Source organism: Monodelphis domestica, chromosome 3, assembly GCF_027887165.1.
Source record: "Monodelphis domestica isolate mMonDom1 chromosome 3, mMonDom1.pri, whole genome shotgun sequence".
In the NCBI taxonomy this organism is placed as follows: Eukaryota; Metazoa; Chordata; class Mammalia; order Didelphimorphia; family Didelphidae; genus Monodelphis; species Monodelphis domestica.
Window position 1 is genome coordinate 88,388,921 of NC_077229.1, and position 62,952 is coordinate 88,451,872.

Genomic DNA, 62,952 nt, shown 5'->3' on the forward strand with positions numbered 1-62,952 from the left:
TGAACAGGACCGGGGATCACAAACACCTGATTTTTAATACTTACTTGTCCATATACCAATTCTGTTTCATGAGGCAAGTGGATTAACTTCTCTGGATCTCAGTTTCCTCATCCGTAAAATAGGGATAATAGCTCCTACATCCGGAGATTGTCGTGAAGATTAAATAAGTTAACATATGTAAAGTGCCTTGAAAATATTAAAGTACTATAAAAATACAACCTTTCACCATTATCATCATCAACATCATTATAGCTATTAAAAATATTCTATATCAAAAAAAAATATTCTATATCATCATGTCATTACAAAATGTAAACTTTTATAGAATCTTTATTGATAAATGAAGAAAATTTAAACTACCATCAGTGCTACTCAAGGTACAACTTAATTTTTCATTCTGCTACCTGTTTATCTCTTTCTAATCCATTTAAAATCCTTTACATTATTACAAAACTAGGTTGCTCCCTATAGCAAGACTATCTATACGGATCTCTAAAGGACTTCTGAGGTCACCTATCACAACCCCTTTCATTATACAGATGATAAAACAAGGTTACATATAAATGAAGAGCAGATCTATGGTTCCAAACTGTAAACTCAATATTCTTTACCGTGGGCCATGCTCCCTTAATTCTTCCATTACCATTCTACCATGCCCCATCATTATGCCTGTTACAGTTGTCAAGCATGTTCTTGAGTTGATGAACATTCCTTCTCTTTACTGATTTCTGTCAAAATTCCATGGAGCAACTAAATATCTCAGAGAGATGTTTTTAATTTGTGGGGATTTTATCTTCTACCGTAGATCAGATCACTAATTTTTAGTAATAACAATAATAAAACAAGCTTAGAAAAGTTTCTCTAGTAGCTCTTAAAGCATTTTTAGGGATCAGTTAGGTGGCTCAGTGGATAGGGAATTATGCATATAGAGATGGGAGATCCTGTGTTCAAATCCGGACTAAGGCACTTCCTATCTCTGTGACCCTGGGCAAGTTACTTAACCCCCATTGCCTAGCCCTTGCTGCTCTTTTACCATGGAACCCTGCTATAGGAAGGAAGGAAGGAAGGAAGGAAGGAAGGAAGGAAGGAAGGAAGGAAGGAAGGAAGGAAGGAAGGAAGGAAGGAAGGAAGGAAGGAAGGAAGGGAACAAGGGAGGGAGGGAGGGAGGAAAGGAGAAAGAAAGAAAGGGAAGAACCAATAAAAAAGGAAAGAAAACAAGGATGTACTCTAAAGACCATCTGCCATTTTTTGGAGGTAGATACCATGTATCATCATATGTCCTTTGGAATTGTAGTTGGTCATTGTGTTGATCAGAATTACTGTCTTTTGGAGCAGCTAAATGACTCAGTGAATTGAGAGTCAGGTCTAGTAACAGGAGGTCCCAAGTTCAAATATGGCCTAAGACACTTCCTAGCTATGTGACCATTCTTTCGCCATGTAACCATTGCACAGTATTGATTCTAAGATGAAAAGTAAGGGTTTAAAAAAAAAGAAAAGAGTTATTAAGTCTTTCCAAGTTAATGAATTGATAATCTTTATAGTTGCTATTATTAAACAATTTTTTCCCTAAACCTGCTCATTTCATTTCATCTTGCAACTATTCATTCATCTTGCCAGGTTTTACTGAAACTAGCCATTTCATCATTGTTTTTAACATTTACCTTCTCTCTTAGAATCTATACTCAGTATCAGTTTCAAAGAAGAGCAATAAGGCCAATGCAATTGAGGTTAAGTAACTTGCCCAAGTCACAGAGGTAGGAAGTGCTTAAGGCCAAATTGGAGTCCAGAACCTCCCATCTCTAGGTCTGGTACTCTATCCACTGAGCCACTTATCTGTTCCCATTTTCATAATTAAAACATAATAATAATTCATCTTATTCATACTTCTAGCCATCACTAATGATGGAAATCTCAGTTTCCACTATTTGCCACCACAAAAAACTACTATTTTTTGTTCAGATGGGTCCTTTACCTCTTTTATTGACCTTTTTACATATTCACTATCAATATGCTTTAGGGTCAATGTATTATAAGATTCTGCTCACACTCCACAGAGGTATTAGGTGTGCAAATTTTAGGGGAAATTGTATGAACTGTTCTTATTTGGTAAATAGCCTTTATATTTATATATAACTTATATTAAGTTAAGCTAATAATTAATAGAATCCCACCACTAATAGGGAAGTAGGGGTTTGTGATAATCATGACCACCAGTGTTAAGCCATAATTGTTTTATTATCCTTAGGATTCCAAAGGAAGAATTAGTCAACCACCCTCTGAGCACCCCCAACCAAAGAGTGTGAATTCAAATTGAAGGAGTAGTCAAGAAAGAGAAAAGTTACCCAAGGAAGATCTCAAATTAAGCTCTAAGCAATTCAACAAAAAGGTTATAAGTGTGCATTATGGCCAGAGTACTCTTCTAGGAGATGCAGGACATAAAAAGAAAGTACTAGACAGAAAGCATGATTAAGGCAACAGAGAGATTAGGATGGAAATGTCACATTTTCCAATTTCAGGACCCACGCAAATTATAATCCCAAGTGTGGCCGGAAACAGATTAAAATAGAGTGAGGAACTATTAACAAAACAAATAAAAATAGAATACAACATAGAAAGTATTAATTTGTGATTTTCTAAGTAAATTTGAAGCCTGCAGGGTATCTATTATTATTTTAGTTTGTCAACTATAATAGAACAAAAAGATTCCTTCTTACTAATAGTCTATAATTCTTAAAGAAGACAGTAAAATGAGAATCTCCATCACCCCTATCATGAAATTGTCTTATACCTCTTTTCATTTTTCTTCCTATCCCCTGGGCAGATGGAAAATTTGCAACACCTGAGTTACATTCCCAGCATCCTTTTAAGTTATGTCCTCATTTTACATGAGGATACTTAGGAGATAAATTTGACTGAGACCCATGCCAGGTTCTTTTTTAGGAGTTTTTGGTAAAGTGCTGCAGGTGTGAGTCTCTAACTCTTTTGCTCTGCTCGCTTGACTGAAAGAACCTTTTTTCTCTCTCTTTTAATATTATTGATAAAATTCCTATATATTTTTCAATACTAGGATTTGTTTATTTTTACTCCTACAAAATTTTTGGCTGACCACAAAGAAATTAAGAACTAGAGGAACTAGATTTCTTCTTCTGCCATGGTTTTCCTTCTCCCCTTTCCCTTTTTCCTTCCCCCTTCTCCATCCTGAAAACCCTTCAAAGCCTTCTCAGGCTCATTGCCCACACCTGCGCACCAGGAGAGCCAGATAGCTGGGTCTCTCCCTCACAGAGGCTGTTCCTGCTAACTCCTTCTGCTGTCACTGCTGCTTGCTGTTCCTGATACTGGTGAGCTTTAAATTCCCTGCTCCAAACAATAGGATTACACAAATGATCTTTGGCTTCTGTTTTGGACTGATTTGGTCCTTCAGGAACAAGATCTGCAGAACCCAGTAAAGAAGAAGTGATCAAAATTAGAAGAATGTCAACTTTTAACTTGCTTTGAGACTGCTGACTTCAATAGTCACAAACATCAAAATTCCAGCCTTAGAAAAAATCTCCAGTTTCCACATTCAAACTCAGCACTACTACCTACTGCTCACATTGGACTGAGTAAGATGAATTGAAAAATAAAGGTTTAAGCAAAAAAAATAGCTATGGAACTTTCCTCAGATATTAATCCATCAACAGAGGCCAAGAAATGGACAGAAGTACTATTTTGAACTTCTCCTATGGACTGAAATTCCAAAGAATGACAGTCACACAGCTTTCCTCTGTTCTTTCTGGGGTTTTCTACCTAAAGTTTTCTTGTTAAGACATGTAGAATATTTCCAAAAAACGCCTGCCTTGCAATTTTGTTTCTTGCTATAACCACAATTGGGACTGCAGCAAACTTCTTCCTCTTCACCTTTTATTCCATGATCTTGCTGGCAACAAGATGAGTTCAATAACCCTTATTTTCACACAGCTAAGCATGAACTTCACTATGCTTCTCAGCAAGGGAGTCCCACAAACATTGGAGTATTTGATTTGGAATTTTTGGAATGATATTTCCTGAATGATGTTGGATGCAAAGTTGTGTTTTATGTTCTCAAAGTGAGCCAGGGGCTTTCAGTTTCCTTCACTTGGCTCCTATGTATATTCCAGGCTATCATCATCAGCCCCTCTGATTCCAGACGGGCAGAGTTCAAAGTCCTACAACAGACAATCCCATTTCCTCTGCTCTTGGATCCTCAACCTACTGGTAGAAATTCCTGTCTCAATAAGTGCAAAGGGTCCAAGAAATGGTGCTAAGAGTACAAATACATTCGATTTAGCAGATTGTACTTTTGAACACAATATGGATATTCATATGATAATGACCACTTTCAGAAATGTGCTTTGCTTGGGGATCATGTCTTTGGACAGTGGTTAGATGGTTCTTCTCCTACCCAAACTCCACCAGCATGTTCAGAACATTCGGAACACCAACCTCCCACCCAGGAAGCACCCTAAGACCAGAGTCACCCAAATAATCTCTTTATTGATGAGCCACAGTCAAGATAATACAGAATTTAGCATTGTATATTAAAGGATCAAAGGGCCTGGAAAATGATATTCCAGAGGGCAAAGGAACTAGGACTTCTACCAATTCCCTTTTTTTTCCCAAGTTGGCTTGTAGCAGCTTTGATCTCACTGTCCCCTTCTGAGTTAGTGCCTGGCTCTTTATCTCCATGATAATTTTCTATGTTGAGGATTTTTTTTGTTTGCTCATTTTCCTAGCCTTTTTCTTGACTTTTATTTTTATCTTAAAAATGGTCTCTGGTCTCAGGGTAAAGGAGTCACTCTTTTAAACTTCAGTTTTCCCTTGCTGCTAACCTCAGCTCTAGTTCTAGATTTCTGCAAGTTTCAGTTCTTCCACGGTGCTATGATGGTCTATGAGCTGGTAGCTCTGAGAGCCTCCACTCACTGCTGATTCAACCTCCCCAGAGACTACTGTTCACTTGCAGGGTCCTGCACACTGTGAGCTACCTTGTTTGGGGGCTTGGAGCCTGACCTGGGGCTTAGGTAGGGGCTCTGGTCTTGTACTGGGGTTTGACTCTTTACTGCAGGCTTGGGTAGGGGCTCTGAGTCTCCCCTGTGGGACACACAATGGACTGCCTTGTGCTAGAGCTTGGAGCCTCACTGCTGACTTGTACTGGGGCTTGGATGGGAAGAGGTAGACAAACAGTAAGGAGGAAATGCACAGCATAGTAACTATGACCTTGAGTGTAATGGGATGAATTCATACCTGGGAAGAAAATGGATAGCAGAAAAGATCAAAAACGGGACCAAGCAACGTGGTATTAAAAATACACACACACACTAAAAATTAGAGACCAAGTAAAGATGAGGGGCTAGAGCAGAACATACTATGCCTCAGATAATACAGAGAAGGCAGTTAAAATAGCCATTATCTCTGACAGAACTGGGGCTAAAATGGACATAATATAATTGGAGGGGTTGCGCAGGGGAACTATATTATGCTGGGGGTGGTTACTATGGATAATGAAGAATTATCACTACTGAACCATGTAGGCACCAAGTGTTATGGCTTCTAGATTTTTAAATTTTTTTTAAATAACAAATTTCCACATGAGTTTTCCAAAGTTATACGATCCATATTGTCTCTCTCCCTTCTTTCCTCCCTCTCCCAGAGCTGACAAGCAATTCAATCTGGGTTATATATGTATTATCACACAAAACATATTTCTATATTATTCATTTTTATTAGCAAATAATCTTGCAAATACGATAAATTATATGTTTTCATCTGCATTTCTATACCAATAGTTCTTTCCCTGGAGGTAGATAACATTGTTTTTCATAAGTCCTCAGAATTGTCCTGGATCATTGTATTGCTATTACTAACAAAATTTATCACATTTGATCATTCCATAATATTACAGTAACTGTGTATAATGTTCTCTGGGTTCTGCTTATTTCGCTCTGCATCAATTCACATTGGTCTTTCCACCTCTTTCTGAAATCATCCTGTTCTTCATTCCTTACAGCACAATAGTATCCCATCACCATCATATACCACAATTTCTTCAGTCATTCCCCAACTGAGGTACATCCCTTTAGTTTCTAATTCTTTACCACCACAAAAAGAGCAGATATAAATATTTTTGTACAACAGATGCTTTCCCATTTTGTTTATCACTTTGGGATATCAAACCAGTAGGAATATTACTAGATCAAAAGATATTACATTCTTTTATAGCCTTTGGGGCATAATTCCAAATTGCCTTCCAGAATGGCTTGATTAGTTCACAACTCCACTATCTTCCAGATTTTTAAAGGAAAACCTAAATGACATATAGATAGAAATAGATAAAAAAATATTAATATTTTTGGTGGTGGACAAAAATTTTGCCCTCTGAGAATTAAATAAATCTAACAAAAAAAATAAGAAAGAAGTTAAGGAGATGAATAGAACCTTAGATAAGTTAAATAAGAGATTATCTGGAAAGCCCACACACACCTGCATGAATTTAGCGGTAGATCTAAGCCTGAGCATGCAAACAATCCAAAAATAGTTTCTAGTGGAACAATAGCTTAAAGAGTATAACTATTGGGCAAACGTCTTACCTTAACTATGATATATTATGGAGATAATCCTGCATCCTTGAGGAATTGTGGCACTGGAACAAAAGTTCCACTGGATAAGATCAAGCTAGAAAAACTTGTTTTAGAAAGATTATGGTCCTGGCAATAGACTGTATCTGCTGCCTGAGGACCAATCTAGCAAAATATAATCCTAGTAATACATGTTAACTGAGAATCAGACAGGTTAAAGTGATCAAATTAAACGTTGATCGCAATATAAAGAAACAGACCTAATCATTGCTAGAGCAGCTGTGAAAAAAAAATTTTTTAAGAAAATAAGATGGAACTATCCTTTAAGAGCTATAAAGCTCTTTATGTTCATTGACCTAGAGATCACATTTCTAGGGGTAGGTCCTAAGGGCACTATTAAAAGGGTAAAAATCTGTGTTTGTATGAAAATATTCATGGAACTTTTGTTCATTATAACAAAATAACTGGAAATAACACAAATGTAATTCCTGGGAGGAATGGCTGACAAGATTGTGATATCTGAATGTAATAGATTGCATTATATTATTGAAATGATAAATATTGAAAATATAAAGAAAATATGAGAAAAATGAAGAGATGAAAATAGAAAAAAAGAGAATAAGAATAATATATATCATGACTACATTTTTAAAAATAACAGCCACAAAAGCAAGAGAAAAAAGTATCCAAGTAAAACAAATCCAAAGGGAACTCAAAAGCAGAGGATGTTTGTATTAGCATATATATATAATTCACATATTTTTAAATAATTAGAAACAATGTGGAGTTTATAGTTTTGCACATAATTTTTTTATGTTTTTGTTTATTTAAATGTTTTCTGGTAGTGGTGGTGACTACTAAGTATATAATTTTAAATACTGAAAAAAAGAGTTGTTGGAATAATAAAAGAAAATCCTAAATATTATATTATAAGAAATTATCAAAGAATACTACTCTGATATCCCTGAAAAAGAGAGTAAAATAGAAATTGAATGAATTTACACATCACCACCTAAAATAAATCTCCAAATGACAACTCCTAGGAATATATTAGAGCCAAATTCCAGAGTCCCTAGGTCAAGGAGAAAATACTACAAGCCACCAGAAAGAAACAATTAAAATATCATGTAATCAGGATTATATAGGATTTAATAGCTTCTACATTAAAAGATAGGGAAGCTTGGAATATGATGATCCAGAAAGAAACTGTTTGCAACCAAGAATCGTCTACTCAGCAAAACATGAATATATTCTTCCAGGGGAGAAATGATCATTTAATAAACTAGAAGGTTTCCAAGAATTCCTGATAAAAAAAAAGATCAGCCCTAAACAGACATTTTGATGTACAAATACAAGCCTCAAGGAAATATAAAAATGTAAACAAAAAAAAGAGAAAATTTAAGGGATCCAGTAAAATCATACTGTTTATATTCCTATGTGGAAAGATGATATTTGCAAGTCTTAAAAATTTTATCATTATTAAGGCAGTTAGAAAGTATATAAAAACAGAGAATGAGTGAGTAATTTGACTAGGACAGCATGATATAAAAAAAAAACCAACAACAACAAGGGGTGAAAAAGAGAATAAAACTAAGAAGGAAGGGAGAGATAGAATGGGATAAATTATCTCATCTAAAAAGGCTCAAAAAGAAAACTATTTCAGTGGAGGGAAGGATGAGAGTGGTGATGATCAACACTTAAACCTTACTCTCATCAGAATTGACTCAGAGAGAATAAAAATCATTCTCATTTAGTTATAGAAACCTATCATACTCTATAGAAATGTAGAAAGGGAATAAGAAAGCAGGGGAGGAGTTTAATAGAAGGAAGGGTGAAGTGCAGAAGACAATGGTTAAAAGCAAAACACTCTTTGGCAGAACCAGGATGGAGGAGAAGGTACAGGCACCCATCTGATTTTTACCAAATTATCTTTCAAAAAGCAATGATAGAATGCCTCAAAAAAGAAAAAAAAACCCTCTGGCGCAGCATAACCTACAAAAAATCAAGGTGAAGTAAATTCTCAGCCTGAAACAACTTAGAAGATGCTCACAAGGGATCTGATGCACCAGGGTGAAAGAGGAGCCCCATCTAGGCAACAGGCATTGGACTCAGTTGAAGCAAAAGCCAAGGCTTCTGGAACTCTCAGCCTCAGATTTTAAGGGGTCAGACAACTGCTCAGAAGATTACAGGGGGTCTCTTTGCTGGCTCTGGATGCAAGACACATCGCATTGCCCATAGGCTACAGAGTAAGGAGGAACATTAGAAGACATTTACAGCCACAAGGGAGCAGGGGATCCTGGTCACAGTTGCAGGGGGTAAGAGAGTGCTTGGGGCTACCTGCAGAGCAGAGAACAGGCCAAGAGAGATTAAGCACAGCCCTCCTTACATCTTACCACCTTGGAAGAACTGAAAGCAGAGAGATCCCCAGTGCCAGCTCTGAAGGCAGCTGCACAAAGAACCTGAGGCATGGAAGCGTGCTCTCTTCACCACAGTTACAGAGCCCAACTTTAATAGTGAATAGAAGGAACCCAGAAAAACCTGGAAAGACTTAAACGAACTAAACCAGAGTAAAGTAAGCAGAACCACGAGAACATTATACCCAATGACAGTAATACTATACAATGAAAAACTGAATAACGGTTATTTTTGTCAACATAATGATATAAAATTAACCCAAAAGACTCATGATTTCTTAAAAATGCCCCCTATAGCCGGAGGAAAAGAACTGAATCTAAATCTAGGCAAAGGAAATTTTTTTTCATTTTCATAATTTTTTTCAGTTTCATTTTCCTTCCACAAAAGGATTAATATGAGAAAATATTTCATATAATTGCACATATAAAGTCTATGAGATTGTTTGCCATCTCAAGGTAGGTGGAGATAGGGTGGGAGGGAGGGATGGAGGAAGAGAAATAAAGACTCAATATTCTTTGGAAAATCTTGGAAACTTTTATATATAATTGAGGGAGGAAATTAAAATTTTTTTTAAAAGCAAAACACATATGAGGAGTAACAAATTGAAAGGAGAGAGAAAGAATAGAATCAAAAGGGGAAAATAAGATGGAAGGCAATACACAATTAGTAATCATAACTGTGAATGAGAATGTAATGAACTTAACCACAAAATGAAAGCAAATAACAGAGTGAATTAAAAAGCAGAATTCTACCATATGTTGTTTACAAGAAACACACCTGAAGCAGGGAGGCACACATAGAGTAAAAGTAAAGGAATGGAGAAAAATTTACTTTAGCAGAATAAAGAAAGCAGTGGAAGCAATCATGATTATATAGATTATATAAAATCAAACATATAGAGTAGGAGGAAGGTAATCTCAGAAGGGAGACGTTGGAAAGGGGGGGGAGGTTCAGGAAAGACACCCTGCAGAAGGTTCAATGTGAGATAAGTGAAGAGACAGAAGATGAAAGTGCTATAGCTAACCTATTAATGATGTGCACACCAAATTAGCAGATGACACAAATCTGAGAAAGATGGCTATCATGATGGATGACAGTCAGGATCCAAAAAGATCTTGAAAGACTAGAAGACTGTATTGTCATTGTCTGGATCTAATACTCTTAGAATAAATGTAAATCTTACACTTGGCTTTTTAAAAAATCATTTTAATAAGTATTAGTAATTATAGCTAACGTGCATTTGGCACTTTTAAGATTTGAAAAGCACTTCACAAATATTATCTTCTTTGATCCTCACAACCATACTGAAAAGTAGTTGTAATCATTGTCTCCATTTTACATAAGAGGAAATGGAGGCAGTTAGTGATTAGTCCAGGTTCACACAGCTAATAAGTGTCTGACGTGGGATTTAAACTCAGGTCTTTTTGACTCCAATGAAGATTCTACCAAGAAACTCCAAAAGGGTTACAAAAATTCAGGCATGACTGAAAAATGACTAAACAACAGTAACTTCCTAACTCCAGGCACCACACACAACCCATTGCACTAAAATGTAAGAGAGAGAAAGCTTGATTATATGCAGGTTGTCTGAAAAGGAAATCTGGAAATTTCCATTGACTGTAAGTTCAATATGATTGAACAATGTCACATGGAAGTCAAAAAAAATTTTTTTCTGTTGTATGAAAACAAGTATAACTTCCAAGGGGAAGATAAGTAACTTGTTACTAGGGAAATAACTCTTCCCTAGTCAGAGAATATCTGGAGAATGGGTTCAGTTCCACACTTTAAAGGCATTGATAAGATGGAGAGATCCCAGAAGCAAGTAATCTTGATGGTGAGGGTCAGAACTCCCTCCTTCATCCTTCTTTCATGAATCTTTTGACCCTGTGGGAGTACAGAGAAGAATTTTCTCCTTTCAGATGCTCCAAATCTGCTTATTGAGAAAGTCTCATTAATCAACAGTAATTGTTGAAAGTGATTTGCACCTGGGGAAAATGTTTACTCTTCCTCAGAGAAGTCAATGATGCCCCATGCACACAATGTCACTTCTCCTGAACTTGACTTTATAATTACTCTTCTGTAGGGACATGATCTCAAAGTAGACACAGCTATAACTACAGCCCCCTAAATTCCCCCAACTCACACCCACAAATACGCACAGATACTGGTTCCTATAGCTCTGCTCATCTCTACTAAAGAGGCAGGAACAAACCTGGTGAGTGACTTTTTATGTCTCAGGGTCAAAGACAAGAGAGGGGAGAAAGAAAGCCTTCCAGGAGATGGAGGGAGAATCAAAGAAAGCTAGTTCCTTTATGTTATGGAAGGGGGGGAAAGCTCCATAAAATTTAAGAAACAGAGAGCAGAGAATGAAGAAAGAAATAGTTCCTGTTTCTCTAATTCTGACCAATACTGGAAAATATCATGTTAAATCAAAGCCACATTTGGGGGGAAATGTGGAAAATCTAATATGTACAGAATTGGATGACCAGAATGGTGAATAAATTCAGATCACATGGTGACCATTCCATAGTGGAGCAGGAAAAGTAAGTGAATGTGTTTAGTCTGGAGAAGATACCTATGGGTGAGAATTAGGGCAGGGAGAGAAGAATTAATATCTCTCTTTGAGTATTTGTATGGTTTGGGGAGAATCTGCTCATGGACATGTTTTCTTCACATGCATTCCAAGAGTCTTCATGAAATTAAAGTCTTATCTCTTTGGTAATAGTGCATTTTGGCAGTTTATATCCAATGACTCCATTTCTCACAGGTCTCTTATTAAAATCAGAAATAAAACTTTATTACAAGAATAGAACTAAATTGCACATTAATAACATTGGGGAAATTTTAGCTTTGGATCACAGAAAATGATTGTTCATCAAAGGAGAACTATCTCAATCATATAAATATGCATTAGGAATGGCATGCAAATTTGGGGTAATATGCAGGTCAATGACATGTTATTGTCACACTGGCATGTGATGGATAGTTTAATGATACTCAAAGCCAAGCAAACCATAGGACTACATGGACAGAAAAACAGCAATTCTGGGGGCAACTGGATAGCTCAGTAGATTGAAAGTCAGGCCCAGAGCCGGGAGGTCCTAGATTCACATCAGACCTCAGAAACTTCCTACCTGGGTGACCCTGAGCAAGTCACTTAACCCCCATTGCCTAGCCCTTACTGCTCTTCTGCCTTGTATATGGAAGAAAGAAAGAGAGAAAGAGCCTAGGAGAGTAGGGACACAATCCCCCCCCCCCCCCATAGAGACTCTTGCTGTACAAGGAATTTAGCTTTGTCAGTTTTTAATAGTGGAAGTACATCCACCAATATCAGTAAAAGAAAATTCATATGTAGAAGGGAAATGAATAGGTCTAAAATTAACTAGAAAGCATCTACTTTCACATATGCTAGGATATGAAATTCTAGGACAAGAATGAAGGCAAACACTTCCAAGAAGATAACACAGAGGCATAAAATTATCCTTAGTAAACTGCTTACTAATTTATAAAGTATACACTTACCCACTAATGGTGCTAGGGAAACTAAGTGGCACAGTGGATGGAATGTCAGGCCTAGAGTCAAGAAAATTCATCTTCCTGAATTCAAATCCAGCCTCAAAAACTTATTATTTGGACAAGAATTCACTATTCAACAAAAATTGTTGGGAAATTTGGAAAATGGTATGGCAGATACTGGGATTAAACCAACATCTCACAATGTATATCAAGATAAAGTCCATATGGTTATATGGTCTAAATATAAAAAAGATATCATAAGCAAATTAGAGGAGCATAGAATGCCAAATGTATAGATAAGGGAAGAATTCAGTACCAAACAAGAGATAGAGAGCATATAAAATGTAAAATGGATAATTTTGACTACATTAAATTTAAAAAGGTTTTGTATAAACAAAACAAATGTAACAGATTAGAGGAAAGCAGGAAGGTGGGAAAATATTTGTAGCAAGTATTTCTGATAAAGGACTAATTTCCCAAATATATAGAGAACTAGTCAATTCATACAAATAAGTCATACTTCAATTGATAAATGGTCAAAGGATATGAACAAGCAGTGTTCTGATGAAGGAATCAAAGTCATCTATAGTCATATGAAAATGCTCTAAATCATTCTTGATTAGAGAAATGAACATTAAAACAACTCAGAGAAACAACTTCACACCTGTTCAGCAAGCTAATATGACACAAAAAAAGGAAAATGACACATGTTGGAGGGGATGCAGGAAAATCAGGACACTAATATAATATTAGTGGAGTTGTGATCTGAACTAACCATTCTGGAGAAAAATTTGGGATTATGCTCAAAAGATTCTAAAACTGTGCATACCCTCTGATCCATCAATATCATTTCTAGATCTATCCCAAGGAGATGAAAAAATGGGTGGGGGGGATCTATTTGTACAAAAATGTTTATTGCAGCTCTTTTTGTGCTAGAGAAAAATTTAAAATTGAGGAGTTGTCCATCAACTGGGGAATGGCTGAATGAGTTGTGTTATGGTGGTGATGGAATACTATTGGGCTATAAGATATAGCAAGAAGAATGATTTCAGAAAAATCTGGAAAGACTCACATGACCTGATGCAAAATGAAGCAAGCAGAACCAGAAGAATATTGTACATAGCGACAGCAATATTTCTAGATAAACAACTGTGAACAACATAGTCATTCTCAGCGATGTAGGCAAGACAATCCCAGAGACTCAGGATGGAAAATGCTATCTTCCCTCCCAAAAAAAGAGTTTGAACACAGACTAAAACATACTATATTTCATTTTCCTTCTTCTTTCCCACAAAATGACTGTTTTACATGATTAAATATATAAAATCTATATCAGATTGTTTATCATCTCAGAGGGGGAGGTCAGGGAGAGAGGGAGAGAGGGAGAGTCAGAAGAAATAATGAATATTTGTTATTGTTTTTACATGTAATAAGAGGGAAATAAAATATTATATTTAAGTTAGAAGAATATTTCAATATGGAAATGGGAATTTTGGCCAAAGGACAAACTGAAGATGACACTAAAGTTAGGAACCTAAGTCACTAGAAGGATGGTGATGCCCTTGCAAAATAAGGGAAGATTCAGTGAAGAAATAAAGATAATCTATTTTATTTTAGGAAGCAAATTTGAAATGGCTTTGCCAAAATATGATAGGTATAGTCAAAGAAGTTAGATCTCACAATGATGAAACCCAAGAAATTTTCCCAATAAATATAAGAGTAAAGTATGGTACCCCCTTTTCTTGTTCTTATTTGACATAGTCCTAGAAATATAAAAATAATGAAATAAAACAAAAATGCATAGTCACAGGCAGAGGAGACAAAACTTCATAATGTACTAATGACACAATGGTTTACTTAGATTATCCTAGGGAATTAGCAAAGAAATTAATTGAGGAAATGGTTTCAGCAAAATTTCAGGCTACAATATAAATCCAAAAAATGAACATTTCCAAATAATAATAATTTGCAGAAGGCAATAATAAAAAGAGAAATCCATTCAAAATACTAACAAAACAGAAAAATATTTGAGTCAATCCAGCAAAAATTATTCAATACTCTATAAGTTTAATTTCACAAAATGTTCTTTAAAGGATAATTTAAACAGCACTAAGTGAATATTTAAAGTTCATTGACATGCCAGGTAAATATAATAAAAAAATATCATACTACCAGTGTTAATTTATAGACTTAATACTCTACCAATCAAACTACTAAAGAAATATTTTACAGAATTTGATTAAATAAATTTGGAGACCTAAAATATGATGAAAAAAATTACATCTTCCAGATCTTAAATTATATAAAATTGCAATCATCCAATCTATGTGGTACTAGTTAAGAAACAGAAAAACCTACTTCAATGGAAGAGCCTAGACAAGGAAGAATCAGAATTATTTTATAAATGTGAAAATGTAAATTACCTGAGAAAAAAATTCCCTGTTTTATAAGAATTGCTGGAAAAACTAGAAAGCAAACTGATAAAAAAAAAATGGGTTTAAATCATCTTACATCCTATTCCATAACAAATTCAAAATGAATACATGGCCAAAATGTTAAAAATCACACCGCAAGAAAATTATAAGAGAAGCAGATGATATACTTACAGCTATGAGTAGGTGATGAATTCTGAGACAAAAAAAAAAGATTAATAAGGATTTACAGACCATAACCTAGATAATTTGGATTCATAAAATTGAAAATATTTTTTGCTAAAACAAAACTAACCAATCTAGAAAATGAAGTGAAGTGGTTGACTAGGAAAAATTCTTTGTACAAAATACATTTGATAAGAGTTTATTCTCCAAAGATATCTAAATAACTAAGAGAACTCTAAAAGGAAAAACCATTACACAATAGAGAAGTAGTTAAAACCAACAGCAACTCAAAAAAATTGTTATTGTTGTTCATTCATTTCAGCTGTGTCCAATTCTTTGTGACCCCATTTGGGATTTTCTTGGCATAGAAAGATATTGGATTGGTTTGCCATTTCCTTGTCCAGCTCATTTTACAATTGAGGAAACTGAGGCAAGCAAGTTAAGCAAATTGTCCATAATCACATAACTAGTAAGTTTCTTTAGCCAGGCCAGACCTGACACTCTTTCCACCCAACCAAAGGCACTGTGAATTACTATAAGTAGGCATTTACAACCAGATGTTTACTATAACCAGAACATTGTTCTTGTTCCTGAAGATGCCAAGGTTTATAGAGGAGTGTCATACTTAATAAGGCTGAAATGATTTTCCTACTCTTTTTTTTTTAATCCTTACCTTTCATCTTGGAATCAACTCTGTATTGGTTCCAAGGCAGAAGAGCACTAAGGGCTAGGTAATGAGGGTTAAGTGACTTGCCCAGGGTCACACAGCTAGGAAGTATCTGAGTTCTGATTTGAACCTAGGACCTCCCATCTCTAGGTCTGACTCTCAATCCACTGAGCCACCCACACTGAGCTGCCCCCTGATTTTCTTACTCTTAACATTCTGTGACTATAAAATATGGAACACATGGTCAAATGCTAAACTATGCTAAACTCTGCAGCCTACTTATGAGACTGGTTCATTGCTCTTTTCCTCTTTTTTTTCTGTATACCCCTTATTTCCACAACTGATCACTGGCCTAAGTGGAAGGCTAGACAGTAGGAAGGGGATTGGTAGCAAAATTGGTTCTCCACCAATGAGATCACCAGGAATTGATGAAGGGGACTCTATGACCAAGGTTGGAGGAAGGCCATTTTGTGGCTAACTTGAGAAATGCTGCCCTGACTAAAGGCAAATCCTAGAATTGAATGGGTTCTTGTTCCTATCTAGACTCCTATAATCATCTTAGATTACCTACTCCTGTTATCCCAAATGAAGTGATGGATGGGCTGATGGAATTGGTGAATGAGTGTTTGGTCAAGTAAAGGATGCATAAAGGCAGCTAGGTGGTTCAGTGGCTAGAAAACCAAGCCTAAAGACGGGAGGTCTTGTGTAAAAAATCTGGCCTCAAATACTTTCTAGCTTCATGATCCTGGGCAAGTCACGTAACCCTAATTGCCTAGCCTTTAGCAATACTTAGTATCAATAATAAAAAAGAAAGAGAAAGAAAGAAAGAGAAAGAAAGAAAGAAAGAAAGAAAGAAAGAAAGAAAGAAAGAAAGAAAGAAAGAAAGAAAGAAAGAAAGAAAGAAAGAGAGAGAGAGAGAGAGAGAGAGAGAGAGAGAGAGAGAGAGAGAAAGAAAGAAAGAAAGAAAGAAAGAAAGAAAGAAAGAAAGAAAGAAAGAAAGAAAGAAAGAAAGAAAGAAAGAAAGAAAGAAAGAAAGAAAGAAAGAAAGAAAGAAAGAAAGAAAGAAAGAAAGAAAGAAAGAAAGAAAGAAAGAAAGAAAGAAAGATTTATATCTCCCCTCAACAATAATATCCATCAACACAGCAATAGAAAGGAAATGGTAGTGGTGATTGGAATCCTTTCCATGAACAAGATTCCAGCATTGTTACAGTCCTACTGTCTTTCTCTTTCTCTCCAGATGACTCTGGCTCAAATCTTCTCTTCAAGACTCAGAGAATGTTTCCAAGCAATATATGCCTTGGGATTATTTTCCTCTCTGAGACTGGAATTGGGATCTTGGCAAATATCTTCCTCTTGTCTCTTCATATTTTAAAAGTCCTTGCTAATCACAAGATGAGACCCATAAACCTGATTTTTACCCAGTTGATCTTGGCCAATGTCACCATGCTTGCTAGTAAGGGTATCCCACAAACATTGTTGGTTTGGGGGTGGAACAATTTCCTGGATGAAGTTGGGTGTAAAATTATGTTTTCCCTTTGCAAAATAAGTCAAGGACTTTCTATTTCCTTTACCTGCCTCCTTTGTACCTTTCAAGCAATCACCATTAGTCCCAATGACTGCAGGTGGGCAGAGTACAAAGCCCGAGCCTCGGAGTATATTGCTCCCACTTGTCTCTTATTTTGGAGCCTCAATCTTTTGATAGAAATTCCTGTTCCAGTAACTGTAAGAAGCCAAAGGATCAGCACCAACATTACACATAGGATGAATATCATGTCTTGTTCTTTTGGAAGGTTTCTGAAGATTTATTTGATCATGACCACTCTCAGAAATGTGCTCTTTGTAGGACTCATGGTCTGGACCAGTGGCTACATGGTACTTCTTCTGTATAGACACCACCAACTGGTTCAGAACATGCGTAGCACCAGCCTCTCTCCCAGAGCCTCCCCAGAGGTCAGAGCAACCAAGAACATCCTGGTGCTTGTAATCTTCTTTGTCTGCTGTTATTTATTTAACTCCATGTTTGTGCTTTGTTTCCATTATGGAGGTCAAAGAGGTGTCTGGCTGCTGCCCACTTCTGCTTTTATGTCTCTCTCTTTTCCAATGCTTAGCCCTTTTGTTTTGATTCCCCAAGACCATCATCCTTGCTGTGTTTTCTGGACAAGGAAACAACACAATCCTCCTTACTGACCTTATGTGGAATCATTCGACCACTAAAATCAATCAGTCAATATTTATTTATTTATTTATTACACATTTACTGTGGGCCAGGCATGATCCTAAACAGCATACATATTCTTCCAAGAATTCCTATCACCCCTCAACCTATGAACTATTTCCCCAGATAGGAGAACCAAACTATATCAGTCATCTAGATGAATGGAATCAAAGTCCTTCTGTAATAATAATAGTAATAATGCCAAAATTAAAATCTCCTAATTAAAATATTTATGCCCATATTTCCCTCCAGATGTCTCCACATTAGAATATAAGCTCCTGGAGAGTAGGAACTGCAACCATACCCCAGTAAAACTGTTTGGGCAGATGGGCTAACCCAGGTTCACAGTAACTGACAGGCATCCAATGTGTTGGTGAGTTAGGGGGATGTCCACCCCAGGCATGTAAAGACTTCCCCACCGCAGACATGAGAACCATTAATTCCAGCAGCCAGGTAGATGGTTGATGTAGACACTGAAGTGCTTAAAACTCGGTGTGAATCTTAAAATTTCTCAGACTTGTGAATCTTAAAAAATTCTCAGACTCTACCTTAGAACATTTGGTTAGGACCATTCCCCATTTTAAAACAATGAAGGGACTTTGGTCAGGAAGGTGGGAACTCTAACATTACTCCACCCATACTTAGGCATACTTTAGGGGAAGATAAAGTTGTAAACTCCTGATTGAACAATGAAAAGTCCCCAACCCATACTTAAAGTGAAACAAGAACCCTTAAGCTAGGTCTATTTTTATATCTAATAGAAAGGGGTGCTAAGTACCTATGAAGGTCAAATTAATCAGGCAACTTGCAAAGGGCAAGATTAGTCTACTCAGGTGTGAATTACTCAAAAGTTTTAGCCTACTCAGGTGTGAATTAAGAATGGTAAGTCCTTTGGAAAACATCTACTGTGATTGGTAGATGTAGAAATTTAGGGGAGGTGACATTGGAGAAATTTTTCTTTGAAAGGAAGGGGTTTAGGCCTCTGAGAAAATTCAGCTTTGGAGATGAATTGGAGGTCAGGAGTCAGAGGAGGCTGCTGGGGCTCTGACCTGGAGGGTCTCTCTGAACACTAGAGTTTTGCTTGAAAGGATCTTGTGGTGAGTTGATAAAAGACTGACTAGTCTCTCTTAAGGCTCAGGCCTAGGCCATATTCAGGCCCTTCATACTATATTTCTCTTATTCTCTCTCCCTTTCCTTAATTCCCTAATTTGTATTAATTAAAATCTCCATAAAACCCAGCTGACTTGGGTATTTCATATTTGGGGATTTTTCCCATGGCGACCACTTATTTTTGATTTAGATCAAGAAACTAAAAATTATCTTTATGCTTTTGGCAATTCAAAGTCTTGAACCCATATTTTCATGGTCACAGTTTATGGCAACTACTCTTTTGTCTGTAACATTGGTCAGACATCAAAGACACCAAGTTTATTCACTGTGTCCCAGGCCATCAACAGTCATCTTGACTTTTGCGTTGCCACTGGACTTCAATGACTCTGGAAGAAAAAATTAGATTGATGACTCACTTAAATCCCATTCATGAACCCTGTGATGTTATTGGTGCTCTTGGAAATGAAGGAAGAACAACAATGTACAACACAAAGAAGCACATAATAGGTGCTTTGTATGTGCTAATTATTATTAGTCATTTGTGCAGGTTGTTATTAATTTCATCTGAATCACAAACAAACATACTGTAATCTCCTTGGATTACATGTTCTTCTATCACTTCATTCTTCCTGAAACTGAGATCCTCATTTCTCTATGACTTCCTACAGCAAATTTCTCCCTCCATCTCATTTTAAAATCCAAACTTTAAATCTTAGAAAAAGTTCTCCATAATACACCACAAGTTTTGCCTAACTGAATTTAGTACTAAAATATGTTATGTTTAATAAGCAGCCAGTATGGTTTTGTGCCTTTGTAAAATAAAATTTCCTCTAGTGTTGAGCTGGCCATAAATTACATTCAAATAGTTGTCAAATTTACTGAAATCTTATCACTCCTAATGATAATAAAGAATTCTCTAACTAGGTATTGTGCAGAATTAAATTTAGCTGACATTCAAATTTAGCTGATACAGAATAAACACCACAAAATTATATTGTAATTATATTATATAAGACTCATTAGCAATTTTCCAAAGTAACATATATCAATTTTTAATATTAAATTTAAGAGAATAGTCAAATTATGGGACAAAATTTCCCTTTGTGTGTTCCAAACTAATCTTTTTTGTTGTCTTAGAGGGCCCATACAAAACAAGAAAAAAGAAGATTTATGGAACACTGTGATAAGTTTAGAGGTCAGAATTAATTACTTCCATCCGTGAAGCTAAAGCATATTTTGTGAATGTCCAATTAGGAAACTATAAAGACAAGATTTATAATGTGGACATACATAAAGACACCTAAAACAAACACTAAACATAAATTCAGGATCCTGATAACTAATCAAATATTATATATATATAAAAATTCTTCTTGTGTCATCTCAGTCTGAAAACTTCACAGAAAAAAAAAATCCATCTTGCTTTCTTCCAAAGTACTGTCTCTAAAAAGTAAAGCATTTGTCTCAAGGCTTGCTGATAAGGTAAGCTGCTTTCACTTCTGACTGAACCTGAGAATTAGATGGAATAGCTTCAGGCTGGGAGGGAGGGGAGTCCCTGGCATTTCAGTCTGGTTCTGGATGAGGGAATCATAACCTGATGAAGGGCTAAGGGAGGGTATGGGACATAAAGAAGACCTGTCTGCGGGAGGGACCACGATATTGGGCTTTTTCTCATTATCCTCCTTGGGTTTATGAGATTCTGAATTTAGCTTCAAATTGGCACAATAGGGCGCTGGGTTGAGTGATTCACGAATTAACCCCCAGAGGGCAAAGGTGTCCACAGGGACTGAGGAAGGTCCTTCCAAATTACAAGAACCTTATAAGGGGAAACCAGGGGCACACAGAGGATACATGTTGTAAAAATCTCTGTATGCAAGTATGAGAACATATTAGTGGGGACCTCGGCAAAGGGCCACTGATTGTAGATAAAAATAGATAGAATGCCCCATGTTTTATTTCCGATGTCCTTCCCCACCTCCCATGAGGGGAGTTCCTTACCTGTGGTTCCTTCTTGATGCGCTTGTTCCCCAATGATTTGTCGGTCACCCAGGTCCCTGTTCGAGTGCCAGATGTTAAATCCCCCTGGGAGCAGGGCAAGACTGAGACCAGGGTTCGGCAGGTAAGGGACAAGGAAAATTATAGAGGAATAAAAAAAGGTGGAAATTATAGGGACCTTGCCTGTAGGTAAGGGCAAGGGAAAAGATAAGAATCAAAATAATAACACAGTGTGGAGTCAGAAGGGGTTTTGCCCACTGATGGTAGACAAAATATAGTTTATTGCAGGCAAATGAGGGTTTTTTAAGGTACAGATCACAGAGAATGAAGTTATACCATTGAGATGGGTCCTTCAGAAGGGGCTAAGACAGTCCTTGGGAAAGTGCAACAAGGATGGTAGAAATGACACCTGTTGCAGGATAAGGATCCAGGAATTAGGGTGAGGGAATATTTTCAAGAAATGTAGATAGCACTTGGGGTAAGATTATGACTCAAACACCATCCAAGTTTCATGGAACGGATAGCAACAGTCTGTCTTTGCCAGCAATAGACATGTATTACTATGAGAGGCCTAAAGAAGGGGAGGGAGAGGGCACTTGGGCTTGCTCTCAGACAGACTTTAAGTTTTGACCTCTTGTCAGAGGGCACTCAGATCTATATCTAGATGAGCTCCAACCTCTGACAAGTTAGAACATTTAGTTATTATTTATTTCAGTTTTTATTTTTAATAATACTTTAATTTTTCTCCAATTACATGTAAAAACAATTTTAACATGTTTTTTAAATTTTTGTGTTCCAAATTCTCTTCCTCTTCCTTACCTACACTCCCTTCCCCACTCCCTGAGATGGTAAGCAATCTGATGTAGATTTGGCATGTGCAATTATGGAAAACATTTTTTCATATTAGTCATTTTGTGGAAGAGATCTTGAACCAAAAAGAAAGAAAAAGAAAAGAAAGTGAAATATAGTATGTTTCAGTAAGCATTCAAAATCCATCAGTTCTTTCTCTAAAAGTGGATGGCACTTTTCATAAGGATCTTTGGGAGTTTTATTGGATTACTGTATTACCAAGAATAAATAGTTAATTCATAGTTGTTCATCAAACAATATTGTTGTTACCATGTAAAATGTTTTTCTGGTTCTGCTCACTTTAGTTTACATCAGTTCGTGTGAGTCCATATTTTTTTTGAAGTCATGTGTTCATTATTTCTTATAATACAATAGTATTCCATTATAATCATATACCACAACTTTTCAGCCATTCCCCAAATTAGTGGGCATCCCTTTAGTTCCCGGTTCTTATAACCAACAAAAAGAATTGCTACAAATATTTTTGTACAAAAATATCCTATCCCCTTTTTTAAATCTTTGGATAAAGACCTAGTAGTGATACTGCTGGATCAAAGGCATGCACAGTTTTAGAACCCTTTAGGAAGGAACAGTTCCAAATTCCCCTTCAAAATGGTTGGATCAAATCATAACTATAGTGCATTAGTGCACCAATTTTCCCACATCCCCTCTAACATTTTATCACTTTCCTTTTCTGTCATATTCACCAATCTGATCGATGTGAGGTGGTACCTCAGAGTTGTTTTAATTTGCATTCCTCTAATTGAGAGTGATATAAAGTATTTTTTCATATAGCTCTATATAGTTTTCATTTCTTCATCTGAGAACTACCTGTTCAGATCCTTTGATCATTTGTCAATTGGAGACTTATATTTTTATAAATTTGACTAAATTCTCTATATAGTTGAAAGATTAGACCGTTATCATTGATACTTGTAAAAAAACTTCCCAGCTTTCTGCTTTCCTTCTAAAATTGATTGCATTAGTTTTGTTTGTACAAAAACTTGTTAACTTAATATAATCAAAATTATCCTTTTAATATCCTTCGATGATGTCTGTCTCTTGTTTAGTCATGACTTTATTATAAATAGGAAGCTTTTTTAACTTTTTCCTCTGGCTCTAAATTGGTAATCTGGAGCCCTGAAGAGAGACATTCTGGGAATAACCCTGGGTTGGGGGAAGAGGGAGAATGGTCACTGGAGTTTCTAATAGTTTTCCTCACCAGGCCCAACTAGTATGGTCCCGGTTGATAATCAGCTAGTGGCTTAAATTACCTTGTAAAAAAGGCATTTACTAAGCTAGTATAACAAAAGCAGTTTTTAAAGAAACAATCCCCATAAATGGAAGCATACTTGTCTTACCCTTTTTAAAAAAAATGTCCCTGAGTGGAGAAGTGCGAATATAGAAATGTGATAGTGAGAAACACATATAGAGAATCCATATGGCAAAGAAGTAACTCAAAGATCTTCACTATGGAAATCTTTTTTTCTCTCTTCATGAAGTTCTTAGAAATTTCCCCTTGGGTATAGCTCTGATGCAAATCCTGCCATCAACCAGTGCTTCTCCAAAGTCATGATCATCTCTTTTATGTTTTTAGATTAAAGATTTGCTCATATAGTTTATTTTGGTTTATTTATTCATTTAATTGAGATATCTGGGTCCTCTGTCATTAGTCAAGGTGGGGGTAAATATTCATTCTCTCTCTCCCCCTCTCTCTCCTTTTCTCTCTCTCTCTCTCTCTCTCTCTCTCTCTCTCTCTCTCTCTCTCTCTCTCTCTCTCTCTCTCACACACACACACACACACACACACACACACACACACACAACCACTAAGCTACAAAGATTATTGCAAACTTCACCAAAGGGGCAGCACCTTAGTTGAGCCTTGAAGGATGAAAAGGATTGTAAAAGTATTTGATAATGAAATAGGTTGTTCCAAATACAGCAGCATTTGGTGCCAAGACAAAGAAGAGAGAAAAACATATCTTTTTTCTAGGTTTTTCTTAATAATTTTTCTCATTTAACAAACATGTATCATCTCTCCCTCAAACCTCCAACTCCCACCACTGGAAAAAAATCAAAGAAAGAAAGAAAGAAATCTTTGTAAGAAATATGCCTAGTCAAGCAAAACAAATTCTTATGCTGGCCACATGCCAAAATGTTTGTCAATTATCAGCTTGTTATAAGTTGGGTAGCTTTCTCCATCATTCATCCTCTGGAATCATGGTTGATTATTGGGTTCTTCAGCGTCTTTAAGTCTAAGTTGTTTATCTTTACAATATTGATCTTATAGTATAAATTATTCTCCTGTTCTCCTTACTGCACTCTGTGATACTTCACACAAGTCTTCCGAGGTTTCTTGAAAACATTCCCTTTGGCATATCTAAAGGCACTATGGTTTTCCTATGTTAATATAGTATAATTTATTTAGTTACTCTTCAATTGATGGGCACCCCATAGTTTCCAGTTCTTTGCAATATCAAAGAGTTGCTATAAATATTTTTGTGCATAGAGGACCTTTTCCTTAGGACACATATAATCCTAGTAGAGGTGTCTCTGGACAAAAGAATATGTATATAGTAGTAAATTTGTTGACATAGTTCCAAATTCCTTTCCAGAATTGCTGGACAAAATCACAGCTCTACCAACAATGCATCATATATCTCTTTTCCCTGTTGAGGTTTTTGTTGGGGTTTTTTGTCAAATTTGCCAATGTGATATATGTGGAATGAAACCTCAGAATTACTTTAACTTTTAGTTATCTAATGAATCAGTAATTTGGAGTATTTTCCCATCTAATAATTATTTGTATAATTATTATATATCATATTATATATTATAATTCCCATCTAATAATTATCTAATAATTATATTTTTACTATCAACTTGGGAGAGATGGAATGTTGTAGTCAGTGAACAATTGCCTTGGAGAGATTTGATAAAGAGGTCACTGAATGTTATGGAGCAGGAGTATTATTTAGGAATGTTATTTTTGCAAATGTGTGGAGAATGGATTGGTTAAGGAAGAAGTTATAAGCAGGAAAATAATTTAGGAGGCTACAGTAAAGAAAAGAATGGATATTTACCATTAGCATAGGAAGGGTATTGTTAAATTTATTGTGGTTGAGACTCTGAAACATATTATTAGGTAGTCACCAGGGATTTAATTTTTAAATGCCAAAATGAATTACTAAAGTAAATGGAATTTGTGGTCGTTTATTTACAATATTTACAATAGAAGGAAGATATTAAGAAAAAAGAGAGAGCGAGAACTCTGGCTTCTTCTGATACCAGTTAGAATTTCTAAGCCCCAGCCAGGGGAAGAGAAAAGCAGGGTCACTAAGTCAGCCTTTCACTCACCAGTGGTGACAGTCTAAATGGAAAGAAGTCTGGGTGTCTATCTTCTGGTCACTCCTCAAGGGTCTGTCTTCCAGTCTCTCCTTCAAGTCAGAGCCTCCATCAACTGGAAACTTGAATTGAATATATCTGAATGTCCAAATCTCCAAATGTCTCTGAATCAATCCGAATGAATCGAAATGAATGTCTCCTTCTGGCCTTTTGTCCTCTTTTTTAAAGATCTTTTTCTCTTGTGTCACCTCCCCTAAATTTCACATCTACAAATCACAGCAGATGCTTTTCTCCAGGACTGCCCATTCTTTAGTTCTCACCTTCTCTGGCTAGTTTATATCTTTTGGGTTACTTATGTAGCTATTTAAGAATGTCTTTTGGTTAGTTCACTTTTTGTAGTTACTTAACACCTTTTTGTGGTTACAATGGGTAGATGTACTTCAAATACTAAGTTATCACCTTTATAGATTAAAATCTAAATACATATTGTAGCTTACAATTCCAGCTTCACTATAAAGGAAGAGCTAAGTATCTTCATTGTTTCAATCAGGAGATTACAATTTTATCTTTACAATAAAGGAAGAGCTAAGTGTCTTCATTGTTATAATCAGGGGAGAGCTAAATTCAATCTTCACAGTATCAATTCTCTCACTGGAAGAAATGCAGAATCAAAGGTGTCTCACCTATTCCAAACCATTCTAGACAAGTAAAATGAAGTTCCTGAGGTGGTCTTCACAAACTGCAAAAGATCATATCATGATGGAGGCTGAACTGAGGCAATGAAATTAAGTAAAAGAAATATTTTTATTTATTCAGTCCATAGTTAGGAAATAAAGGCAGAAACCATTCAAAAAATGGACAATCTAAAGCCTGATAGTCTTCTCTGGCTGGATCAATGTGGGTGTCACTGTGGGTCTGATTCACAAAAAGAGCTGAATAGTCCAAGACTCTGACTAAAGGAATTAGGTCCTCACCCTGATAGCAAGAGTCTAGATATCCTTATAATTCATGGCAGATGGCAGTAGAGAGCTGAAGCAGACCTGAGGGTTGAGTCCAGTGAATACAGCAACAAGGACCATAGCATAGCAACACACAGCTTGAAGATATCATCAGCCCATGACAGCAGCAGCTCTAGGTGGAGAATAGGAAGTAGTTGCATCAGAAGACAGATACACAGATAACAGAAACACAAACCTAAGAGCATGAGTTGACCTAATTTCACAGATTCCTGAGTAATAAAAAGTTTTCTATGTGTTTCTCTTCTCAATACATGTCTCTGACCACAAGCATTTTCTTTTTTTATTCTCATGCAAAATGCACTTCCATATTGGTCATTGTTATGAGAGCACACTCATACATAACCAAAATCCCAAAATAAAATCATAAATACACTAATGTCAAATGTGAAGATTAGATTTAGCTATCTCCTGATTTGTAACAATAAAGATGCTTATTCTAACAAAATCAGGGATGTCTAGGGAACTTTGCATTACTCCACCCTACTTTGTCTAACAAAATAGGGAATGTCTGTAACCATGCTTGAGGATTGAGTTTTAAGAGGGTGGCCTTTGATAGAGAAATTGACAAATCAGAAACAGCTGACAGACTCCTGTGCTGTCCTAAGTCAAGCTTAGGCTACCATTGGTGCAGAGGAGACGCAGGAAAGTGAGGTAGAATCATTTAGGTTTTTCAGGGGTTTAGGTTTTCCTCTCATCGGTCTCTTTTCCTGGAGAGGTGGCTCCGGTTGGCAGCGTGCTAAGCATTCTGACATCTTGGCATGGTGGCAGCTATTTGTCTGGGTTTTGGCAGTGAGTTTGCCCTTGACCTAATTCAGGTTCAGGCATCTTGGCTGAGCCCTCTTGGAGTTCAGGCTGATTCCTTCCTCCTTTACTCTCCAAAACTTTATCTTCCTAGAGCCTCTAATCTTCCCCCTGACACAAGCCAGGTGGGAGAAATCCTACACCCTTTTCTTCTCCCTTCTCCTTAATTTATTTCCACTATATTAATTAAATCACCATAAATTTCAAGCTGACTTAGGTATTTTTTTTTAATTTGGGATATCCCATGGCGACCAATAATGAATATAGTTTAGGTCACAAAGCTAAAATTATCCTTTACACAAAGAAAATATACTTTAATATGCATCCAGCTGACTCCAATAGATCTATTTCTGGAGAAGCATTTCCTACATGCATGCATTCTACATGACTCTTCACTAGCCATGAATGCATGAAGGAAGCATTAAGAAATTATCCTATAACTCCACAACAAAATGGGGAGTTTTGTAGAAGCTACAGATGACATGCTGTGTAATTAGAAATCTTGAACCCTTGGACTTCATATCCCAGAATTCTTTTCTCTCATGTTTGGTAAATAAGTTGTGTGTAACTCCGCCCTTTCTCTCTCTTCTGATGGTACTCTGTGCTCTGATAGAAAGGGAGGGCCAAAAATATCGTATGGGTTTTCCAGAGAGAGATTGGGAGGAGGGAGAGAGGGGAAAAGGGAGGGGGGGAGAAAGAGAAAGAAAAAGAGAGGAGGAAGAAAAAGAGAGAAAGAGAAAGGAGGAGAAAGAGAGAGGGAGAGAGAGAGGAAGGGAGGGAGGGAGAGAGAGAAACTGTCCTTTGAATCTAGGAGTTATTAAAGTTTATAGATAACCATGGCTTCATTGGGAGCAGCCAGGTGGTGCATTGGATAGAACACCAGTCTTGGAATCAGAAAGATTTATCTTTATGAGTTCAAATCCAGTCTTAGGCACTTACTAACTATGTGACCCTGGGCAAGTCACATAACCTTGTTTGTCTCAATTTCCTCATCTGTGAAATGAGCTGAAGAAGAAGAAAATGGCAAACAACTCCTGTATCTTTGCCAAGAAAACCCCAAGGTGGGATCACAAGGAATCACTGAACGACATGGCTGCATTTAGAGGTGCAAAAGTTCCAGGAATGGGAGAGTGAGACTTTCTGCCATCATCATTCCTCACATAGAAAATTATATTCAATTCCAGGCACTAGGGATATTGATAAGCTGGAGGGTGGGGGGTGGGCCTAAAGTAGGATAATCTGGGGGAGGGGGAGGCCTAGAGTACCAAAAACAGGAAGGTGAAGGGGCATGAGTCCATGTCATAAGCTTATCAATTAAATATTGAACTATTCCCATTAAGCCTGGAAAAAAGAAGATTCAAGGAGGACATATTAGCTGTCTTGAAATACTTGCAGGGCTATTATATGGAAGAAGAGTTAGGCTTGTTCTATTTGACCCCAGAAGTCAGGGCCAGGAAATTACAAAGAGATCATTTGGGTTTTGATGTCAGGAAAATCTCCTAATGATTAGAGCTGCCCAAAATATAAATGGAGTGCTTCAAGACAAAATGAGTTTCCACCTCCTTAAAGACTTCAAACACTCCAAGCACAAAGCAGACTACTATTTGTTGGTTATGTTATACTGGAGAATCCTTTCACTTATGACTTGAACAAGATGGCTCCTAAGAAAACATCTAACATTTCAATTTTATGATTATATGAATGACTGAGAGTACCCTATCTATGTTATGAATCTTCCACTCCTTTAGAAACATTCTTAGCATATGCTTGATATGTAACCATTTAATTTAAATATTAAGAGAGGGTAATCTCACCAATGGATCTATTCAATATTAGTAATATTTAAGTTCTTCTTTCATAGATGAAAAATAACTCTAATATATTTTCTTCTCACATCCTACTTTTTTTTTTTCATAACCCTACTTTAGTGACTACAGGTCTAGCCCAAACCCCTCATTGTAAACTTTCTTACCTTACTTAACACTTACCAAGGTCCTTTTCCCATATACTCCACCTCCCTCTTAAACTTAATCTCTTCTGATGGGAATGAAAAGATAAGCTTGACATGTACTTCAAGTCAAATCCAAATTTTATTCCCTTTAGAATCATTTAACTTACTCTGGATATTGCTTTTCCTCTTCATAAATAACAAAATTGGAATAGATGATCTCTAGGATACTGTGCACTTGTATCTGATAACTAGATGATCTCCCTGTCCCACTTAAAACCCTGCCATTTGAGAACCAAACCTAGAGACAGGAGGTTCCAGGTTCAAATATGGCCTCAGAGATACCACCTCACTCCTAGCAGATTGGCTAACATGACAGTAAAGGAAAGTAATAAATTTTGGAGGGGATGTGGAAAAATTGGGACACTAATGCATTGCTCATGGAGTTGTGAATTGATCCAACCATTCTGGATGGCAATTTGGAACTATGCCCAAAAGGTTTTAAAAGACTACCTGCCCTTTGATCCACCCATACCACTGTTGGGTTTATACCCCAAAGAGATAATAAGGGGAAAAGACTTGTTCAAAAATATTCATAGCTGTGTTCTGTGTGGTGGCAAAAAATTGGAAAATGAGGGGATGCCCTTCAGTTGGGGAATGGCTGAACAAATTGTGGTATCTGTTGGTGACTGGGATATTATTGTGCTCAAAGGAACAATGAAGTGGAGGAATTCCATGGGAACTCGAACAACCTCCAGGAATTGATGCAGAGTGAAAGGAGAAAACCAAGAGAACCTTATACACAGAGACGTTTACACTGTGGCACAATCGAATGTAATGGACTTCTCTACTAGGAGCAATGCAATGATCCAGGACAATTTTGAGGGACTTATGAGAAAGATGCTATCCACATCCAGAGGAAGAACTGTGGGAGTAGAAACACAAAAGAAAAAACAACTGCCTGATCACATGGGTCGATGGGGACTATGATTGGGGAAGTAGACTCTAAATTATCACTCTGGTGCAAATATCAATAATATGGAAATAGGTCTTGATCAATGACACATGTAAAACCCAGTTGAATTGTGGCTGCGGGGGTGGGGGGAGGGAGGAGGGGATAAAAAGAACATGAATATTGTAAACATGAAAAAATATTCTAAATTAATTAAATAGAATTTTCCAAATTTAAAAAAACAAACAAACAAATATGACCTCAGACACTTCCTAGCTGTGTGACCCTGGGCAAGTCACTTAACCTCAATTGTCTAGCCCTTAGCACTCTTCTGCCTTGGTTCTAAGGCAGAAGATAAGGGTTGTTTTTTGGTTGTTTTTTTTTTTAATTTGCCAGAACTCTTTGTCAAGCAATGAAGAACAGGATTGGGTCTCCTGGCCTGGGCCTTTCTGCCTAGATGGCATGGAAGCTGAGTTTTCTCTCAAAAAGACTTTCCCTATGAACAGAATTCTTCATCTGCCCTCTTCCTTGAGAATGAGGATTTTAGGTGTTTGCCTCCAACCTCTTCTCCACAGGAAGGAGTATTTCTCAGTGCTTGAAGGGTCAAAGGCAGCCCCTTCACAGAGCACCAATGAGGGAACCCAGAGCCCAGAGCAACTCCATGGGCCTAAGATCTAACACCAACACCAGCCTGGCCTCAGATTTCCCTTTTTCACCTTCCTTGTATGGCCTTATCTGAGCCTCTTAGGGATTACAAAAGTTTCCTTCCAGCTGCTCCTCTCTATTTATCTGGAAATTCTTATTCATAATTGATGACTGCTAATTATACCTATAAAAGAGTTGTCTTGACGGTAACTCCCCATACAGACAGTGTCACTACCCAAGACATAATCACGCACCTCTAGGGGCCATGAGTTCTGGGAATCCCATCCCTGTAATTGTGGTTAGGCTTCTTCTCCTCCCCACCTCTGCCAACCTGCTATCTGCAATTATTCTGATTACTGGTGGCCCAGCCCCAGCCAGGCACCCAGAGACCAGTCTGGGTAATGACTCTGTGTTGCACCTAGAGTAAGTTGTTAGTCAATGTTCATTCAGCTCAATTCACTTGAATTTCATCCTGCTGGATAGTTCTTCCATCCCTCTCATTTTCTTCCTCCTCTAGTTTTACCCCACATCCAATCCATCCTCAGCACCTCTCCAAAAATACTCCTCCTAAGGCTCAAGTCTTACCTTGTGACAGCCTTTCTGCTCTGTGCTGTCCCTATTACATATGTTCCGTACATCACCATAAACTCCTTGAGAGAGGAGGTGACTTTAATTTTCATCCTTGTCCCTGAGCAGCTTAGCCACACAGTATCTTGCACATAAAAAATAATAAAAAAAAAGTTTTTTAATTGGTTTGAGGTAGTTGGACTCCGATATCTCTGATGAGTCTTTACAAATCTTATTGACAGCAAAAGTCTCAGGCAAGGGTGCTGTAAGGCTCGAATGAGATAATGAATGTGGAGCATTTTGCAAACTTAAACCACCATATAAATTCCTGATGTCTTTGTTGTCATTTTTCTAGGTACTGAGCCATTAGTCTGATGTTGAGTTCATTTCTAGAGTCTTCTACTGCACTGCTGCTAAGCTCAAGAAATATTTTTACTTATTATATACACTTACCAGCTATGAGGACCTTGAGTTAGTCATTAAACTTGCGTTCCTCAGTTTTCTCATCTGTAAAATGGAGATAATAATAACACCTGTTTTCACATGGTGGTTTGGAGAATCAAATGAGATAATATTTGTAAAGTGCTTGTCACAGTATCTAGCACATAATAAGCACTATATAAATGGTTAGCTATTATTGTCATTATTAACAACAATAATAGAATAATATAAGAATAAGCCAGTAAACCATCTTCTAGTAGGAGGAAGAATGTATAGCATACATACTTTTAATTTTAATCTACATCATTAACACTTTACCATTTTCTTAAGTCTAGGCAATCAACAAACAATAAATCAAGCTCTGACTTATAGGAAATGATAACTTCTGTGGTGTAAATGTTCACACTAAAAATTCAACCAGAGGCTCCTGGTCTTTTGTGAGCTGGAAGCCATTGATTCTCATACACTCCTGGTTTTAAACCACAGTTGCCTCCTTAGATTATCCTTTCCCATGAATTGTCTTTCAAATAGGAAGAGAATGGAGAGACTCAACTTTACATAAATCAAAATATATTAAATATATACTATGTGTGCCTAAGCACTGCACTATGATCTAAAGAAGATATAAAAATGGTTATATAGTGTATATAATAACAACCACACCAAGACATTGGTGTACCCTGTATTTGTTATGAGCTGTGACTTGTTCTTCCTATCCCCCTTCCTCTTCCTCTCTTCCTCCTCTTCTTTCTCTTCCTCCTCCTCCCCTTCTCCTCTTCCTCCTCTTCCCCCTTCTCCTTCTTCTCTTCTCCTTCCTCCTCCTCTTCCTCCCCCTTCTTCCTCCTCCTCCTTCTCTTCCTCTCCTTTTCCTCTTCCTCCTCCTCCACCTCCTTCTTTTCCTTCTCCCTCTCCATCTCCTTCTCCTTCTCCTTCTTCTTGATAAAGCTGATCCACCTCACCATGCTTGTTGGCAAAGGAGTCTTACATTTAAATATGCCAGGTTTTGAGGTTAATTAACTTTCTGGATGATGGTGTATTTATATTTGTTTTCTTCCTTCACAGATGGAATTCTTCTGCCTTAAAGTGAGAAAAGTTCAAAACCAAAGACAGAGTGCAAAATTTCTCCTCTTAACTCTTCTGCTTGGACCTCAATCTGCTATTGCAAAATGCTATACTAATATCTGTGAGAAACCCAAGCAGCAGAATCCACATGGCATTTATATATTTAATACTGGGTTTTGTACTGCAGGAAGCATTTGGGTGGTCCATGTGATCATTACCACTCATAGAAATGTGTTCTGTCCAAGTCTAATGGTCAGGTCTAGTGACTACTGTAAACGCCAAAACTGTAAAGATAATTTTAGTGTTTTGACTTAAAATCTAAATAAGTGGTCGCCATGGGAAATTCCCAAATATGAAAAATACCCAAGTCAGCTGGGGATTTATGGAGATTTTAATTAATAAAGAGAGAAGGAATTAAGGGAAGGAGAGAGAGAGAGAGAGAGAGAGAGAGAGAGAGAGAGAGAGAGAGAGAGAGAGAGAGAGAGAGAGAGAATTAAAGAATTAATTTAAACTGCTCTGGCTCAGGCTGAGCCAAGCAGTAGTTAAAGGCCTTGGCCAAAGTGACCTCCCTGAGCCTAAGGGAGAGGAAGTCAGTCTTATTATTCACCACAAGACTGTCTCCAAGCAAGCTCCAGTCCTCCACTGAATCTCCTGAAATGAGTTCAGAATCTAACTCAATTCCTAACTCAATTGAACTGCCTTTGAACTATTCCTTAACCTCCTTTTAAAGAGAATTTTCTCTTGTTACCTCCCCTTAATTTTCACATCTACCAATCACAGTAGATGCTTTTTTCCAGGACTGCCCATTCTTAGTTCTCATTTTCTTTGGTTCTCACCTTCTCTGGTTAGATTATATCTTCTGATAACTTCACACCTCTTTGTTAAGCTTGCCTTTTGTAAGTTACTTGACCTTTTTAGGTACTAATTTAACCTTTACAGGTACTTAACACCTTTTTGTATTAGATCTAAAAATATACCTATCTTAAGGTTCTAGCTTTACTATAAGGTATGAGTTAGGGACTTTCATTGTTCAATCAGGAGTTTACAACTTTATCTTTCCCTAAGGCACTGTCTGAGTAGGGTGGAGTAATTTCCAAGTTCCCAATACATTCCTGATTCTTGTTAGACCAAATATCTCCATTGTTACAATAAGGGAATAGCTAAACCAAATCTTCTAAGGTACAGTCTGAGTAATTTTTAAGATTCACACTACACAGCCCTTCTCCTGTAAAAACTCCACCAAAAAGTGCAGAATATCCTCAGCACCAGCCTCTCAGCCAATGCTTCTTCTAAGGTCAGTTACCAAACCATCCTGTTGCTAATGAGCACCTTTTTCTCTTTTCCCTCAACCAACTTTATTGTTAATTTTTTTGTATCATATATCATTTTTAAAAAAGGCTCTCTCAATAATGTCTTTCTTCACCCTTTTGTCTCCATGTTATCCAAACCTCAGACATTTGTGTTCATTATCAGCTGGTCCAGGCACAACTGAATTCTATGTGCAAGGAAACATTCCCATTCCCACACATGCTTCAAAAGCATCTCTTCCTCCATGACATTCTCTCTCCTCCATGATTTTCTTGTCACAGAGAGGAAGAACTATGAACCATTTGAACCATTAAAGATTTAGTGTTCCCCAAACAAAATCCAGCCTTTCATTACCTTTTTTAACCCTTACCTTGTATCTTAGTTTCAGTTCTAAGAGAGAAGGCAAGGGCTAGGCAAAAGTGGTTAAGTGACTTAACCAGTCACACAACTAGACAGAGTCAGAAGTCAGATTTGAACCCATCCAGACTCTAGGCCATCTAGCTGCCCATTTCATTGTCTTTTGAAAGCTAATAAATAGGTTCTATTTGGCATAGAAAGAAGTAACTATGTGGTAGAATGGAGACCAACCTCTCATCACAAAGGATCCTGTTTCTAAAGTGACCTAATACTCTGCATCATCCTCTAGGGATGCTTTATTTAGAAACCCTCTTATCTTAAAAAAAAAAAAAAGAGCCACCTATCAATTAGCCAGTTATTTCAGCTATCTCATCCATCTTCTAGGGATAGGTAGGGTTCCATAGAGAGTAATTGTTATAATAAAACTCTCACCTGCATAGAACCATTCATGTCTTTCAGCCTCCTACAATCCTCAGCTGAGATGATATCTTTGAGGCTACATGCTATTCTGTCCTCATCTACTGAAGGTGCTATGATTAGTAAGCCTCTCATTGAGAAGGACTCCAGTCATCCAATAGGGGCTATAAATCCCTCTGTCCCCCACCTAGCTAAGATAAGATATGCTCATAGAATATGCTCTAAAGTATGCAAATCATTGAAGTTCAACTAGAAACTCAAATTCTCCATTTCCTCTTATCTCTTCTACTTGGACCTCAATCTGCTATTGGAAATGCTATACTAATATCTGTGAGAAACCCAAGCAGCAGAGTCCATACTGCTTATAGACTCTCCTTGACTCCCATAGTTCTAATAAGTTAAGTATTTAATTGAAATAAATTTTCATGAAATGTCTGACTAAGTGAGATGTCTAAATCAAGATAGGTAGCCCAGATCCCATAAACTTACTCCAGGAGAAAAAAAATTAAAATTAATAATACCAGGGCAAATAAATTTCAAGAAATTTAACATGAAACTCCATTAAGTGACATCATCCACCCCAGAACTTCACATTGTGAATTTCAAAACTATTCCACCCTAATCAGACCATTCTTTAGAAGATCTGATTTAGCTATTTCCTGATCAATAACAATAGAGATACTTGGAATAACAGAATCAGGTCTTAAAAACCCACATTCTCCACCCTACTCAGTGTAACAAGATTGGGAAGGGCTGCATCAAACTCAATATTTAATTATTTGAGAAAATGGCCTTCAACAGACATGTGCAAAAAAAAGGACTCTGGGCAGTCCTAAGTCAAGCTTGAGCCACCATTGACACATGCGAGACGCATGAAGTGAGGTAGAGAACAGCCTCGGGAGTTCTCGGGACTTCCTGTGAGGAGGGATAGAGTGCAGTTCGATCCTGGAGCTTAAGCATGGAGAAGCCCCGCAGACAGCTTTCCTTCAGACCAGTCATGTGATTGATAAGGACTGACCCCTTTCTCTGCTTTGGCTTTCTAAGGCCTTAAGGCCCGCTTTGGCTCAGCCTGAGCCAGAGTGGTTCTGAGTTAAACTTCTTTCCTTCTCTCCCTCTTTCCTTCTTTCCCTTTTTCCCTCTCTCTCTCTCTCTCTCTCTCTCTCTCTCTCTCTCTCTCTCTCTCTCTCTTTCTCTCTCTCTGTCTGTCTCTCTCTGTCTCTCTGTCTCTCTGTCTCTCTGTCTCTCTCTCTCTCTTTCTCTCTCTCTGTTTCTCTCTCTCTCTCTCTCTCTCTCTATCTCATATTTTCTTCCTCCTGTTGTAATTAAAACACACTAAAATTTTGGCAGCTGACTTGGCTTTTTATTATTTGGGATTTCCCTTGGTGATCATTTAAATTTAGATTTTTTTCAGTCTCAACCATAATATTCACCCTTTACAACACGCACACACACACACATACACACCAACCAGAATAAGCAATAGAAAAGAGAAATCACCAGAAAAAAACAGATCTACAAAAAATAAAACAAAATGAAAGTCTCCCAATGCAAAAAAGACACAACCCAGAGTATACAAAGCTCTGTATCTGGAGGCAAAAAGAATGGAGGACTCCTACAACAATGCACTAAGATGATCAGAAATCCACATAGTGGACCTCAGAAGGAAACAAAAGTGATTAGTTAGACTGGGACAACCCAGATCCAGATATTTTGAAGTCAATAGCTCTCTGTAAAGAGATGCTACAGAGGGCCCTAAAAATCCAGTACTCTGAATCTCAAAGATGGGTAGAGAGGCATAAAATTCACCAGCATTTTAAGCCTAGATACAAACAAGAAGGTGAACATAAGCATGAAAAACTAGGTGATCTAGGCTAGATTTGTTCTTTCTCAGATATAAATGTTCCATTAAAGATTACGTTGACTGTATCCCAAAATGTGTAATGTTGTCTTATTGTTATAATTATCTCTAATGAAACTATCTATTGTTTCTATAGTTTGATCTTTGACCCATCCTTTCTTTAAGCTGAAGTTATTTAGTTTCCAATTAGTTTTTAATTATTTCTTTAGTGGCTCTTTATTGAATATAATTTTATTGCTTTAAAGTCCATAAAAATCTTTAATATTTATGTATTTTTGCATTTGTTTGGGAGCTTTATATGACCTAACATATGTTCAATTTCTGTATAAACAAAGAGCTTAGAAATTTATATACTCTTTGCTATTCCTATTTGTTAAATACCAAAAGTCTTTGCTATGTAACTTTTCTAAAATTCTCAAGTCTTTAACTTTTTTCCTTGTTTATATTTTGGTTAGACATATCTAAGTCTGAGGAGATACACTGAAGTCCCCTACTATGTCTCCCCTGAAACTTGCATAACTTTTCCTTTAAATGTTTACATGCTCGTTATTAAACATATGATTAGTATTGATAATATTTCTGATTCCTTTCAGTGAATTGTAATTTCTCATCAAGTCTATTTTGCTATTGTCTTATCTAAGATAATGTTTGCTACTCATACTGTTTTTAATTTTTCATGTTCTTCAGTCATTTTTCAGTAGCATCTGATTCTTCATGACCCCATTTGAGAGTTTCTCAGCAAGGATATTGAAATGGTTTCCCATTTTCTTCTCCAGCTCATTCATAGATTAGGAAACTGAGGCAAAAAGTGGTAAGTGGCTTGCCCAGGGTCATAGTGCCTAGCATCTGAGACCAGCTTTGAACTCAGGAAGGTGATTCTTCTTGGCTTTAGGCCTGATACTCTATCCATTATGATACCTAGCTGCTCCATTTTTTTTTAAATTTTGCTGAAGCATAATACAATTTACTGCAGCCTCTTATTCTAGTTTGAGTCTTTATATGAAGATGTTTCTTATAAAGAATGTGTTGTTGGATTCTGCTTTCTAATTCATTCTATCTTCTTCCATTTTGTGGTAAGTATTTGAATTCATCTCATTTATGGTCTCAGTTATGATTGTTAATTGTGTATATTTGATTCCATCCTATGCTTTTGCTTCTTTTTTTCCCCCTGTCCCCTCTGTTTACAAAGAAAAAAAAAAAGGTGGTGCAAAACTGAGGAGTCATGAGGAGCATAAAACAGTAAATGTGACCAAACAATCAAATCATAAAGAACTACACAAGGAGAAACTATATATTCTAATATGGGGAGATGATATATGGATCCCTACAGAAGTCTATCCTTACCAGGGATCGTAGAGGAAGTTTAATAAAACAACCAAAGTGTGGTTTTGATCTTAAAAGAAGGAAGGAAAGGAAAGGGAAAAGGAATACACTAGAAGGATGAGAAAGAGAGAGGAAAGGGGGAGGATTAGGCTCTGTTTTTTCTGAGTAAATTATTCTTGGTAGTAAACCTATATCTTTTTGCCTTCTGGAATATCACATTTCATGCTGTTGAATCACCACCCCTTTAGAGTGTTTTTAACCTCCTGCAGTTCTATATTAATATTTTTGTGGGTGGACACCTGAGGAGATTGGAAACTGAGGGAAAATGGATAGAGGAGGGGGAGAGAGAGAGAGAGAGAGAGAGAGAGAGAGAGAGAGAGAGAGAGAGAGAGAGAGAGAGAGAGAAAGAGAGACAGACAGAGAGACAGAGACAGAGACAGAGAGAGACAGAGAGAGACAGAGAGACAGAGAAGGGAGAGACAGACAGAGAGAGGAGAGGAATAAAGACTCAGAGACAAAAAGTTAAAAAATATCGGCTCCATCATTCATGTCCCTCTGATGGAATTGAGAGAGGGCTCTACATGTGTCCTCAAACTTTTATTAGAGAGTTTAGGAATGTGGAGTGGGAGGTAACTATGTGACATGGCATAGGCTTTAACATTGGCTCAATGGACAAATCACATAATCAAAGAGGAGGAGGTTAATTAAACATGTGACTTGGTAAGGAATGTAGTCTAACAAGGTGGGAGCTAGGACCCTATGGTTAAATATTGTCCTGCTCAGGAATTCTTTTGTCCTTTGGATTGAAGATTTGGAAATACAAAAATCAATAAGTAACATGACCATGAGTCTGGTATATGAACACATAAGATACACTATCAATACACCAATCATACTTTCAAGATGTTAATATACCTGGTATGCTACATATCCTCCTTTTTGTTTAAAAATTAAGACAAGAGTGTATAAGGGTAAAAAGAAATTATAAACTAAACAAAAACAACAAAAATGAGCATAGCAAAAATAATAAATAAAAAATGAATTCTAAATCAACTAGCAAAATTAAATTTAAAAAGTTTATGTAAGAACAATAATAAAAAAAGACCTTAACTCACTTGTGATCCTGAATTAATGTGATATCAGTCCCACAGTCCTGTAGGACAGGTGCAATAATATAGCATTTTACCCATGTTTAGCCAGGACTGTAAGAAGTTGCCAGACCTTTAAATCTAAAGAAAGGACTATAGTTTGAGATGAGAGGGAAGTCTTTTCCTTTCCCTTGGTCTGATCATGCATAGAGTCCTTGGGATATTGAAGCCAAGATGCCAGCCACATAGATATTTGGTTGGAACTTTGGTACCAGGCCAACCTGTGTTTGAGGGTGTCAAAACACTGCATCCTTTTACCTCCAACAAGACATTAGTAAGTGACATATATCCATCTTATATGGATTTTATGTCTCTCTTAGATATCAGGCTTTCTGGCAAAGTTCAATGCCTTCATTGTAATCCCTTCTTCTGCCATCAGACACAGTAACCCATAATAGTCCCATGAGGTTTAACAAATTCTTGCATGTTCCTACAGTCTCAAGCTTTTGGGTATGTACATATATAAATAGAGTTATTGTTAACTCATATTTCAGGATAATAATATTAATACTGCTTTCAATGTAATTCTAGTACTTAAAAGAAAATATATGGGGGAAATAATCTGAAAAAATAATCAGGGAAAATAAAAATAAAATTAATACAAAATTTTAAATTCATGGCTCACATTTCATGTGGCAATGTTGTAGCTAAGCCAGTGTGTAATACAAGGATTTTCATTCAAAAATGATTTCTATTTCCCTAATTTAAGTTGACCAAGATTCACATTGTGAGTGCATAAAATATTTTAGCATGTAAAAGCTTTTCAAAAACATTAATACAAAAATTAATATGAATTTTTAAAAGTACCAATATTTCCATAAACATTGCACTCTGTGTGTTTGTTGCTCTATATCATCATGTTTTAAACAACAAGAATGATGAAAATGAAGTGACATTGCAACATCTGGCTGCATATTTCTGATATAAGCCTTATTTAAATATCTTCTTTTGCATGGTATAAGTAAACCAATCAATATAACAACCAAGACTCTGACATTACCAATGTTTATAAAATTAATTTTGCCAAATCAATTTTTAGGGTTAACAGAAGCTAAAGTTCCTTCCCATTTTGTAGCAGATCAGGTATATTAGCATCTTGAAAGTATGATTGGTATATTGATAGTGTATCTTATGTGTTCATATACCAGACTCATGGTCATGTTACTTATTGATTTTTGTATTTCCAAATCTTCAATCCAAAGGACAAAAGAATTCCTGAGCAGGACAATATTTAACCACAGGGTCCTAGCTCCCACCTTGTTAGACTACATTCCTTACCAAGTCACATGTTTGATTAACCTCCTTCTCTTTGATTATGTGATTGTCCATTGAGCCAATGTTAACACCTATGCCATGTCACATAGTTACCTCCCACTCCACATTCCTAAACTCTCCAATAAAAGTGTGAGGACACATGTAGAGCCCTCTCTCAATTCCATCAGAGGGACATGCATGATGGAGCCGATATTTTTTAACTTTTTGTCTCTGAATCTTTATTCCTCTCTCTCTCTCTCTCTCTCTCTCTCTCTCTCTCTCTCTCTCTCTCTCTCTCTCTCTCTCTCTCTCTCTGTCTCTCTCTCTGTCTCTCTCTCTCTTTCTCTCTCTCTCTCTCTCTCTCTATCTCTCTCTCTCTCTCTCATCCCCCCCTCTCTCTCCTCTATCTCTCAGTTTCCAATCTCCTTCTCAGATGTCTATCCACGAAAATATAGAACTGCAGGAGGTTACAGTGTTGGCTACTAAATCATGCATTATCCTGACTGTGGCCCTTTGGTACTCAAATTATTTCTTTCTGGCTACTTGGCAGTATTCTTCTTTGACCTGGAAGCTCTGGATTTTGGCTCTAATGTTCCCAGGAGTTTTCATTCTGAGGTTTCTTTTAGGAAGCTACCAATGGATTCTTTCTATTTCAATCAATCAATAAACGTTTATTTACCTCCTACATATACCAACCATATGCTAAGTGCTGGGGAGATAAAATGAAACAAAAAAGCTGTCTTTCACCATAAAGAGTTTACAGTCTAATAAGGGATACAACAAACAAGCATATAGGTATAATAATATATATAATATATAATAATCCATATATAGGATAAATAGGAAATAATTGATAGAGGGAAAGCACATGAACTTGGGCAACTAGGTGGTGCAGTGGATCAAGCAACAGGTCTGGGGTCAGGAAGACACGAACTCAAATACAGCCTCAGACATCTACTAGCTGTGACCCTGGGCAAATCATTTAACCCTGTTTGCCTCAGTTTCCTCAATTGTAAAACAAGCTAGAGAAGGAAATGCCAAATCACCCCATTATCTTTGCCAAGAAAACTCCAATGAAATCACAAAGTGTAGACCTGACTGAAAACAATTGGACAACAACAACAATAATGAGAAGAGCTTCCTGTATCTGGTAGGATTTTAGCTAGGACATGAAAGAAGTCAGGGAATTCATGAGGTAGAGGTAATGAGAGAGAGAGAGAGAATTCTAGGCTTAGAAGATAGAGAAAATTCCCAGAGCTAAGAGATGGAGTATCTTGTTACTGGATGAGCAAACAGTACAGTGTCATTGAATCAAAGAACAGAAAGGACAAGGGATAAGATATAAAAAGACAATTATTGTCCTTCATGTCCTTCATGACATCATGTTGTCATTTTGGGAGGAACAAAATGATAACATGATGTCAGGAACAATTTTCAGTGTTACCAACTTTAGTGGATCAGACAAATATGAGCCCAGAAGGCTCTACCACAGGTCAGGCAAAAATAGCCAGGATGAACATTTGGGATGGAGATGTCTACATTTGCAAGTTTCATGTTTATTTTGAGCTACCACAATCCTGCTTTGCTCATGGAGCAGAGATTCTTCTTTGATGAAGGCATACCATGGCACAATTGATACCAAATTTCTTAAAAGAGACCTTGAGAATGTCCTTGTATCATTTCTTCTGATCTCCATATGAGTGTTTGCCTTGAGTGAATTCTCTGTATGAATCTTTTAGGCAAATGTAGGTTTGGTATTTGAGCAACATGGCCAGTTCATTGGAGTTGTGTGCTCTGTAGTAGAGTCTGAATGCTTAGCAGTTCAGCTCAGGAAAGGACCTCAGTGTCTAATATCTTATCTTGCCAAGTGATCTTTAGAATCTTTCTAAGACAATTCAAATGGAAGTATTTCAGTCTCCTGCCTTCATGCTGGTATACTGTCTGGGTTCTATGGGCATAGAACAATGAGGTCAGCACAATGGCCTCTGTAGACCTTTAGTTTGGAAGGTAACCTAATACTTCCCTCCCACACTTCCCTTCAGAAGCTCCCAAATACTGAGCTAGCTCTGGCAATGCATGAATCATCCTCATCATCCATGTAGGCATCCCCAGAAAGTATACTGCCAAAGTAAATGAACTTATCCACACCATTCAGAATTTCTCCATTTGCTGTAACCAGTGGCACCATATTTGGATGAAGCAGTGATGACTGGTGGAGAACCTCTATTTTCTTGGTGTTCATTATAAGGCCAAAATGAGCACAAGCAGCAGAAAGTTGATCCATGCTCAGCTGCATCTCAGTCTCAGAGGCTACATTGAATGTACAATCACCTGCAAGCAGAAAGTCATATACCAATTCTCCTTCCCCTTTAGACTTGGTTTGTAGCCTTTTTAAGTAAAATAATTTATCTCCAGTGAAGTAACCTACATGCACACCATTTTCTTACTCATTGAAAGCATCTGACAATAGCAATGAAAATACACTAAAAAGCTTAACCTTATTTCACTCTATTAGTGATTAGGAAAGTCCAAGAACATAATCCATTATCCAGAAGTTGTATAGGCATGCCATCATGGAAATGGTATAACAGTATTGATGAACTTCTCTGAGCAACCAAATTTTGCCATGATCTCCTACAAGCCCTCACAACTGCCAGTATCAAAGGTTTGATCATCAGATTGACAAATGTCGTATACAGACCCTTCTGTTCTATTCTTGGCATTTCTCCTAGGCAGCAAAGATCCTATCAACTAATCTGTAGGTCTTTCTGAAGCCATATTGGTTCTTGGGTAAATGACTCATAAGTGAAGGATGAGCCTATTAATTCTGGCAAAAAATTTGCCAGTAATGACTAAGAGAGAGAAGAATGTTTTATCCTAGAAACAACAGGGAGCTATGAAAACACCTTGAGCAAGGGTGTTCCATAATCAGACCTTTAGGAATATCAATTTAATAGTTACATTGGATGATGAATTGAAAAGGAGAGAACCCTGAGGCAGGAAATCTGTTGGAACACAGTAATCAGAATCTGAACTAAGGGGATGACTGAGTAGAGATAAGGACATGAATATGATCAAACTACTTTCCTATCTTTTTTAAACCCTTACCTTCTATCTGATATTAAGTATCAATTCTAAGGCAGAAAAGTGAGAATTGGGGTTAGGTGACTTGCCCAAGGCACAGCTAGGAAGTATCTGAGGCCATATTTGAACCCAGGACCTCCCATCTCTAGACCTGGGTCTCCATCCACTGAGCCACTTAGCTGTCTCTTTTCTCATGATTTTTAACAGATTTTATGTTAATTTTATCCTTTAGGATAATAATATGTTTCTACTCTCGAAGAAATAAAATATACTATTTTATCCCAGCCCTACCAACACAGCTAAGTTGGTTAGATTTTGTTTTTGTACTCTAATTGAGTTGTAAGACATCTAGGGCAATTAGAATTAACCATGCTAGAATATAAGTGGATTCTTTCTTTCCAATAATTAATTGATCTTTGAACTGAACTATTGTGATCTAAAACTCTCTCTCTCTCTCTCTCTCTCTCTCACACACACACACACACACACACACACACATAAATATACGTGAAAGGTAATTCTTTATTCTCTTTGTCTATCTTTAAGTTAATTAACCAAAAACTTAAACACCCCTACTTAACACTAAGTAAGAGAGTTCACAAGTCACTTACTAAAATGGGTGACAACTCCAGAAACTTGTGAATCCTTTGATAAGAGTTTACGCCCTCAGAGGTTAAGAGGTAGATCACACACACACTTCCCCCCACCCCCCACCCCGGGTAGTACTAGGCAATTTGGAAGCTGTAATTGGCCCCTGTGAAGAGAGGAAGGGACGGGAAGGGATGTGAAAAAAGGACTATAAAAAGTCTTGAACTTACTGTCCAGGAAGTCTTTGGCTTGAATCTTCAGGTTGGAGTTTTGGCTGGTGACTTGTCTCTTAGAGGTGGCTTTGGACTTGGACCCCAGCTTCAACTTGGGACCTTGGTTCTTGGACTGCTTCTTGAAGGACTGCTCCTGAATCTTCTCCTTTGGACTTCATCGTGAGTGAGTGAGTAGCTGGCCTTCCCTTCCTGGCTTCTGGAGAGATTAGTTCTGAAGAGGTCTCCTTCTCCTGAAGGAGGTTGCATTGGTGGAACCTTTGCATAAGACACCACCAGGTCCTCTGACTGAAGGTTAACAAGCCCTGCCATAAGACTTAGTGTGATAGGCTAGATATTTTCTCTACTCTCTTCTTACATTTCTCTACTTTCACTCTTTCTACCTCTTTATAAATAAAAGCTACTAAAAGTCACTTGACTTGAGCTACAGTATTTTTTAATCAGCAATCACAATATTATTTTAGAATTCTCATGTATTTAGAAACAGCCAAACGATTTCAGAGAATACTAAAAATATCTGTGTAATGGCTATGGAGTAAAGTGTACAGAAACAGAACAATAAGAATAACATTGTAATGAAAAATGATGTTGAAAGACTTAAATTCTGATCACTGAGAGATGACTTCAATTACTGCAGAGGTTCTGTTATGAAGCATGTTATCCATCTCCTGATAGAGGAATGATGGATTCAAGGTATAGAAAGAGACAAACATTTTCAGTCATGTCTAATACATGGATTTGTTTGCTTGACTATACTTAATTGTTGCAAGGTTTTATTTTTCTTTTTTAATGAGGAGAGATATTAGGGGAATACTAATGATTGTGATGAAAAGGAAAATTGAAATATTTTAATTCACAGAAGAGAACACAAGGAAATTCAAGAAGACATTTGAAATTTAATGTGTCAAATTTATTACTTTTTTAACACATTCTGCATTAAATTGAGATTAATCATTTTATATACAATCTTCTTTTTGTTTTTTACTATGTCCATGGAATTTTTCTTTTTTATGTTGGCCAGGTTTAGAATTATATATGTGTGTGTGTGTGTGTGTGTGTGTTGGATTTATTATAATGATGCTATTATAATTATATTATATAACATTATATTATGTCATTAAATTTATATAGATATAATATAATATATAATGTATTACTGGAGTTAAAATATTATTGTAATAAAATAATTATATTACATAATTTACATCATGGAAATTTTAAAAATATTAATATATATGCCAAAAAAGAAAAGGAAACACTTTCTCACTCCAAGTAAAAAAGCAGCCTGCGATTAGGAAGTAGCAAATGAGGTTGAGAAGCAAAAAGAGCTCAGAATCTAAACCAAGGTCTTTTACTAGCTTCAGCTACCAGGTGGTTGCTGATCCAACTTGGGGCGGGGGGGGGGGGGGGGGGGGGGGGGGAGGAAGAGCTGAAATATAGTCAAACATTGTAACTACAAGTTAATCATCTTTGCAGACTATATAACAGCTGCAATTCAATAAAATATCATTAGATGGCAGCAGAAAGTAACAAAAAAGCCTGACCAACCATAAACCAAAGAGGAAGATAATACAGGACCACTTACTGAAAAGCTGCACTTACTCCAAGAAAGTCCATTTCATCTGATGACATCAGCAGGCAGAGAAGATTAGGGTCCGGAAAAGAGTAGGACTGACCTAGATAGGAATGAAATTTGGAAAAAGGAAGCAGCGAAAAGATAACTGAGCAAAAACCCATTTGGTTATGACAATAATAATAATAATCATGATGATGATGATGGTGATGATAATGATAATAATAATAATAGCATCTACGTAGCAGTTTAAGGCTTGCAAAGCACTTCATAGTCTATTCCTCCTTTGAGGAAGATGTCATTATTATTCTAAATTTACAGATAAGGAAACAGAGGGCTAGGGAGGTAAAGTGACTTGCCTAGGGTCACACAGCTAGTGAATGTCTGATGCAGGATCTGGATTTATACCTTCCTCTCTCCAAGTTCAGCACTATCCATCAAACCTCCTCGGAAGGTCCTCCGAAGTTCAGATGATGCTTTAAGGAATAGTCAAGAATGACTTATTTTCCTAGCAGGCAATGTAAAACAGAAACAAAATGACCAGATAAGGAGGCAGAAATTTGTTGTTCAGTCATATCTGACTCTTCATGACCCCATTCGGTGTTTTCCTGACAAAGATACTGGAATGGTTTGCCATTTCCTTCTCTAGCTCATTTGACTGAAGAGGAAACTGAGGCCAACTCCCAAAGGACACTCCATCTTCCAATTTCATGCCTTTTCCCCTGCTGTTCCCCATACCTGGAATGCTCTCCCTCCTCTCCTCTTATCTCCTGGTTTCTCTGACATCCTTCAAGTCTCAGATTAAGTCCATCTCCTTTAAGAGGCCTTTTCCATTCTACCCTCAGTGTTTAGTGCCTTCTCTTTGAGACTACTTCCCATTTATGCAATATACATAGTTGATTACATGTCTCCTCCACTAAAATATAAGCTCCTTGAGGGCAAAGACTGTGAATTTCTTTGTACAGTGCCTCACACTGCAAGTGCTTAAGGGGTTGTAGTAATAGCAGCTATAGTACATTGCAAAAACCCCTAAGTGAGATTCATAATCCTACTATATCTTCAATACAAGAAAAATCAGATAAATGAAGAATATCTATTGTCTAAACTATCTAGAATCTAAATTATGATCTATTGCCTATAATACCTTGTCTAAAAAGTTGTATGGGCAATAATAACAAATATTAATAAAAACTTATATAGAGTTTGGAATAAATAAAGTAGTGCTAAACCCATAGGATACAAATACAAGCAAACTAGACAGTTCCTATCCCCCCCCCCCCCCCCAGAGCATGTTTGCCTACCGGAGAAGAGAGATTAATAGCTACACAAGAAAAAAATAATGTATGGAAGCATTTTCAATAAAGCCTCTTTTTTTAAGTATATATTTTTAAATTGTGTTATAACAGTCAACAGCAAATAAACATTTATTTGAACTATTCCTTACTGTGTCCAGGAAGCCTTTGGTCTCTACCAAATGAAAAAATCTTCTCAATCTCCCTCTGAATAGAAGGCTTAATCAATGCCCAGAAGTCAACATCCTTATCTAAAGTCATTCCTTTCATTCTTATCAAAGACCTAATATTTTCTTGTGATAGAAGACTCAGTAAAGTTTAGGAAGAAACCCTAATTCCCTAATTCTTTCAAGGTGGGGTGGTAACTAAAATAAGAATGGGAACATCTTTGTGCTAATCCAATTAAAAAATTCCTCTCTGCCAGAACAGAAAGGGAAATCCTGCCAGGGATTAGTTAAAGGAGTAATTGGGTTTTTGGAAAGTATTTTTCTCCAAGGGTGTAGCAATAGTAACAGTCCTATAATTGTTATTTAGTAAATAAAAGCCTTGACCTAAGCATTGTATACTTGTTTTGCTGTGAAATGTTTGTCTTTTGAATGGTTACTATTAAATGAAAGACATTGTTTAGATGAGAGACCATTCCAATTAGTAGAGGAAACTTTGTTGATCAGGCTATCCCTCAAAGCAATTATGTTTGCTCAAAGATAAACTGTCTCTGAAAGACATTGACTAAAAATGCTAAGTACAGAGTTTTCCATTAGTGGTAATAATAAAAAAGGACTTAAAAAACTCCCATATCAGAATGTGATAAATAAAAATTTAAAAATGAGCATCAAAGAAATCACTTAATAATAACTTGAAATAGCTACACAAGTAAGAAAACTAAATAGGAAATATACATTCTTTTCAAATATGCACAAAATAGATCACATTTTCTTATAGAGAAGCCTTATATACATTCAAGAAGACAGAAATTATACATAATGTACTTTCAGCCCATGGTGCAATAAAAATAGAAAAACTAAACAAACAAAAATTATAAAATTAAAAGGAAACCGAAAAATAATCTACTGCACACAATTAGGATGCAATAATATAGCAATAGAAGATGAAATAAATTTGGAGTCAGGGGCTGCAGGTTCAAGTCCCAGCTCTGCCACTTAATGACCTGGAATGTTTGGGACAAGGAGTTTCGATTTTCAGGGCTTAGTTTCAACTTTAAAGTAAAAGGATTAGATTGGATAATTTCTAAGATCCTTCCACTTTTCTCTAGTTGTAGGTCACCAATATTCAATACATGAATTCATGGAAGGGAATGACTTGGTGACTATGGTTCTTAGTAAAAGACAGGGATTTAGTCACTCTACACTTTCAAGTAGTGTGACCCTGGACAAGTCACTTAACCCTGTTTGTCAAAAAAAAAAAAAACTCTGTCTCAGATACTTATTAGCTGTGTGACCACAAATAAGTCATTTAATATCTCTGTGCCTCCTCTGTAAAATGAAGGTGGAAGATACAGTGGCCTCAAAGGTACTTTCTAGGTCTAAAAACTATGATCCTGCAGTTGCTTTGTTCCCTCAAACATAGTGTGCTGCATTTCAACCAACTTGATCATTGGAAAAAGGAATCCCCTAACCACCCAGAAAGAGCAAATCCCTCCACCCCATCCTCAAAACTTTCCCCACTAAAATAGTCTCTGGATTTGCACTCCATCATCCCCAGTTGTTGCTGATTGATGAAGGTGATCCAAGTCAAATGCATAGTGTAATAGAGGGTTAGTCTGGTGGTAGAGAGAGAGAGAAAAGAGTAGAGACCTCCCCTCTCAAAGCAGGGTTCAGGGTAGACAGCTGCTGTTTAACTTGGTCAAGGGAGAGGAGAGGGGGAGTGAGTATTTCCCCCTTTCAGCCTCCCCTTAGCTAAGGCTGCTCAAACCCAAACTGCTTCTTGACTTCCCTCTACTACTAAAGCCTTTCCTCAGAGAGAGAGAGAGTTGCCCTCTCTCCATCAAGCTGCAACTGTTTCCCACTCATACTAGTCAGTTGGGGAAAGATGACAAATTTTATTCTAACTGATCAATCTGGTAATAATAGGGAAATGGCTGCGGGAAGGGTTTTTGTGAGGAAAGAGGGAAAGGTGTCCCTATTCTAGCTACCCTCACCTTCCTCCTCAAGTTGGGGAACCCAGGCCTTGACAGCCTTGGGACCCTGAGGGATTCAAGCTTGGCTGGCCCTGCTCTTGGCCCTCCTGGGCACTGACCAGACCCAGGGCACCAGGAGCTGTCAGGTGATCTTTAGCTGCTTGGTGTCTTTTCCAACTGCCACTTCAGTTAGGAATCAGTGGGGGGAAGTTTGTCCAATCACCAGGAGAAAAAAGTAAGTCTTTCCTCAGGAGCAAAGTCTTGACCAGCCCTCTCTTTAGGCTGTCTCAGGATTGAGAGAGCTAACTGCCTCTCTCTGACAGAAAACTCTTGCCCTCCCAAGATTCCAGAACATCTCCTGGAGCCCCTCCCCTGCTGTGGCTGAGGCTCCAGCAATTTCTCAGACTATAACTCCAATTCTAGGGTTTGAAACCTCTATCACAATAGTAAATGACAATACAGTTTTCTTGTCTGATGGGCACCAGAGCTGACAGCAACCTGCTCAGTATCCAAGACTTCCTTGACTTTCAGTTCTCAGGCAACACAGTCAGTGTTTTAAGTATTAATAAGCAAATCTCATTCTATTACTATAATATCTTTTTCCTAAACAGCATGCCATTTGGCTCAATCCCTTCTCCACTGCCAATTTATTTGGAATAGAACCTGTTATAAACTGAAATGTACCGTCTCTCTTCTTCTAACTTTCCAGGCAGAGTTTTTCTTCATTCTGCAGCAGAAAATAAATATATCATCTTGGCAACTCTGGTAGGATGACCATCTTTACTTTCAGCAACTAAAGTCTTTACCTCAAGTCACTTAACACTTTCTATACCCAGAGGTGGAGAATGGCAATAGGTCAATTATTTCTGACCTTCTAAACCAAGATCTTAAAATTCCAATGATCAGGAGTTTAGAAGTCCCTATATTATTTGTTGCAAAACCTGGCAAGGACCCCAGTTGATTTGTCCAAGATTTGGGGCTTATAAATTCTTTGTTTTCTCCTGTTTTCTCAGTTGTGCCAAACCTGCCACTATCTTATCATGTAAAAGTACTTTCATCTTGAGCTTTTTCCTTTCTTCACCTTCTCTAACTATCCTTTCCAGGACAGAGGAACGAGTCCTGGTAGGGAGTTAGAATACTCTGTGAATCTTAAAACTGCTCAGACTCTACTTCAGAAGATTTGACTAAGCTATTCCCCATTTTCTACAATGGAAGTACTTGGTCAGGAATGTATTGAGCACTTTAAAATTACTCCACCCTGCTCAGACAGTGCCTTAGGGGAAGATAAAATTATAAACTCCTGATGGAACAATGTAAAGTCCCCAAATCATACTTATAGTGAAGCAAAAACCCTAAGCTAGGTGGTCTATTTTTAGATCTAATACAAAAGGGTGCTAAGTACCTATAAAGATTAAATTAGTCACTAAAATGTCAAGCAACTTACAAAAGGCAAGCTTAACAAAAGAGGTGTGAAGTACTCAGAAGATATAATCTACCCAGAGAAAGTAAGAACTAAAGAGTGGTGAAAACTAAGAATGGGCAGACCTGGGGGAAAAAACATCTACTATGATTGGTAGATGTGAAAATTTAGGGGAGGTGACACAAGAGAAAATTTCCTTAAAAGGAAGGGGAGTTCAAAATTGAGTGTAATTCAATTTGGAAGCTGAATTGGAGCTCTGAACTCAGTTCAGGAGTTCAGTGGAGGATTGGAGCTTGCTGGAGACGATCTTGTGGTGAGTGATAAAGACTGACGCGCTCTCCCTTAAGGCTCAGGCCTAGGCCAAATTTCTACTATTTTCTCTTTTCTTTCTCTCTCTTCCCTTAATTCCTTCATTTGTATTAATTAAAATCTCCATAAACCCCAGCTGACTTGGGTATTTTCATATTTGGAAATTTTCTCATGGTGACCACTTATTTTTAATATAAATCAAGGCACTAAAAATTATTTTTACAATTTGACCGAAACCTTTACAGTTTTGGCAATTCACAGTCTTGAAACCTATATTTTCACCATTACAGTTTTTAGCTGACCACGAAGATTATGACAAAAACCCTCAAAATTTCTGTGAAATCTCTTTCCTTTCTCTCTTTATTACTTGCTTCTGTTAGTTAGTCCTTTTAAACATGCTAACTGGGCTTCAAAACACAGCTGCAAGAGCAGGTGAGTAAAAAACATTTCGATTTCTCCTTAAATTAAATATAACACAGCTGTTTTAAATCTTAGCAACAGGGCCCTAAGGTCCTGGCTAGGAGAGCTATTTCTAAATATCCTTTCCTTTAGGGAACAACTGCCTAAATTAGGATTAAGGGAAACCTGGGAACAGCTTTTGACCTTGTCCTGCTCTCCCCGTGTTTACTTTAGAAATATGTGACTACAGCCAGTTCACAACGTACTTAACAACTGGCTCATCACCTCCATGACCAAACTTGTAAAATTCATATTCCTTGCCTCTCTGAATTTGCTCATACCATGGAGCTTATGGCAAAGTATAATCAATATGCTACTCCCCCTTGGAATTTTGATTGTTATAGCTGTAATATTGTATTTCCTCACAAAACCCACTTCTCAGTCAAATCAACTGATCGCTCCTTCTATTATTCAACAAAATGCAGAACTAAATACGTGGCTTGAGCTTATAGAGGAAAGTCAGGGAGAGATCATAACTTTTATGAGAACCATTAAAAGAGAGTTAAGAACATTATCAGAATCTCTGTCCCACCCTGCTCTGGATACTAACCCTCCTAACCAACCCACTACTTCCTCTGCCCCCTCGGCCTCAGAAAACCCTACTCCTAACCAACCCACTCCTCCCCCTGCCCATGCCCCCTGTCCACCCTAAGTTCACACCCTACTCATTCCTCCAACCCTAACACCTCTGTATCCTTTCCCCCAGCTAATGACCCTTCTTCCTTTTCCCCTCCTTCCCACCCTGCCCAATTTAATTCCCATACCCTTCCTACCTCTGATCCTTCTGGCACTATGGGACAACAACAAACCCTCTCCCTCAATGTGCTCAACCCTTCTCTTTCTCATACCTACCCCATTGAAAATGGAGCAAGAAGCCTAGAATCAGAAACTAGAGTGCCAAATAATTCAGAGCATTTATTCCCTTTAAGGGAAGTATCCACTTTTAATAAAAATGGAAACTTGGTATCTGTAAGACACCACACACCTTTTAACCCTGAAGATTTAAATAAATTTAAGGAAGATCTTCCATCATTTGAGGAAGAACCAATATTAATTATTAAAAGATTAGAGAACATATTCAGAACTTTTGACCCCACTTGGATAGATGTTGAAAATTTATTAGATAAATTTCTGACAAAGAGAGAGAAAAACAATGTCATCTCTCTTGCTAATCAGAAACGAGGTAGGAAAGGACATTATTGGCTAACCGAAGATCCACATTGGAACCCCAATGTTGAACTAGATCACACAAAACTAAACCAGGCCAGAGAAGCATTATTGACAGCCATGAGAGCTTGCTCTGATAGACGTGGAAAATGGTCAAAATTTGAAAGAACCCAACAAGAAATTAATGAGACCCCCTTCCAGTTTATGGACAGACTTACTGATGTAGGAAATACATATATGGACCTTGATTTATCCAGAGAAAGGGACATTAGGCAAATACGTAGGCAATTCATTGAGAATTGTTGTTCAGTGGTAAAAGACTACTTTAAAACTAGCTGTCCTAATTGGAACTCTATGGACCTTGAAGAATTGAGGAGAGTAGCAACCTATGTTTAAAAGGGTTGTGTAAAAAAGGAACACAATACATTAGTGGAAGACTTAAAGAAAGAAATTGAAATGTTTTTTTCTTTTTTTTTTTTAATTTTATAGTATTTTATTTGTTCATTTCCATGCATTTTTCATTAAAGACAAAGATCATTTTCTTTTCCTCCCTCCCACCCCCCGTGGCCGATGCGTGATTCCACTGGTATCATATGTGTTCTTGACTTGAACCCATTGCCATGTTGTTAGTATTTGCATCAGAGTGTTCGCTCCAAGTCTTTCCTCTGTCATGTCCCCTCAGCCATTGTAGTCAGGCAGTTGCTTTTCCTCGGTGTTTCTATTCCCTCAGTTTGTCCTCTGCTTTTGGATAGTGTTTTTTTCTCCTTGATCCCTGCAGATTGTGCAGGGACATTACACCACCACTAATGGAGAAGTCCATTATATTCGATTATACCACAGTGTGTTTGTCTCTGTGTACAATGTTCTCCTGGTTCTGCTCCTCTCGCTCTGCATCACTTCCTGGAGGTTGTTCCAGTTCACATGGAAATCCTCCACTTTATTATTCCTTTGAGCACAATAGTATTCCATCACCAACATATACCACAATTTGTTCAGCCATTCCCCAATTGATGGGCATCCCCTCATTTTCCAATTTTTGGCCACCACAAAGAGCGCAGCTATGAATATTTTTGTACAAGTCTTTTTGTCCATTATCTCTTTGGGGTACAAACCCAGCAGTGCTATGGCTGGATCAAAGGGTAGACATTCTTTTATCGCCCTTTGTGCATAGTTCCAAATTGCCCTCCAGAATGGCTGGATCAGTTCACAACTCCACCAGCAATGAATTAATGTCCCTACTTTGCCACATCCCCTCCAGCATTCATTACTTTCCATAACTGTCATGTTAGCCAATCTGCTAGTTGTGAGGTGATACCTCAGAGTTGTTTTGATTTGCATCTCTCTGATTATAAGAGATGTGGAGCACTTCTTCATGTGCTTATTAATAGTTTTGATTTCTTTATCTGAAAACTGTCTATCCATGTCCCTTGCCCATTTATCAATTGGGGAATGGCTTGATTTTTTGTACAATTGATTTAGCTCTTTATAAATTTGAGTAATTAAACCTTTGTCAGAGGTTTTTATGAAGATTTTTTCCCAACTTGTTGTTTTCCTTCTGATTTTAGTTACATTGCTTTTGTTTGTACAAAAGCCTTTTAATTTGATGTAGTCGAAATTATTTATTTTACATTTTGTGATTCTCTCTATGTCTTGCTTGGTTTTAAAGTCTTTCCCTTCCCAAAGGTCTGACATGTATACTATTCTGTGTTTACCCAATTTACTTATGGTTTCCTTCTTTATGTTTAAGTCTTTCACCCATTTTGAATTTATCTTGGTGTAGGGTGTGAGGTGTTGATCTATTCCTAATCTCTCCCACACTGTCTTCCAATTTTCCCAGCAGTTCTTATCGAATAGTGAATTTTTGTCCCAAGACCTGGGATCTTTGGGTTTATCGTATACTATCTGGCTGAGGTCGCTTTCCCCCAGTCTATTCCACTGATCCTCCTTTCTGTCTCTTAGCCAGTACCAAATTGTTTTGATGACTGCTGCTTTGTAATATAGTTTGAGGTCTGGGACTGCTAGGCCCCTCTCATTAGTGTTTTTTTTTCATTATTTCCCTGGATATCCTTGATCTTTTGTTATTCCAAATGAACTTTGTTATGCTTTTTTCCAAATCAGTAAAGAAATTTTTTGGGAGTTCCATGGGTATGGCACTAAATAGATAAATAAGTTTGGGCAGGATAGTCATTTTTATTATGTTGGCTCGTCCTACCCATGAGCAGTTAATGTTTTTCCAATTGCTCAAGTCTAGTTTTAGTTGTGTGGCGAGTGTTTTGTAGTTGTGTTCATATAGTTCCTGTGTTTGTCTTGGGAGGTAGATTCCTAGGTATTTTATTTTGTCTAAGGTGATTTTGAATGGGATTTCTCTTTCTAGTTTTTGCTGCTGAGCTGTGTTGGAGATATATAGAAAAGCTGATGACTTATGTGGGTTTATTTTGTATCCTGCAACTTTGCTAAAGTTGTTGATTATTTCAATTAGCTTTTTGGTTGAATCTCTAGGATTCTTTAAGTAGACCATCATGTCATCTGCAAAAAGTGATAACTTGGTCTCCTCCTTGCCTATTTTGATGCCTTCAATTTCTTTTTCTTCTCTAATTGCTACTGCTAGTGTTTCTAGTATGATGTCAAATAATAGAGGTGATAATGGGCATCCTTGTTTCACTCCTGATCTTATTGGGAATGCATCTAGTTTATCCCCATTGCAAATGATATTAGCTGATGGTTTTAGATATATACTGTTTATTATTTTTAGGAATGACCCTTCTATTCCTATGCTTTCTAGTGTTTTTAATAGGAATGGGTGTTGTATTTTATCAAAGGCTTTTTCTGCATCTATTGAGATAATCATGTGGTTCTTGTTGGTTTGCTTGTTAATGTGGTCAATTATGTGGATGGTTTTCCTAATATTGAACCAGCCCTGCATCCCTGGTATAAATCCTACTTGATCATGGTGGATGACCCTTCTGATCACTTGCTGAAGTCTTTTTGCTAGTATCCTATTTAAGATTTTTGCATCTATATTCATTAGGGAGATTGGTCTATAGTTTTCTTTCTCTGTTTTTGACCTGCCTGGTTTTGGAATCAGTACCATGTGTGTGTCATAAAAGGAGTTTGGTAGAACTCCCTCTTTGCTTATTATGTCAAATAGTTTGTATAGTATTGGGATTAACTGTTCTCTGAATGTTTGATAGAATTCACTGGTGAATCCATCAGGCCCTGGGGATTTTTTCTTAGGAAGTTCTTTGATGGCTTGGTGGATTTCATTTTCTGATATGGGATTATTTAAGAATTCTATTTCCTCTTCTGTTAGTCTAGGCAGTTTGTATTTTTGTATATATTCATCCATATCACTTAAATTGGTATATTTATTGCCATATAATTGGGCAAAGTAATTTCTAATGATTGCCTTAATTTCCTCTTCCTCAGAGGTGATGTCCCCCTTTTCATCTTTGATGCTGTTAATTTGCTTTTCTTCCTTCCTTTTTTTAATTAGATTGACCAGTACTTTGTCTATTTTGTTTGTTTAAGAAATTGAAATGTTAAAGAGACAATTGAAAAATAAGAGAGAAACCATAGCCCATTTGCAGGAATCCACAGATGAATCAGTAACCTGCCACTTCTGTAGGAAGAAGGGCCACAGAATGATAGAATGTAGAACTTTTCTCAAGATTATTGGAAGGAATACGCAGTTTAATAACAACTTTAGAAATAATAACTATAGAAATGACTATGATAATAATCTAGAAATAACTATAATGACTATAGAAATAAAAACTTTAGAAACAAAAATTATAGAAATAGGAATTGCGAAAATAATGACAGTACTCCAAATGAAGAAAATGATAATACCCAACAACAATATATAAAAAATGGCACTCATCCAAAAAATGCTTGAAGTGTTAATGCCCCTCAGAGGGGTGCCCTTCAGAGGGGGTGCCCAAGGAACATACCAAACACAATGAAAGTGTTGGGGGGGGGGACTGGGGCACAAGAATCAGAGGATACAACCTTTGATTTTCTGGACTCTGGTGTCCTATTACCCGTTGTCTCTATCCACTGCCCTCCCCATACTAATGAACCCCATATTACCTTAAAGGTGGGTAACACCTATTATGATTGTCTTTTAGACACTGGAGCTACCAGGTCTGTATTAAAGAGTGTACCTGATTTAAATTGTTATTCCATTGACTCACAAAATGTAGTGGGAGTATCAGGAATACCCCAAAGAGTTAAAAAAACTTCCTCCTAGAATGGTGTCTGTAGGACTCCTAGAGGTACAACATTCCTTCCTTTTGATGCCCGATTCCCCTTTAAATTTGCTGGGGAGGGACCTTCTATGCAAACTCAGAGCCACAATAACTTGCTCCCCAGATGGTTCCTTATCATTGGAAATGCCAGAGGAATCTTTAAATTTACTCCCTGTACTTCTCTCAGAGAGCCAGGAGGGAAAAGAGCCTCCCACTTTTGAAATACCTATGGATATATCAGAGTCTCTTTGGGCCACATCTTCTTCCAATGTAGGCTTACTTAAGTCTGCTGTTCCTGTGCAGATAAAAACTAAATCTAGCCCACCTCCTTCCATTCCTCAGTATCCCCTCTCATAAGAGGCAATTAAGGGTATTACCCCAGTAATTAACTCATTAATTAAACAAGGAATAATAATCCCTTGCAAATCTGAATACAACGTGCCCATCCTGCCAGTTAAAAAACCAAAAAGAGTACTTGATGGCAAGTACCTCTACAGATTCGTACAGGATCTGAGGGTGGTGAACAATCACATTATAAAGAGACACTCCGTAGTTTCCAACATAAATACTATTATTTCCTCTATTCCTAGCACAGCTACATACTTTACAGTAGTAGACTTGTGCTCAGCTTTCTTTTCCATACATATACATGAGAACTTCAGGCATATTTTTGCTTTCACCTGGAAGGACTCTAAATATACATGGAGTCATCTGCCACAGGGTTACATGGAAAGCCCGAGTTTATTTGCACAAATTTTGAGCCAAGACACAGATAATCTAACATTTAAAAATAGCAAATTAATCAAATATGTAGATGATCTACTCTTGGCTTCAACAGATGCAGAAACATGTCAGGAAGATAGTAAATACCTTCTTTTGGAATTACACAAAAGAGAGCATAAAATCTCAAAGGATAAAGTTCAGTGGTGTCTCCCCAAAGTAGAATATTTGGGGTTCATCCTGACTGCGGGTGCTCGCTATATTTCTCCAAAACAAATTGAAAATATTCAAAATTTAAGCGCTCCTACTACCAAGAAACAGTTGAGAGCAATTTTAGGAGCAATAGGGTTTTGCAGACAATGGATTCCTAATTATAAAACTATATATACCTTTTGAGAGTATTTTACAACTCTTTGGGCAAAATTCCAGATTGTTATCCAAAATGGTTTATCCAAAATAGTGTATTAGTGTCCCTGTTTTTCTACAGCCTTTCCAATATTTGTCATTTTATCTTTTTATCATTTTAGCCAATTTGATAGTTGTGAAATGATATCTGAGTGGTTTTTATTTGTTTTGCATTTCTCTAATCAACAAGGATTTAGAGCATTTTTTCATATAGCTATATATAGCTTTAGATTCTTTATCTAAAAACTCTGTTCATGTAGTTGGACTATTTATCTATTGGGGAATAGCTCATGCTCTTATAAATTTCATATATGTTTTAGATATAAATAGAAACTTTATACTTTCAAAATTCCTAATTTACTGCTTTCCTTCGATTCTTGGCTACATTCATTTTATTTGTACAAAACCTTTTTAACTTAATGCATTCAAATTTATCAATTTTATATCCATATCATGCCTACCAACTGCAGGTGTCCCTCAGGCACAGCCCTTTGCCCTCTATATTGTTTTGCTTGATGATCTCATCAGTTCCTATGGACTCAATTATTATCTCAATGCAAATGCCTTAGATTTACTTGTCCAGCCTTAACCTCTCTCTCAACCTCCAGTCTTATTTTTCCAACTGCTTCTCAGATATCTGGAACTGGATGTCCCACAGGTATCTTAAATTCAATATGTCCAAAACTGAATTCATTATCTTTCCCCTAAAACTTCCTGACATCTCTGTTACTGTCAAGGGTACCACCACTTTCCCAGTAACCCACACTTATAACCTCAGTGTCATTCTTTACTCCTCACTCATTCACTCCCCATATTTTTACACTATGGACTATTTACCCTTTTTAAGACCTGTACAAAAATATTTATTGTGCTGGCAAAAATTTGGAAAATGAGGGGATGTCTATCAATTGGGGAATGGCTGAACAAATTATGGTATCTGTTGGTGATGGAATATTATTGTGTCCAAAGGAATAATGAACTAGAGGAATTCCATGTGAACTGAAATGACCTCCAGGAATTGATACAGAGTGAAAGGAGCAGAACCAGAACCTTATACACAGAGACTGATATTCTGTGGCACAATAGAATGTAATGGATTTCTCTACTAGCAGCAATGCAATGATCTAGGACAATTCTGAGAGACTTATGAGAAAGAACACTATCCACATTCAGAGGAAGAACTGTGGGAGTAGAAACACAGAAGAAAAACAACTGCTTGATCACACAGGTCTATGGGGATATGATTGGTGATGTAGAACAATCACCCCAGTGCTATTATCAATAATAGGGAAATAGGTCTTGATCAATGACACATGTAAAACCCAGTGGAATTGTGCATTGACTACAGGAGAGGGGTGGGAGGAGGGGAGGGAAAGAACATGAATCATATAGCCATGGAAATTTTTCTTAATTAATCAATTAAATAAAATTCTAAAATTCATAAATAAACAAATTTACCCTTTTTTTGTCCTTGGTAACCTTTCATATTGTTTCTCAGTGCCCTCTTTGCTTCAACATCATAACTATCTGATTAGTGTAACTTCAAACATTGACTAGCACCTCTGCATTCTTATTGCCTAAGAAACATAAATTTAACTGGCCATTTTTGTGGATTGAACCATCATTGTATTCTCAGTTCAGAATATATATAAAGACCCAGAAAGAGATATCTATTTGGGAAAATTAGAACAAGACATTGACCTTTGACTGATTCAGGCCCAAGTGAATCTAGGTGAATTCCACATTATTTTCTGTATTAGGCAACCAGCCAAATTCACTCCTCTCCATATTAATGAGTAATATTGTGTATAAGCCAAGGTATTCAAATTAAACAAATACTCCTCTGAGGTCCAGGCTTTCTTGTATGATTAGCTACAGGCCATACATGATTACTTCACTCATCAATATTGGTGTGGCAGTTTAAACAGTGATTGAGAAGTCCCTCTCATCCTGTTATAGAGTTATGCCTAGCAGCTCTCAGGCTGAGTGCCACCATTCAAAATGGACCTTCTATGCCTATAGTCTCCTTAAGGCAATCTGGACCTCAATTTAAAGGCTCCCACTCAGATCCTGGGACTGGGAATGTACATGGGATTAAGTAATTAGCTGTGATTCATAGGAAAACAAGCCCGCAAGAGCCTGACCAATTAAGTTCTTTGCTTCTGGAAAAACATCAGATAAATTGTATGGAATGAGAAATAAACAGACTTTCTGGCATTTGCAACCATTCCATTTGAAGTGTGTAGAAAAATAAATAAGGTCTGCAAGGAATTACAAGAACCCTATCAGGACAGAATATATTGTGGGCCAATGACAGTCATACTAAAGAAATCAGGAGAAGAACTTTAAATAAATATTTTTTTCATAAAATCTGTGATCATGGAAAGTCAGATTACCTACTGGTCTGCTAACTCCTCTGTTTAGGTTTTAAAGCTTTTCACAACCTGGCCCTGATCTTTCTTTCCAGCTTTATTGGACAGTATTCTCCCATACTCCACTATCCATCTAAACTGCCTCTTCCCTATAACCTATGACTGTACAACTCCCAAATCAGTGCCTTTGCCCATGTATGTACTTTCTCCTCCCCTCAGCCTCATAGAATCCCTCTCTTTCTTTAAGATACAAGCCATTCACCAATTTTGACATCAAGCTTTTCTGGATACCCACAAAAGGCTAGATATCCTATCTCCAACTACCTTGTTCAATCAACTTGTTATTTCTTTTCTTTATATTGGGGGGAGGGGGTATGTATGTCTATCCTAGTCATCTCAACCATTAAGATGCAAGTTTCTTACAAATGAGGATTTTCTTATTTATTGAATTTTTCCCAAAGAAATGTTTAAAAATGTTGTTGAGTTATTGATTGTTGTGCCATATCCAGTGTATGAAAATAAAATGCAAAAAACTTCATATTTAAATTAAACCAACTAAAGCAATGTATCTTGCTGGCCATTAATTACATGTAGCCCAAAGAATAAAAATAACAAGTATAAAATGAGAATCTAGTATAACAAAATTACATTTTTTTAACCCTTTCCTTCTGTCTTAGAATCAGTTCTGTATATTGGTCCTAGTTCTAAGGCAGAAGAGCAGTAAGGGCTAAACAATGGGGGTTAAGTGACTTGCCCAGGGTCACACAACTAGGAAGTGTCTGAAGTCAAATTTGAACCTAGGACCTCATATCTTTAGGCCTGGATCTCAATCCACTCAACCATCTAGCTGCCCCCTTTTAAGCTTACCTTTTAAGTAACCCTCTCCATGTGGAAAAGACTGACCTGCTATGGGAAAGTCATGATGACATGTCATGAAAGTGCCTTGGAGCCTTGGAAAAGGCTCTTTGATTGGCTGCAATTGCAAAACCAAGCCTGAGGATACCTTTAAAAGGCCTTAGTTGGGCTCAGTCATTTATTTTCTTTGGTTGCTCTCTCTCTCTCTCTCTCTCTCTGGATCTCTGCTCTTGGTTTGACTCCTTCTCCTGCAACATCTAGTAAGAGACAATGCTATAAAGAAAGAGGCCTTGCCTTTGATCCAGCCATACCACTGCTGGGTTTATACCCCAAAGAGATCATAGGGAAAAAGACTTGTACAAAAAAATATTTATATAACTGCGCTCTTTGTGGTAGCAAAAAAAAAAATTGGAAAATGAGGGGATTCCCTTCAGTTGGGGGATGGCTGAACAAATTGTGATATATATTGGTGATGGAATACTATTGTGCTCAAAAGAATGATGAACTGGAGGAATTCCATGTGAACTGGAATGACCTCCAGGAATTGATGTTGAGTGAAAGGAGCATGTGAGGGGGGGAAAGCAGTTATTTTATAAAAAAGGTTGGACTGGATTATATTTAAAATAGGATTACCAGAAATTTATATTAATTCCAAAGAGATTTATTTACAGTTTATTTACAAAATATAGAAAGAGTGAAGTAAAAAATCAGAGAGGGAATAGGGTAAGATATCTAGTCTAAGCACTAAGTAATTTACTTCTGGCTCCTGGCTCAACCCCTGGCAGAGAGAGTTAGTCCTTAGGCCTCAGCAAAGCTGAGGACCTGGGGAAGTCTTTCTCAAGAGATAAATCTCTCCTGAAGTTAGTTTTTTCAGAAAATCCTGCAGTTAAGAATCAGCTTTTTACTCACCATATGTCAGTCCAAAGGAAGGGATTTTAGAACAACCTGACCAGGAACAGGGTCTTGGGTCCAGTCAGCAAATTCTCCACCAGCCTCCACTCCAAGAATGAAGAACTGTCAGTAGAACCCCTTCAGGAAGTTGTCACTCCCTTTTAAAGACACTTTGTTTTGTGTTACTTCCTGTGTCTTCCCCCACTTTTTACGTGAACAAAGCATAGTCTAAAGCCTTGCTTAAGACTGCCCATAAGGCAGTCAATAAATTATAATTCATCACCCACTATTGCTCACATGGGTCACAGAACTCCCACTTAATGATTAAGTGGGATGTTTACATTTTTGATGATTAGATCTAAAAATGAGCAGGGGTTACAATTTAATCTTCACAATCGGGGAGAGTTAATTTCATTTTCACAATTAGAGGAAAGTTAAACTTAATCTTCACAAGCAGAACCAGGAGAACATTGTACACAGAGACAGAGACTCTGTGGCACAATCGAATGTACTAGCAGCAGTGCAATTATCCAGGGCAATTCTGATGGATTTATGAGAAAGAATGCTATTCATATCCAGAGAAAGAACTGTGGAAGTAGAAACACAGAAGAAAAACAACTGCTTGATCACATGGGTTGATGGGGATATGACTGGGGATGTAGACTCTAAACAATCACCCTAGCACAATTATCAATAATATGGAAATGGGTCTTGATAAATGATACATGTAAAACCCAGTGGAATTGCACTTTGGCTATGAGGGAGGGGGGAGAACATAAATCATGTAACCATGGAAAGTAT

General features: G+C 37.2%; 1 protein-coding gene, 1 long non-coding RNA gene and 1 pseudogene across 2 annotated transcripts; 2 read left to right on the forward strand and 1 right to left on the reverse strand.

Moving 5' to 3' along the window:
• On the forward strand, window positions 3,814–4,497 carry monDomV1R-ps1208 (vomeronasal 1 receptor monDomV1R-ps1208 pseudogene; annotated as a pseudogene).
• Window positions 17,061–17,972, forward strand: monDomV1R1218 (vomeronasal 1 receptor monDomV1R1218). The gene has a single exon (NM_001166798.1). The coding sequence runs from the start codon at window positions 17,061–17,063 to the stop codon at window positions 17,970–17,972; it is 912 nt and encodes a 303-aa protein (NP_001160270.1).
• A 12,774-nt stretch (window positions 17,973–30,746) lies between these two features.
• Window positions 30,747–45,068, reverse strand: LOC103103622 (uncharacterized). The gene is made up of 3 exons (XR_001629280.2): window positions 44,305–45,068; window positions 31,688–31,741; window positions 30,747–31,379 (listed from the first exon to the last, which is right to left on the reverse strand). It is a non-coding gene; the product is annotated as an uncharacterized LOC103103622 (long non-coding RNA).
• Between the last annotated feature and the right edge of the window lie 17,884 nt (window positions 45,069–62,952).

Excerpts from the sequence above, each read along its gene's own strand:
- monDomV1R1218 (NM_001166798.1), top strand. The coding sequence starts at position 17,061 with ATGTTTCCAAGCAATATATGCCTTGGGATTATTTTCCTCTCTGAGACT.